Below are 70,661 nucleotides of genomic sequence, written 5' to 3'. Positions count from 1 at the left end.
CTCATACCCAAGAAACCTTAAAGGGATTCTTGAGACGGGCTCAAAATGAGTTCGACTTAAGGATCAAGAAAATTAGAAGCGACAACGGGACGGAGTTCAAGAACTCTCAAATTGAAGGCTTCCTTGAGGAGGAGGGCATCAAGCATGAGTTCTCTTCTCCCTACACCCCACAACAAAATGGTGTAGTGGAGAGGAAGAATAGAACTCTATTGGACATGGCAACAACCATGCTTGATAAGTACAAGACTTCGGATCGGTTTTGGGCCGAGGTGGTCAACACCGCCTGCTACGCCATCAACCGGTTGTATTTACACTGAATCCTCAAGAAGACATCATACGAACTCCTAACCGGTAAAAAGCCCAATATTTCATATTTTAGAGTCTTTGGTAGCAAATGCTTTATTCTTGTTAAAAGAGGTAGAAAATCTAAGTTTGCTCCTAAGACTGTAGAAGGCTTTTTACTAGGATATGATTCAAACACAAGGGCATATAGAGTCTTTAACAAGTCCTCTGGGCAAGTTGAAGTTTCTTGTGACGTTGTGTTTGATGAGACTAACGGCTCTCAAGTAGAGCAAGTTGATCTTGATGAGATAGGTGATGAAGAGGCTCTGTGCATCGCGCTAAGGAACATGTCCATTGGGGATGTGTGTCCTAAGGAATCCGAAGAGCCTCCAAATGCACAAGATCAACCATCCTCCTCCACGCAAGCATCTCCACCAACTCAAAATGAGGATGAGGCTCAAGTTGATGAAAGAGAAGATCAAGAAGATGAGCCACCTCAAGATGACGGCAATGATCAAGGGGGAGATGCAAATGATCAAGACAAGGAGGATGAAGAACCAAGACCACCACACCCAAGAGTCCACCAAGCAATCCAACGAGATCACCCCGTCGACACCATCCTTGGCGACATTCATAAGGGGGTAACCACTAGATCTCGTGTTGCACATTTTTGTGAGCATTACTCTTTTGTTTCCTCTATTGAGCCACACAGGGTAGAGGAAGCACTACAAGATTCGGATTGGGTGGTGGCGATGCAAGAGGAGCTCAACAACTTCACTAGGCATTAGGTATGGCATTTGGTTCCACGTCCTAACCAAAATGTTGTAGGAACCAAATGGGTCTTCCGCAACAAACAAGATGAGCATGGTGTGGTGACAAGGAATAAAGCCCGACTTGTGGCCAAGGGATATTCACAAGTCGAAGGTTTGGATTTCGGTGAAACCTATGCACCCGTAGCTAGGCTTGAGTCAATTCATATATTATTAGCCTATGCTACTTACCATGGCTTCAAGCTTTACCAAATGGACGTGGAGAGTGCCTTCCTCAATGGACCAATCAAGGAAGAGGTTTATGTTGAGCAACCTCCCGGCTTTGAAGATAGTGAGTACCCTAACCATGTTTATAAACTCTCTAAGGCGCTTTATGGGCTCAAGCAAGCCCCAAGAGCATGGTATGAATGCCTTAGAGATTTCCTTATCACTAATGGATTCAAAGTCGGAAAGGCCGATCCTACACTCTTTACCAAAACACTTGAAAATGATTTGTTTGTATGCCAAATTTATGTTGATGATATTATATTTGGGTCTAATAACGAATCTACATGTGAAGAGTTTAGTAGGATCATGACACAGAAATTCGAGATGTCAATGATGGGGGAGTTAAAATACTTCTTGGGATTTCAAGTAAAGCAACTCCAAGAGGGCACCTTCCTAAGCCAAACGAAGTATACTCAAGATATTCTAAACAAGTTTGGGATGAAGGATGCCAAACCCATCAAGACACCCATGGGAACCAATGGGCATCTCGACCTCGACACGGAAGGTAAATCCGTCGATCAAAAGGTATACCGGTCGATGATAGGCTCTTTACTCTATTTATGTGCATCTCGACCGGATATTATGCTTTCCGTATGCATGTGTGCAAGATTCCAAGCCGACCCTAAGGAAGCTCACCTTATGGCCGTAAAACGAATCTTGAGATATTTGGCTTATACTCCTAAGTTTGGGCTTTGGTATCCTCGGGGATCCACATTTGATTTAATTAGTTATTCGGATGCCAATTGGGCAGGGTGTAAGATTAATAGAAAGAGCACATCGCGGACTTGCCAGTTCTTGGGAAGATCCTTGGTGTCTTGGGCTTCAAAGAAGCAAAATTCCGTAGCTCTTTCTACTGCCGAAGCCGAGTATATTGCCGCAGGACATTGTTGCGCGCAATTGCTTTGGATGAGGCAAACCCTTAGGGACTATGGTTACAAATTAACCAAAGTTTCTCTTCTATGTGATAATGAGAGTGCAATCCACATGGCGAATAATCCCGTTGAACATAGCCGTACTAAACACATAGCCATTCGGTATCATTTCTTAAGGGATCACCAACAAAAGGGAGATATCGAGATTGCATATATTAACACTAAGGAACAATTAGCTGATATCTTTACCAAGCCACTTGATGAACAAACTTTTAACAAACTTAGGCATGAGCTAAATATTCTTGATTCTAGGAATTTCTTTTGATGTCTTGCATACATAGCTCATTAAAATACCTTTGATCATATCTCTTTTATATGATATGACTAATGTGTTTTCAAGTGAATTTTCAAACCAAGTCATAGGTGTATTGAAAGGGAATTGGAATCTTCGGCGAAGACAAAGGCTTCCACTCCACTCCATAACTCATCCTTCGCCGTCGCTCCGAGCATCTCTCCGGCTTTGGTATAATCTTCACTCGTATTTTATTTGCCAAAGGGGAGAAAGTAGTTATAAGGGCTTATATTTCACTCAAAGTATCCGTTTTTGGCGATTCATGCCAAAGGGGGAGAAAGTATTAGCCCAAAGCAAAAGGACCACACCACCAGCTAATTTTAAAATATGATTTTCAAATTGGTATCTCATTGTGTTCAAAAGGGGGAGAAAGCAGTATTTTCAAAATTGATGTCTTAAAACCCTCTTGAACACTAAGAGGAGAAATTTATTGAGGGGGAGTTTTGTTTAGTCAAAGGAAAAGCATTTGAAATAGGGGGAGAAAATTTCAAATCTTGAAAATGCTTCGCAAAATCTTATTCATTTATCTTTGACTATTTGCAAAAGGACCTTGAAAAGGATTTACAAAAGAATTTGCAAAAACAAAACAAGTGGTGCAAGCGTGGTCCAAAATGTTAAAAATAAAGAAACAATCCATGCATATCTTATAAGTATTTATATTGGCTCAATTCTAAGTAACCTTTGCACTTACATTATGCAAACTAGTTCAATTACGCACTTCTATATTTGCTTTGGTTCGTGTTGGCATCAATCACCAAAAAGGGGGAGATTGAAAGGGAATTAGGCTTACACCTATTTCCTAAATGATTTTGGTGGTTGAATTGCCCAACACAAATAATTGGACTAACTAGTTTGCTCTAGTCTATAAGTTCTACAGGTGCCAAAGGTTCACAATAAGTCAATAAAAAGACCAAGAAAAAGGGTTCAAACAAAGAGAGCAAGGGACAACCGAAGTGTGCCCTGGTCTGGCGCACCGGACTGTCCGGTGTGCCACCGGACAGTGTCCGGTGCACCAGGGGACTCCAAGCTGAACACTTCACCTTCGAGAATTTTCGGAGGCGCTTCGCTATAATTCACCGGACTGTCCGGTGCACCACCGGACAGTGTCCGGTGCCCCAGGGGAGAGCGACTCTGAACTCGCCAGCTTCGGGAATACGCTCCGCTAAAATTCACCGGACTGTCCGGTGAGCCAGCGTAGCAACGGCTACTTCGCGCGCAACGGTCGACTGTAACGAATTAAATGCGCGCCTGCGCGCGCAGAGGAGCAGTGCACGCGTGGGTGGCACACCGGACAGTCTACAGGACTTGTCCGGTGCGCCACCGGACAGCCAGGCGGGCCTACAAGACAGAGCTCCAACGGTCGGAACCCAACAGCCCGTCGACTGCAGCCTTCACCAAACGGCTAGTTTGGTGGTTGGGGTTATAAATACCCCCAACCACCCCACATTCAAGTCATCCAAGTTTTCCACCTTCCAACTACTTACAAGAGCTAGGCATTCAATACAAGACACACCAAAGTGATCAAATCCTCGCCCAATTCCACACAAGGCTTTAGTGATTAGTGAGAGAGATTTGTTGTGTTCTTTTGAGCTCTTGCGCTTGGATTGCTTCTTTCTTTCATTCTTTCTTGCGAACAACTCAATTGTAATCGAGGCAAGAGACACCAATTGTGTGGTGGTCCTTGCGGGGAAGTTTGTTCCCGTTTGATTGAGAAGAAGAAGTTCACTCGGTCTGAGGGACCGTTTGAGAGAGGGAAAGGGTTGAAAGAGACCCGGTCTTTGTGACCACCTCAACGGGGAGTAGGTTTGCGAGAACCGAACCTCGGTAAAACAAATCCGCGTGTCACACTCTTTATTCGCTTGCGATTTGTTTTGCACCCTCTCTCTTGGACTCATTATTATTTCTAACGCTAACCCGGCTTGTAGTTGTGATTAACTTTGTAAATTTCAGTTTCACCCTATTCACCCCCCCTCTAGGCGACTTTCAGGCTATAAATACCCCCCAACCACCACACTTCAAGGCATCCAAGTTTCCTGCCAACACATTCAATACAAGAGCTAGTGCATTCAATACAAGACACAAATAGAGTGAATCAAAATCTCTCCAAGTCCCAATTCCACTCAAAGCAATAGTGGCTAGAAGAGAGAGTGTTGCCGTGTTCTTTTGAGCTCTTGCGCTTGGATCACTTTTCTTCTTTCCGATTTCTTGTTCCCAAGTTCTTTGTAATCAAAGCAAGAGACACCAATTGTGTGGTGGTCCTTGTGGGGACTAAGTGTCCCAATTGATTGAGAAGAGAAGCTCACTCGGTCTAAGTGACCGTTTGAGAGAGGGAAAGGGTTGAAAGAGACCCGATCTTTGTGACCACCTCAACGGGGAGTAGGTTTGCAAGAACCAAACCTCGGTAAAACAAATCATCGTGTCACTCTCGCTATTTGCTTGTGATTTGTTTTTCGCCCTCTCTTTCGGACTCAATTATACTTCTAACGCTAACCCTGGCTTGTAGTTGTGCTTAAACTTTATAAATTTCTGATTTGCCTATTCACCCCCCTCTAGGCGACTTTCAGTTGTGGGATGCACTTACTACTAAGTATGGTGCATCAGATGCTGGCAGTGACCTGTATATCATGGAATACAGTGTATAGCCAAGGAGCTCTATTGTAGAGCAAGCTCATGAAATACAGTGTATAGCCAAGGAGCTCGACCACCTTAAGATAGTCCTTCCTGACCAATTTGTGGTTGTATGCATTATTGCAAAGTTGCCTTCTACATGGAGGAACTTCGCCACATCTCTGAAACATAAGAGACATGAGATATCAGTTGAAAATCTGATATCGTCTCTGGATGTTGAAGAGAAAGCTTGGGCTAAGGACACGGGATCTAAAGGAAGCGAGGGCCACTCCAGCGCCAACATGGTTCAAAAGAACCACAACAAGGGCAAAGGAAAGCCAAAATCTAACAAGCCCAACAAAACTACCAACTTCAAGAAGAAGAAGAAGAACAAGGCTGAACTGACATGTTTCGCATGTGGCGAGACGGGTCATTTTGCCAAGGATTGTCCTGATCGAGCGGATCGTCGTGGCAAAAAGGGCAATGTCAACACAGTGATTGCTAGCAATTAGGAAGACAAAGTGTATGGTAATTTACCTTTCATCTTCTCAGTATTTCAATCACCTAGTTGGTGGCTTGATACTGGTGCTAATGTTCATGTGTGTTCTGACATTAATTTGTTCTCTTCTTATCAGGGTGCCCGAGATTCTTCCGTCCTAATGGGGAATGGGTCACATGCTTCTGTTCATGCCACTGGCATGGTGGATCTGAAGTTTACTTTGGGAAAGATCATGCAGCTGAAGAACGTGCATCATGTCCCTTCTATACACAAGAATCTCGTTAGCGGAACCCTTCTATGTAGAGATGGGTTCAAGGTAGTTTTGGAGTCCAATAAATTAGTTGTGTATAAGTTTGGACAATTTATTGGTAAAGGCTATGATTGCGGAGGCTTGTTCCGCTTTTCTTTGTTAGATTTCAATAATAAGTCTGTGAACCATATTTGTGCTAATGTTGATGATCTTGTGAGTATTTGGCATTCTCGTTTGTGTCATATTAATTTTGGCTGTATGTCTCGGCTTTCAACCATGAGTTTAATTCCGAATATCACCATAGTCAAAGGTTCTAAGTGCCATAGTTGTGTGCAGTCGAAGCAACCTCGAAAGCCTCACAAGGCTGCTGAGGAGAGACACCTAGCACCTCTAGAACTCATACATTCTGATCTTTGTGAGATGAATGGTGTGTCGACAAAGGGTGGCAAGAGATACTTCATGACATTGATTGACGATGAGTCTAGATTTTGCTATGTATACTTGCTAAAAACTAAAGATGAGGCTTTAGACTACTTTAAAATCTATAAGGCTGAAGTTGAAAACCAACTAGAGAGAAAGATCAAACGTCTTAGATCATATCGTGGTGGCAAACCCTTTCCCAAAGTCTTTGATGATTTCTGTGCAGAACATGGCATTATTCATGAGAGGACGCCTCCCTATTCACCTGAATCAAACAGGATTGCTGAAAGGAAAAACCGTATGTTGACTGATCTGGTGAATGCCATGTTAGACACTTGTAGTTTATCTAAGGCATGGTGGGGGGAGGCAGTCCTGACTTCATGTCATGTTCTGAATAGAATTCCTATGGGCAAAGAAGAGAAAACCCCTTATGAGAAGTGGGTTGGGAGAAAACCATCACTTTCATACTTGCGCACTTGGGGGTGCATCGCGAAAGTCAATGTACCGATTAATAAAAAGCGCATGCTTGGTCCAAGGACAGTGGATTGTGTCTTTCTTGGATATGCTTCGTGTAGCATAGCATATAGATTTTTAGTAGTTAAATCTGAAGTTCCTGATGTGTATGTTGATACCATTATGGAATCACGTGATGCTACTTTCTTTGAACACATATTTCCAATGAAAGACATTCATAGCAATTCTAGATATTCTTCTGAGATAACTCCTGAACATAGTACACCTGTTGAGAGTTTTAAATAGCCACATGAAATTGTCCTAGAGGAGGATGACAATGATGCTCCTAAATGGAGCAAGAGACAAAGGGTTGAAAAATCCTTTGGTGATGATTTCATTGTGTACCTTGTGGATGGTACTCCTACTACCATTGTAGAAGCATTTGCATCTCCAGATGCAGATGATTGGAAAGAAGCAATTCATAATGAGATGGACTCCATTCTTTCAAATGGTAAGTGGGAAGTCACTGATTGACCCTATGAATGTAAACCTGTGGGTTGTAAGTGGGTGTTTAAAAAGAAGCTCAAGCCTGATGGTACAATTGAGAAGTACAAGGCTAGGCTTGTGGCTAAAGGCTATACTCAGAAAGAAGGAGAAGACTTCTTTGATACTTACTCACCTGTTGCTAGAATGACTACTATTCGAGTACTACTTTCCTTGGCTACCTCGTTGTCACACCCAGTTTTGGAAGGCAAAACGAATGCGAACCATGTACATGTCAGGATCAAAAACTCACGTACACAGCGATTACATAATTGGACATCATCACACAATGCTCGAAATAAATAGTGGAAGGTACTTTATTACATCAAGATGTTCAAGACATCCACAGAGTCTAATACATAACCATTGTTCAACATAATTATCAAAGTGCGGAAATACGAAACGTAGATGCTAAGCCTACACAGGCAGCTGACTGGGAGTTTGCCACTAAGAAAGAACTAGAACTCGTCGTATTCCTGGAACTCCTCGAAGTCATCCATGTTGTCAGCATCACCTCCTGAGCATTGAGTACAATGGGGACAACCTGGGGTGGGGGTGGTGTGTAAAGCAAGGGTGAGTACACATCAACGTACTCAGCAAATGTCCCGTTTGGCTAAAGTGGACTAGCTGTATATGGAATTGAGGTTAAGCAGTTGCTTTTAGTTGGTCAGGTATTTATTATTATTAGTAGAGCCAAGTTTTAGTAAATAACCCAGTTATTACCTGGAAGTACCTCCTCAAAAGAGGAAATACCAGAGATCAGATTTTATAACATCATTGTTAATCATCATCATAAAAGTATCCAAAGTTCTTCTAATCAAAGAGGATCCCAAGGCTGCTCTTAACCGTGAGCTCGGTTGATATACCAGTTTTTAACACTCTGCAGAGGTTGTACACTTTACCCACAAGTCATGATCCCTTTATGCCTCGGGTCGATCAAACCCTCAAACACTACCAAGGTGAGTCGACAAGGTTTCACTACGTAGCCTTTACAAAGACTCCCCTGGTGCATAGCTGCTCGTTAGGTTTCGCCAGTCGTACAAACGCAGTACACCTCCCCAAGGTGGGTGACTAACAAAAACCAAATCGAATGAACCTCTGCACCCCAACCTTGGAAGAGCGAGCACTACACCCCGGCCCCCATTGATGGCCCTCCGGCAAAGCCAACTACACCCCCAAGTTCTTCTAATTAATCAGCTAAGGGTGTCCCATTCCACCCTCATGGTTATATTGTTATCCCGGGTGGTCACTCCACGAACAGGTCCTTACGGAGAGGTACTCAGGAAAAAGGCCTGAGTCCCCTAAGGTAACACAAAATCATCCACAAATTCAGGATAACTGTATCGTATCATGAATGTTCACATCATGTTCATTGATTAAGTTAAGGCAATAGCAACATGCTAACCATGATAACCCAAAAGGTAAACAAGGATAAGGTAAATACAGACTAGTCAATCCTTAGGTTTCATAAAGTAATGCGGGACAGTGAATCATAAAGTATGTAGGACATAATAGGTCAGAGGACACTTGCCTTCACCAGGTTGTTGCTCAGGGAGGTCTCCAACAACACACTAAGGCGGACTGCTCGTTGTCTAAATAAAGCGAGCATGCATTCAATACATTTGAAAAGTACAAATGAACATCACACCAAACATGTACAAACATTGGAACACATCTTAAAAAGCACAATACTACATAAGGGATAATGAATTCAAAGTATAACATGAACTATAACATACCTTAATTTTATTTGAAAATAGATTACTATTTCCCTAAGTGATATTTACAAGTACATAATCATAGACCAATTTATTTTATTGTGACCTATAATTTAGAACAGAGATGAACTTCTGCAATATCTATCATTAATCTCACAAGTTTAAACATGATTAAATCTCTAAGGTTCTCCTTTTATTTATTTTATTAAATAAATAAAACTACATCTATATTAGTTCATATTCAATCATAAAAATTAGAATGTGTAGACAGTAAATGAAACCATTTTATTTTGAACAGAGAATAATTCTATGAATATTTTTGCAATTTGAATCACGAAATTTGGAGTTCATATGCAAAAGTTATGAAATCAACAAGTTTGGGAATTCAAAATATGAAATTAGGGCTAATTCTGTGAATACTTAAAAGTCTCGGGCTAAATCTGTAAGATTACAGGGCTTGCGCGTGAAAACCAGGGACGGCGGGTTGATTTCTAGTAAACCGAGGGTCTCTTTAATAAAACAGCAACACGAAGGGGTATCGAGTGAATCTAACCGTCAGATCTAAAACCAACGGCTGAGATAAGATCTGCGGCCGAGGGCGCGCGCACGCGGGCGGGCATGCGCTGACAGGCGGGCCAGGGAGTGTCAGCGACAGCGGGGAAACGCGCTGATCGAGCGGGCCCAGCGCAAGGGGGAAACAGACGACTATAGGGATCCGAGGGGGTCCGAGGAGGTCCGAGCCGTTCGATCAAGATCGAACTGAGGGGTCCGAGGAGGTCCAAGCCGTTCGATCAAGATCGGACGGGGAAAATCAGACCGGGAATGATGAGCGACTATGAATGGCACTGACAGGTGGGCCAGAGCATCAGGCGCGCGGGCGCGAAGCGGTATCCCACGGTCCGGGTCGTGCGATCAAGATCGGACGGAGGGAAATCAGAATGGGAAACAGACGGCTGTGGGTGGCGCCGCTCCTCTCCACAGCGGTGAGGTCGCCGAAGTTGAGGCAGGTACGAGCTAGGGTGGCTCCGGGGTCACCGGAGTTGGGCAGAGGGGAAGAGGGCGCCATGGCAAACTCAGTGGCGGGGAAGAGGCCAAGAATTCACGGGCAGAGAGGGTAGAATGGTTGTGAGAAGGTCTCGGGCGGACCGGAGAAACTCCGGTGAGCCATTTCGGCCATGGGGAGGGGACTTAAGGCGCGCTAAGGCCTTGGCTAACTTCAGCAGAGGCAGGGGTGACACGGGGACTTACTCCGATGAACTAGACCGAGCTAAATCGGCCGGTCACCGCGCGAGCACGGCGGACCGCCGCGGCCGAGCACCGGCGAAGGTGAAATTGACCAAACACAGGGCGCAATAAGGGAAATTGGGCACGGGAACGGGTGCCTCACCTCGGGGCGGAGCTTGGGGAGGCTTAGAGCGGTCTTCGGTGAGCTGGATGACCGGGAACGCAGGCGCGGGTCTCCGGCAGCGGTTGGCGGCGTGGGCAGAGCGCGAGAGAGGGTGAAGCTGTGCGAAATGAGGTGAGGGGTGTGCACGGGGCACTGGCAGGGCTCTATAAAGGGAGCTGGGCACGTGGGCGGGCGTCGTGGCCGAGAAACCCGGCGACGTGCGCAAGTGCGCACGCGCCGGTCCACGGCAAGCGCGGAGAAGGCAGAACTGACAGGGCTGGCCCACGGCGCAGGGAGAGAGGACAAGGGCATGCGGGCAACAGCTCGACGACTGGCAATCCGGGTTCGCGAGACAGAGAGAGAAGGAGAGCGCGCGGGCGAAGGAAAACTGGCGCCGACAGATCGGCCCTAGCGGGCAGAGAGAGAGAGAGAGAGAGAGAGCGGGCGCGCGGCCTGGCAGGGCTTAGTGGGCCGACTGAGCTGCTTTCTCTTTTTCTTTTCTCTAGATTTTCTAATTCCTTTTCTCTTTCTTTTTCCATAGGGTTTTCAAATCCAAAATCAAACTAGGTTTCAAATTCAAATAAATTCAAACATGTGCAACACTTCAAAGAGTATTTTAAGCTCAGCATGATGCAACATGTCATGACCCATAGGGGTTTGGCAAAAATAAATAATTAACCTCCACTAGTTTAAGCTATCCCTAATAAAAAGGAAAAATGGAGAATGAATCTAGAGGGAGAGAAAACCTAGAGTGAGAAAAAGAAGAGTAACACATGATTTTGGGTGATAATTAGAAAGAAATTTTATACCCCCAAAATCAGGGTGTTACAGACCTATCCCCCTTAAAAGAATCTTGCCCTCGAGATTCAGGGCTGGCTAGAAAAGAGCTCAAGGTACTTGTCTTTCAAATCATCTTCTCTTTCCCAGGTTGCTTCTTCTTCTGAGTGATGACCCCATTTGACTTTGAACATCCTGATGGTACTTCTCCGAGTGACCCAATCTGCTGTCTCCAGAATTTGAGTTGGCTTCTCAATATAAGTCAGATCTTCTTGAACTTCAAGATCCTCTGCTGGCAACTGCTCTTCTGGCACTCTTAAGCATTTCTTCAACTAAGACACATGGAACACATCGTGCACAGCAGACAGGTTCTCCGGTAAGCTGAGTTGATAAGTCACTTCTCCATGTCTTGCTTGAATCTGATACGTCCCAATATAACGAGGTGCTAGCTTGCCTTTGACTCCAAACCTTTTGGTTCCTCTGATGGGTGACACCTTTAGGTAGACATAGTCTCCCACTTCAAAATTGAGTTCCCTTCTTCTGGTGTCAGCATAGCTTCGCTGTCTGGACTGTGCTGCCCTCAAATTCTCCCAAACCATTCTGATGTTCTCTTCGGCTTCAAGCAAAATATCTGGACCGAACACCTGTCTTTCACCAGGTTGGTCCCAATGCGATGGAGTTCTGCAATTCCTCCCATAGAGCGCTTCAAACGGTGACATCTTCAGGCTGGCTTGGTAGTTATTGTTGTAAGAGAATTCTGCATATGGTAATCTCTTGTCCCAACCTATCTTGTCTTGCAAAGCACAAGCCCTCAACATATCCTCCAAAATCTGATTGGTTCTCTCTGTTTGACCATCTGTTTGTGGGTGATAAGCTGAGCTGAACTTCAAGTGCGTGCCCAAAGCTTCATGCAACTGCTGCCAAAAATGAGAGGTGAACTGGGTACCTCTATCTGATACTATCTTCTTCGGAACACCATGCAAGCACACAATACGAGCCATATATAGTTCGGCTAACAACGCACTATTGTAGGTGGTCTTGACTGGTATGAAATGGTCCACCTTTGTCAAACGGTCCACTACTACCCAGATAGAGTCATAACCAGTACAAGTGCAGGGCAAACCGACTATAAAGTCCATTCCGATCTCATCCCATTTCCACTGAGGAATCTGCAATGGTTGCAACAAACCTGCTGGTCTCAGATGCTCGGCCTTGATCCTCTGACAACTGTCGCATCTGGCCACATACTCTGCTATCTCCCTTTTCATATTGTACCACCAAAATCTTTTCTTTAGGTCTTGGTACATCTTCTCACTACCAGGGTGTATAGAGTATGCTGTCTCATGGGCTTCCTTGAGAATCAGTTCCCGGATTGATTTGATGTCGGGAACACACAATCTGTCCTTGAACCATACCACTCCTTCTGCATCTTCACGGAAATCATTTCCTTTTCCATTTATGATCAGCTGCCAGATCTCGCTGATCTTCTCATCATTCTTCCGACCTTTTCTGATATCTTGCTCTAGAGTGGGTTCCAACTCAATTGCCACTCCTTGGGTGTTGTTCAGAAATCCGAGACTCAACCTATCGAACTCCTTCGCTAGCTCATACGGCATCGGGTGGGCTGCCAACATATTGACTTGACTCTTTATACTCAGAGCATCTGCAACCACATTTGCTTTGCCTGGGTGGTAATGAATCTCCAGCTCATAATCTTTGATCAACTATAGCCATCTTTGTTGTCTCATGTTTAACTCTGACTGAGTGAATATGTATTTGAGACTCTTGTGATCCGTGTAGATATCACACTTCTGCCCATAAAGATAATGTCTCCAGGTCTTCAATGCATGAACCACGACTGCTAACTCCAGATCATGAGTAGGATAATTCTTCTCATGAATCTTCAAATGTCGGGATGAGTATGCCACTACTCTCCCTTCCTGCATCAACACACACCCCAGTCCGGTATACGAAGCATCGCAATACACTGAGAACGGCTTGTGAACATCTGGCAGAATCAGTATTGGTGCCGTTGTCAACTTCTCATTCAATGTCTCAAAGGACTTCTGGCATGCTGGGGTCCACTTGAACTCAACCTTCTTTGCCAACAATGCTATCATTGGTCTGGCAATCTTGGAGAAACCTTCAATGAAACGCCGATAATAACCGGCCATTCCGATGAAACTCTTGATTCCTCGGACATCTTTTGGTGCTTTCCAGTCCAAGATAGTTGTTACCTTCTTCGGATCAACAGCCAATCCCTCTCGGTTTATAATGTGACCCAAGAATAGGACTTCACTGATCCAGAACTCGCACTTGCTAAGCTTGGCATATAGCTGACAATCTCGTAGCCTCTGAAGTACTTTCCTCAAATGCTCCTCATGTTCTTGTTCATTCTGGGAATATATAAGAATATCATCAATGAATACAACTACGAACTTGTCGAGGTAGTCCATGAACACACTTTTCATCAGGTACATGAAGTAGGCTGGCGCATTTGTCAAACCGAATGACAAGATCGTGAACTCATATAGTCCATACTTGGTGATGAATGTTGTCTTCGGTATATCTGAGGGTCGGATTCTGAGCTGATGGTAGCCTGACCTCAGATCTATCTTTGAGAACACAATGGCTCCTCTCAACTGATCGAATAAATCTTCAATTCTGGGCAGGGGGTACTTGTTCTTGATAGTAACCTCATTCAAGGATCTGTAGTCAATGCACATCCTCTTTGTTCCATCCTTTTTCTCCACAAATAGCACTGGGGCTGCCCAAGGCGAGGTACTCGGTCTGATGTAACCTTTCTCTAACAACTCATCAATTTGCTTCTTGAGTTCTACCAACTCTGGTCCGGACACTCGATAGGCTCTCTTGGAAATAGGGGTGGTGCCTGTAATAAGCTCTATGGCAAATTCAACCTTCCTTTCAGGTGGCATACCTGGTAATTCCTCGGGAAACACATCTGGGAAATCTGACACTACATTGATAACCTCTGATGGTTTAATCTCTTCAATATGGGCGATGACTTGGTGACAACTCCCTTTCCTTAGTCCTGACAAGACCAATTCCACTAACACTTCTTCTCCTTATAGGGACACTAACTTCATTGTTTTCTTGTCACAACTAAGACTGGCTTGATACTTGGTTAGCCAATTCATCCCTAGGATGACGTCTATAGTTGTGTCCTCGTTACCCATAACTATCAAATCGGTGGGGAACTCTATCCCCCTTATTTGAACCTTTGCACTAGGGCAAAATCTATCAGTTTGGGTCCTTCCACCAACTGAACTAACTCTCATAGGTGGATACATGGGTGCTACTGGTATATTATGTGATTCTACCCATGATGCAGTCACAAAAGAATGCGTTGCTCCAGTATCAAATAAGACATTTGCGGAATGATACTCGACTGAAAACGTACCTAGTGCCACTCCTGGAGTCTCCTGGACTATGTCGACCTCCAAGTGGTTCACCTTTCCATACTGGTTACGAGGTTGCCCACGGTTGTTGCTTCCTTGCTGCATTGCATTCTGCCTGACTAGAGCATTGGGAGCTAGCTGTTGTTGAGCTGCTTTCTTTGGCAATGATTCGCCCAATGGCCTTGTTCACCATAGTGGAAACATGCATGACTTCCTCCTTGAGCTGGCGCTGCTTGATTGTTTTGGTTGGTTGCTAGGGCAAGAAGACGGGCTGTCTGGTTGCTCTAACGCTGGTATTGATTTACTCCTTACTGGTTGTTCTGACGGTACTGCTGCTGCTGAGGAAACTACCTCTGGTACTGTTACGGCTGGTTCTAACGCTGATGCTGGTGCTGGTGACCTTGCTTGATTTGCTGAGTTGGGTTGCCTGAGTAGCGAGGACAACTGCTACTCCCGGTCTGAGATCCACCAATCTTGTGTTTCCTGTCCTCCATCTCCTGACGCTTCATTTCTGTCATGATTGCTCTGTCTACCAGATGCTGGAAGGTAGGGAAGGTGTGGTTCATCAGCTGATAGTGGAGGGGGTCCACCAATCCTCTCAAGAAGCGGTACTGCCTCTTGGCATCCATGTTGACATCCTCTGGGGCATAACGCGATAGTTGCAGAAACTTATCCCTGTACTCACTGATGGACAGGGGACCTTGCTTCAGGGCGAGAAACTCCCCCTTCCTCACTATCATTAGTCCCTCGGGCACATGGTAGCGACGGAAATTGTCCCTGAACTCCTCCCAAGTGATGGCTTCAGGGTTGGCATGGGTGGCGAGGTAAGACTCCCACCAAGACTGTGCTGCTCCCCTCAGCTGTCGGGGACCATACAACACCTTCTCACGATCGTTGCACTGGGCAGTGTGCAACTCACGCTCCACGGTACGCAGCCAATCTTCCGCGTCAATGGGATCAGCAGAGTGGGCAAAGACTAGGGTATGGACCCTCATGAACTCTGCCCGCTTGTCTCTGGGCACTTATGGCATCTGGACTTGCACTGGAGGCTAGGGTGGTGGTGGCTGCTGCTGCGCTTGCTGCATAGCTGCTAAGGTTTGACCAATTGTCTGGACTGCTTGAGTCTGCATCAAGAACATCTGCTCGATAGTCATCGGTGGTGGCGGTGGCAACTGCTGCTGCTGGGCTGCTTCCTCTTGGGGTGCCTGCTGCTCTGGCTGAGCACGCCTCGCACCTCTGCGCCTGTTCTCAGACATCTGTAGAAATCACACACATATCAAATCTGACTCCGCAGTCTTTCAGCATAAGAAGAGATGTACAGAAAATCTTCGTAGAACTGAACAATTGACCATCTTCACTGACAGCTTCTCAGATAAAGAGGAAAGTGGAAATAAAGGGATTACCCAACTAAATAACTGACTTTATTAATAACTACACCAAGTTGCAGGGGATACCCACACCTTGGTGACAATCATTACAAAGATCCAACTGTAGTACATGTCCATCATAACAAGCATCCAACATAAAATAAGCAAACTAACTCTAACTAGACTGACTAGACTGAGACACTGAACTAAGAATTATTACAGACTCCGACTCTGTTGATCTAGGGATCCAAATCTATCCGGGTCCTGCAGTCTGGGGTACCATAGTTGAAGCGACCACGGGGCGGTGAACGGTAAGGGCGCTGAATCCAGACAGGGCGGGAGAACCACCATCAAGATAGTGGCGTGCCGCGCATTCAGCACGCAATTCCGCAACCTCCACCCGAACCTTGCCCAACTCGTCAAGGGCGTGGTCCAACTCTGTGTTGAGCACGGTGACCAAGTTGACCATGTTGTTTAGCCTAGGATTGCCCTCACCAACTGGCGAGACAATCACACCTCCAGCACTGTTGGTCGAACGTCGAGGATAGTACTTCAGGTCAAGGCCGTCAGCTACCCTGCTAAACAGTGAGCAATACTGGGAAAGTGCTCGTCGTGCTGCATCTTGCATGGCTGCCTCGACAGTGTCCCTCTCAGTAATAGAATAGTGCTCTGAGAAGGCCTCTGCACCCTAGAGATCATCGTCTGGACGGCGCACCAAGAAAGTAGCCTCCCACTGGTCCTGGTATAGCCAGCGATGATGCTGGTAGACTACACAACGGTACTCGATGGACCATGTGTGTTGGTCGAAGGCCCGACGCAACAGGGTATCGAGAGCGTCGTGGAAGTGACACCCGCGAGCAGTGTCACGAGTGATGGGTCTAGCGATCCATCCATCCGACTCTGGCTCCTCCGAAAGCTCCGTGTCGTGGCTCAAACTGCCACCGGTGTCATCGTCGTCGTCGTCCCCGTCTCCGCCGGGGTCTCCTCCAGCAGCCGGGATACCCTGAGGTGGTGCAGGGGGCATCTCTGGCTGAGGTGCGGGGGAAGGCGGCCTCTCAGACTCCACCTCCTGCTGAGGCGAGGGGGAGGAGTCCTGCTGCTCCTGCTCCTAGCGTCGGCGCTCCTGCTCCTCGTGCAGGCGATGATGCAGTCTCTCCAGCTGACTGGACTGACCTGGCACCATGCGACGCAGTGGACGCTCCGCCAGGCGAGAAGGCAAAAAGGGGATCACATACTTACGTGCAGTGCACCTAAGACAAGCCATCTACAAAAGACGTCGTAAGCACAAGAGTAAGAATAGAACTATGAGACCAAAAAATAAACAGAAAGGAAAGTGAGCTGAAACTTTTTGAGATAAGTAAATAACATAGAGTTGGTCAAGATAACTAACTTTTGAAAAGACACTGAGGTCAAGGTAAGAGTAGAGGTCTATAGTCCTTAGGTTGACCATTCTAGTCTAGGTTAGCGGTCCTACAGTCAGCAAGGCTTTGATACCACTTATGTCACACATGGTTTTGGAAGGCAAACCGAATGCAAACCATGTATGTGCCAGGATCAGAAACTCACGTACACAACAATTACATAATTGGACATCATCACACAATGCTCGAAATAATAGCGGAAATGTACTTTATTACATCAAGATGTCCAAGACATCCACAGAGTCTAATACATAACCATTGTTCAACATAATTATCAAAGTGCGGAAATACGAAACATAGATGCTAAGCCTACACAAGCATCTGACTGGGGGTTTGCCACTAAGAAAGAACTAGAACTCGTCGTATTCCTGGAACTCCTCGAAGTCATCCATGTTGTCAGCATCACCTCCTGAGCATTGAGTACAATGGGGACAACCTGGGTGGGGGTGGTGTGTAAAGCAAGGGTGAGTACACATCAACGTACTCAACAAATGTCCCGTTTGGCTAAAGTGGACTAGCTGTATATGGAGTTGAGGTTAAGCAGTTGCTTTTAGTTGGTCAGGTATTTATTATTAGTAGTAGAGCCAAGTTTTAGTAAATAACCTAGTTATTACCTAGAAGTACCTCCTCAAAAGAGGAAATACCAGAGATCAAATTTTATAACATCATTGTTAATCATCATCATAAAAGTATTCAAAGTTCTTCTAATCAAAGAGGATCCCAAGGCTGCTCTTAACCGTGAGCTCGGCAGATATACCAGTTTTTAACACTCTGCAGAGGTTGTACACTTTACCCACAAGTCGTGATCCCTTTATGCCTCGGGTCGATCAAACCCTCAAACACTACCAAGGTGAGTCGACAAGGTTTCACTACGTAGCCTTTACAAAGACTCCCCTGGTGCATAGTTGCTCGTTAGGTTTCGCCAGTCGTACAAACGCAGTACACCTCCCCAAGGTGGGTGACTAACAAAAACCAAATTGAATGAACATCTGCACCCCAACCTTGGTAGAGCGAGCACTACGCCCCGACCCCCATTGATTGCCCTCGAGCAAAGCCAACTATACCCCCAGGTTCATCTAATTAATCAGCTAAGGGCGTCCCATTCCACCCTCATGGTTGTACTGTTATCCCGGGTGGTCACTCCATGAACAAGTCCTTACGGAGAGGTACTCAGGAAAAAGGCCTGAGTCCTCTAAGGTAACACAAAATCATCCACAAATTCAGGATAACAGTATCGTATCATGAATGTTCACATCATGTTCATTGATTAAGTTAAGGCAATAGCAACATGCTAACCATGATAACCCAAAAGGTAAACAAGGATAAGGTAAATACAGACTAATTAATCCTTAGGTTTCATAAAGTAATGCGAGACAGTGAATCATAAAGTATGTAGGACATAATAGGTCAGAGGACACTTGCCTTCACCAGGTTGTTGCTCAGGGAGGTCTCCAACAACACACTCAGGAACCTCGGACTGCTCGTTGTCTAAATAAAGCGAGCATGCATTCAATACATTTGGAAAGTACAAATGAACATCACACCAAACATGTACAAACATTGGAACACATCTTAAAAAGCACAATACTACATAAGGGATAATGAATTCAAAGTATAACATGAACTATAACATACCTTAATTTTATTTGAAAATAGATTAATATTTCCCTAAGTGATATTTACAAGTACATAATCATAGACCAATTTATTTTATTGTGACCTATAATTTAGAACAGAGATGAACTCCAGCAATATCTATCATTAATCTCACAAGTTTAAACATGATTAAATCTCTAAGGTTCTCCTTTTATTTATTTTATTAAACAAATAAAACTACATCTATATTAGTTCATATTCAATCATAAAAATTAGAATGTGCAGACAGTAAATGAAACCATTTTATTTAAACAGAGAATAATTCTATGAATATTTTTGCAATTTGAATCACGAAATTTGGAGTTCATATGCAAAAGTTATGAAATCAACAAGTTTGGGAATTCAAAATATGAAATTAGGGCTAATTCTGTGAATACTTAAAAGACCCGGGCTAAATCTGTAAGATTACAGGGGCTTGCGCGCGAAAACCAGGGACATCGGGTTGATTTCTAGTAAACCGAGGGTCTCTTTAAAAAAACAGCCACACGAAGGGGTATCGGGTGAATCTTACCGTCAGATCTAAAACCAACGGCTGAGATTAGATCTGCGGCCGAGGGCACACGCACGCGGGCGAGCGAGCGCTGACAGGCGGGCCAGAGAGTGTCAGTGACAGGGGGGAAACACGCTGACCGAGCGGGCCTAGCGCCAGGGGAAACGAACGGCTACAGGGATCCGAGCGGGTCCGAGGGGGTCCGAGGAGGTCTGAGCCGTTCGATCAAGATCAGACTGAGGGGGTCCGAAGGGGTCCGAGCGGACGGGGAAAATCAGACCGGGAATGATGAGTGGCTGCGAATGGCACTGACAGGTGGGCCTGGGCATCAGGCGTGCGGGCACGAAGCGGTATCCCACGGTCTGGGTCGTGCGATCAAGATCGGACGGAGGGAAATCAGACCGGGAAACAGATGGCTGTGGGTGGCGCCGCTCCTCTTCGCGGCGGTGAGGTCACCGGAGTTGAGGCAGGCGCGAGCTAGGGTGGCTCTGGGGTCGCCGGAGTTGGGCAGAGGGGAAGAGGGCGCCACGGCGAACTCAGTGGCGGGGAAGAGGCCATGAATACACGGGCAGAGAGGGTAGAACGGCTGTGAGAAGGTCTCGGGCGGGTCGGAGAAACTCCGGTGAGCCATTTCGGCCACGGGGAGGGGACTTAATGCGCGCTAAGGCCTTGGCTAACTTCAGCAGAGGAAGGGGTGACACAGGGACCTACTCCGGTGAACTAGACCGGGCTAAATCGGTCGGTCACCGCGCGAGCACGGCGGACCGCCGCGGCCGAGCACCGGCGAAGGCGAAATTGACCGAACACAGGGCACAATAAGGGAAATTGGGCACGGGAACAGGTGTCTCACCTCGGGGCGGAGCTCGGGGAGGCTTGGAGCGGTCTCCGGTGAGCTGGATGGTCGGGAACGCAGGCGCGGGTCTCCGGCGGCGGCTGGCGGCGTGGGCAGAGCGCGTGAGAGGGTGAAGCTGCGCGAAATGAGGTGAGGGGTGTGCGCGGGGCACTGGCAGGGCTCTATAAAGGGAGCTGGGCGCGTGGGCGGGCGTCGTGGCCGAGAAACCCGGTGACGTGCGCAAGTGCACACGCGCCGGTCCACGGCGAGCGCAGAGAAGACGGAACTGATAGGGCTGGCCCACGGTGCAGGGAGAGAGGACAAGGGCGTGCGGGCAATGGCTCGACGACTGGCAATCCGGGTCCGCGAGACAGAGAGAGAAGGAGAGCACGCAGGCGAAGGAAAACTGGCGCCGACAGATCGGCCCCAGCGGGCAGAGAGCGAGAGAGAGAGAGCGCGCGGGAGAGGGGAACTGCCGCTGGCAGGCGGGGTCCGCCTGTCAAATGGCGCGGGCACGCTGGCGCGAGGCCTGGCTGGGCTTAGTGGGCCGAATGGGCTGCTTTCTCTTTTTCTTTTCTCTGGATTTTCTAATTCCTTTTCTATTTCTTTTTCCATAGGGTTTTCAAATCCAAAATCAAACTAGGTTTCAAATTCAAACATGTGCAACACTTCAAAGAGTATTTTAAGCTCAACATGATGCAACATGTAATGACCCATAGGGTTTTGGTAAAAATAAATAATTAACCTCCACTAGTTTAAGCTATCCCTAATAAAAAGAAAAAGGGAGAATCAATCTAGAGGGAGAGAAAACCTAGAGTGAGAAAAAGAAGAGTAACACATGATTTTGTGTGATAATTAGAAAGAAATTTTATACCTCCAAAATAAGGGTGTTACACTCGTATGGTCTCCTTGTTCATCAGATGGATGTAAAGACAACTTTTCTTAATGGAGAGTTGGACGAGGAAATCTATATGGAATAGCCTGATGGATTTGTGGTAAAGGGTCAAGAAAGCAAGGTATGCAAGTTATTGAAATCTTTGTATGGTCTGAAGCAAGCACCAAAGCAGTGGCATGAGAAGTTTGACACGACTCTAACGTCTGCAGGCTTTTCCATTAATAAGGCAGACAAGTGTGTATATTATCGCTGTCGTGGGGGCGAAGGAGTTATTTTGTGCTTATATGTTGATGATATATTGATATTTGGCACAAACATTGATGTGATCAATGAGGTCAAGTCTTTTCTATCAAAGAGTTTTGATATGAAAGATCTAGGGGAAGCTGATGTGATTCTAAACATCAAGCTGATTAAGGCAGATGGTGGGATTACTCTCTCGCAATCTCACTATGTTGAAAAGGTTTTGAAGCGATTTGGCTTCTCTGAGTGCAAACCTTCTCCAACACCTTATGATCCTAGTGTGACACTGCGAAAGAACAAGAGAATTGGTTTAGACCAATTGAGATACTCTCAGATCGTCGGTTCACTCATGTATCTTGCTGGTGCAACAAGGCCCGATATCTCGTTTGCTGTGAGCAAATTGAGTAGGTTCATGTCAAACCCCGGGACTGATCATTGGCATGCACTTGAGCGGGTTATACGCTACTTGCAAGGTACAATGAGTTATGGAATTCACTATTCTGGTCAGCATGCAGTACTTGAAGGATATAGTGATTCGAACTGGATATCTGATGCAGACGAGCTTTATGCCACCAGTGGTTATGTCTTTACTATTGGTGGAGGTGCGGTATCATGAAGGTCATGCAAGCAGACCATCTTGACGAGGTCAACCATGGAAGCCGAGCTAGCTGCACTTGCCACAGCAACCGTTGAGACAGAACGGTTGGGTGAACTCTTGATGGACTTGCCGGTGGTTGAGAAACCAATACCAGCTATCCTTATGAACTGTGACAATCAGACAGTGATTGCTAAAGTGACGAGTTCTAAGGATAATGGGAAGTCATCAAGACATGTCAAAAGACGATTGAAGTCTGTCAGAAAGTTGAGAAACTCCGGAGTTATAAGTGTGACTTATATTATAACAGATAAAAATTTGTCAGATCCTTTTACCAAGGGACACCACGTAATGTGATAGAAATCACATCGAGAGAGATGGGTATGAGACCCGTATAAGTTGCCATGGTGAAAACCCAGTCTATGTGATCGGAGATCCCGTGAATTAGGTCCTAGGAAGAACAAGCCATTGGTGAACTGAGGAGAGTAACCTTTGACCCTCTCTAAGTAAAGATGCAATACTCTCAAATGTTGTAAGGCAGGTTGGCTTTGTGCCTTAATGTGTTCTGTTGGCTTGTATTAGCGAAGATGTTGTCCTGCAGAACATTCTTGAAAGAACACACCTATATGAGTTAGACTGTCTAACGTCGCAGTCTATGAGATCTGGGTGATCTCTAGTAAACTCATGAAGAGACCTTGGAGTACGACGTATATGCTCCACCCGAGAAGGGGACTACTGATAGCCAAGTACTAGTCATGACTTCAAGTGAAATCCATTCACGCAAAACTTGCAATTCAAGGCATAGTCCATTGTCCAAGTTGTGGGTTGGTGTAGCTTGGAGTTATAGGCAGAAGTTCAACTTAATAGTCTCTGCTGAAACACTAGTATATAAAACAGTAGTGAACAATGGCGAAAACTGCAGATGGACATTTGAGATCTGGTGGGGGATTGTTAGGATTTATGGGCTAGGCCCAATTGAGAAATTCAAATAAATCCCAGGAAAATCTCAAAAGCCCATATAAGTGTATGGCTAGGGAATGGTGGAACCAATAGCACCATATTGCTAGTTCTAGTGGAGTAGAGCTAGTTTAAATATGGAAGCCACACTCACTCACCAAGTCATGGATGAGAGGAGAGAGTGTGGAGAGCCACACACGCGCGCGCTCGCTCGCCTCGCCTGGCCGGGCCGGGCCGGGGCGAAGGGCACGGGCGCACGACATGCGCGTGAATGGTTTGCCGAAATAAGGCCCCTCGCCTTGCGGGGGCACGGCTTCCTTTTGCCGTTTGAATTTTTTGGTTACTTGGGTGTTAAGTTTAGAATCATAATCGATCGCTATAAAATCTAAACTGAACGCGAGATTTTCAACACCATGCATCCAATGCATCCCGTTGCCAAGGTGCTGGGAACGAACAACCGCGTTGATGGGAATAGACGGACTGGCGCCTGCATCGGTCGTATATTGTTGACCGTATGGAAACAAAAAAGAGTGCCCTCCCCCCCCCCCCCCCCTCGCCCGTCCATCCTCATCGCAACATTTTTGTGGATATGTGGCGGCTGGGAATTGAACCCACAACTTCACCCTCGTGCAAAGCTTACTCTACCACTCCATAACATGTCTTATGCTTATATTACAGTTTTGTTACCCACGTATTATAACCAGTTGAGAATAAATTGACTATCTGAGGCCGTAAATAAATTCAAACAAAAAATTATTAACTACAAAGTTGAATAACTTTTGAAGTTCTACAACTTTTGTTTTGATATTTTGTCCATCTGAGGTCGTTTGTAAAATTTGCATTTTGAATTTGACAAATTCAAATGCAATTTTTGAGAGCTGAGGTGATTTCAAATTAAAAGTTGTCAACTATAAAGTTTCATAACTTTTTGAGAACCACAACTTTTATGTTGGTGGTTTTATCATCCGAGATTGTTTGAAAAACTCAAAAAAATAAGGATAAAATTGATTTCTAGTGGCACTTCCTTAAGAAAACCGTCACTAGAAATCATGGATTTCTACAGACGGTTTTCTTAATGAACCGTTACTAGAAATAGCACTGACAATTGATAACTGAATCCACTCGTAAAAATTAGGCGTCACCGCAGGATTAGAGTTTTTTTTCTACTAGTGAAAAAGGGAGCATTACACGTTGGTTTGTAGAGATTTGACTGGTCATCATCTAAAATTTGAGAGTTTGTTGGATACACGTATCCATAAGAACTTGTATATCTTTTTTACAGCTCTTGAGACTCTAAGTTTAGCTAGGATTTATATCTAGACCGTTGGAGTTGCTCTTAGCATGCCATTCCATTCTTGAGCATACATGCAATCATGTTACTAGTACTTGTTTCTTGTGTGTCATGCGGAGAAATACTCGATCATATTTTGAAAACAATGTTGCAGTTTGGATGGTAAGGCTCTAAATTATACTATAAAATTTAATAATCGGATCAGATTAAAATCATGCTCTATTTCTATTCATTTTAAACTAAAATTAATTAATAGTTCAAACAAATTGTGAAGAAACATTTATATGACATTTATCCATAATAAGGTGGTGCATTTCTCAAATTTAGTGGGATAACTTCATTACTCATGTTAGTAAGGTGGTGATGGATCAACTAATTCTATTCCACAAAACAAACAAAAAATAAGGAGTAACAAGATGATAGATTAGATAGGGTCTGTTTGGTTGGACTGTGGCTGTGAAAAAAGATGTTGTGGGCTGTGACCCGTGGAAAAGCTGTTGTGGTCTGTGAGCTGTTAAAATGATAAAAACCGTTTAGTCGAAACCACTAAAATCCTTAAAAGTTCTTCGATATATGTTTTCACAATTCCATCCGAAAGCCAATAAAAGCAGGTTCAAAAATGCTTTCATTTTATCACCGTAAAAAAATCGGCTTTTAGAAAAAGCTGATTCCTAGATCCAGTTCTTTGGTTTGGCTTCGGCTTTTAGAAAAAGCTGATTCCTAGATCCAGTCCTTTGGTTTGACTTTTAGAAGTCAAAGGCCAAACCTAAAAGCAAAACCAAACATACTCTAGTTTCTCAAATCAAATACCCTATTAGATCGTGATCCATTACCGTCCCGCCCCTAGCCGCTCCGAAGAGATCCTGCAGCGTCCATGCATGGTGAGCCACCGTTAAAAGTTAAAACTGGCTGCCCAACGCTGGGCTGCAGCTCCGGCTGCAGCTGCAGTTCGTTGACACAGGCAGCAAATGACTTGTATAACTGCTGTTCGGCTGCAGCACATGAAGATGCAGCCGTAGCGAGCAGAGCCAAACAACTTAGGGTCTGTGAGAGCTGATCGTCCTGTACCGCACGCTGGGCTCCTCCAACTGCCTGTTAGCTACAAATAGACAATGGCTGAAACGCTTGTCAGTGTCAGAGCAAGGGTGAGCAGGCCAGCGGTGAAGATCGGTAGCTGGGGCACGGTAAATCGCTTACAAGATCCAGGCAACAATGTCGGAGAGATAATAATAATAATAATAATAATAATAATAATAAAAGAAAACTTTTTTCACAGCCTCAATTCAACTTTGTTTTCTCGGTCTTCGCGTGCTTTGGATTTGCAACAGTTCAACAGGTCCACAACTTGTCGACAAAAGCACAGCACAAGAGGAACTGAGAATCTGATTTACTAGCTATGTTCCATGTCATTGTACATAAACTACCGACTTGTGAAACAGGAATCATTAACCAATGCAAAAGTCTGGTTAGCTTCTCTGCAGACTCCACTAGTGAATATGGTGTGCATTCACTATCAGTAGCTGGTACTCAAAATACCATGATGCCAGCAAAATGCCTCACAGATAACACAGGCATTTGCTCTTTGAGGTACAAGACCCTCCGGTCTTTACTCTTTTGATGCACTGGCTCCAGGGCGTTTCTTTCCGCCATACCTCTGCATTGGAATTGCGACCAGAGTTTAGTAATCTACATATGATGACCAAATTGCAGATGCAGGGCAAGACTTCCATATTCTCAGTCAATTCTAGGGAGCATGCATTGTCAATGGGCATGATGTAAAACAATTAGCCTCAGAATAGAAAAAAGACTTGCCATTACATGGTGGTGTTTAATGGACTGTATAGTACCAAGCAGATAATAAACGAATAAAATACAAACATTCCCAAGCTCCTATACAAGTTCCTATATTTTTCCCCGCTACGGACAAGCCAGAATTCATTACTTGAAAGCAACAAAATCACATAAGTTTGTAACAGCAAAATAAACCCGTGGCGAACCTAATTAATATCCAGCCACGCTGAATGGACACAAAGTTATCATTGACTAGACTTAGACACAATCGAAAGTAGAAACCACAGGAAATAAAACCATTTGGTATCAACTTTGAGAAACTCTGCTACAAAGCATGATTTGTGTAAATTTCAGGTCAGAAACAAAGAGGTCTCACCTGCTTTCCAAAGCTGAATGGGACATACTTGTACTTGACCATATGCATAATTTGTCGCTTCATTGTCAGGACAAAGAGCACAATCCAGTAACAGAGAAGTATTGGCCAGAAGACAGGAACATCGAATACAGAGAAGAAGGTCATGACGAAAGCAATGCAAAAGGCTTTTGTTATGGCATACCTGAAACAAGAAGCAGTTGGTTAACATACTTTCAGCTCTACAATTGCATTAGAAGAAAGGACAGAAAACTACAAGCCACTGAAACATGAAAGCTTGATTGAGACAGTGAGTAGGCTAGTAACATGATGCTTCCTATCTAGTAAAGATAACAAATTGTTCACATGAAACAGCAAATGTTGCCAGATCCCAGGGGAAAGCAATGCCACCAAGGCATTCATTGACTCAAACCCTTATATATTATCTGCAGACTGGGATCACTAGAAGCCACATGGTGATAGATTGTTCAATTCCACCATTCCATGTGAATCATACAGAAAGCAGATGACTGCTGGCAAAAAGAAAGAACATCATGATATATAACTCAAAAGGAGTGAAAATATATTGCACTATAAAATTGGAACATCAAAAGGTGAACTAATATTCAATAGGAAAGCAAAAAAATGCATAATGAAAATGGCACAAAAGCACATAGTTCCACAAGGAAATGCAGCCTATAATTCTCAGAAAACGCATTACATTGTACAGCAGTAGCTACTAAATTCTGATGGAGCAATAAAAAGCTTTGAACCTAGAACAATACCAAGTAATTAGTACCACTGAAGTGGTTGTTTTCCAGCAGCCAAATAATTACTGATAAATAATCGAATACATAAAAGGGGACAAATGATTTCAGACGCGAATACCATGAGACAAATTTAGCTGGTTGGTTAGTGAAGGGTGAGTCACCAATGGCCCAAGCCAAGTACAGTTGATGCAATGGAAAACTGACACAAACTCGGCATATCTTATTATCACTTCTACAGATTGAATCTAAATTGGATAGTATCTAACATCGCAATCATATCGGACAATTGATAATTTCACATGGACCTGTGAGAATCGTGGGTTATTTGGTTGGTTGGTGAATGCCTGGATGGCAAATATTAGCTAGCCAGCTATTCAATTGAAATCTAGCACAAAAGCAGCATATTGCTATGGTTGCCGTATAGAATTGGATCCCTAGTAATTAGGTAAAGTAGCTACTAGCAATCAGCTCAGCCAGACATCCAGTGCGGCGGCGCCTTTGGACTAATGAGGTCAGGACAGAAACCGCAGTTGGCATACCAGAACTTGAACTCGGGGAGGCGGCGGACGAAGGGCTTGAACTCTTCGGAGCCGCGGGTGGGGAGCCCGGGCCCGGCCTCGAGCGCCTCGAGCTCCGGGTCGACCATGGGGGAGAGGAAGCCGATGAGGAGGTTGAGCAGGTAGATGCCCAGCCCGTAGGTGACGACGTAGAAGCCGCGCACGTAGTAGACCCGAAGCGCGTACACCGCCGCGGCCACGAGCGTGCCCGCCCACCGCCCCGCCGTGTGCGGCGCCGCGCGGTCCAGGTAGTGCTGGAACGCCCGCGACGCCTCCGCGCGCCACCGCTCCGCCGAGCCACCGTCGCCGACGGGGGAGGGCTCCATGGCCGCCGCCGCCGCCGCTTGGGATCCCCGGGCGGGTGGGTTAGGTTTCGAGCCTGGAGGGCTGAGTGGGAATCGCAATCGCGAGCGAGCAGACTGCAGACGAAGAGGATTTTCACATGCCGACTGTTCCGGACTTCACGTGCTATAAATAAATATACCGAAACTTAAATCCCATCCGAGATTCTTGAGCATTGATTTCATCTCAATCTTCATGAATCCGGTTTAAGCTTCCAAACTAATCCTAAAGTTTTTTTAAAAGAAAAATGTCAAATACTGCAGTCTACAACATTTTTGTTGCCTATTTCTCAACAGCAAACATTTTTTTAGGAGTATGTATAAAGTGTTACAGATTTATATTTCACCCTATTTCACGAAAACCACACTTTTGCTTTTCACAAACAAATACAAAAGAACGAAAAGAGCACCAGTCTGGTGGGTGGGAAATGGATTTGTGAAATGTTATTACTACAAGATAAACAGATAATATGGTTCTTCAAAACACAAAGAAGAAGCTTACTCTAAACAGCGAAGCGTGATCTCTAAATGACAGGGAAACTACGGAGCAGCTTACTGCAATTTTACTAGGCCGTGGTCTCCACTTTGCCTAAAAAGTTGCCCCAAGACTAGTTTTGATTAAACTGTAGAAGTTTTGGAAAGGCTGCAGGCTGCAGCTATATTCCGTTTAATTATTTAATTTCTGCAATTACGTTTTCTAAACATTGACGTAGCAACTGCTACTTAAACCGCCTCGAGTTCAGCGAGCGGGTTTAGTGGAGTCTGGGCTACAACAATTAGAGATTAGAGATGGCAACAGGTATATATTTATTATCGGATTATCTATATACGCTCTTAGTACTAAATCTACTCATACTTATACCCCATGCTCCATGGGTAACCCATACTCGCTAAGAAGATCTTAAATTATAATATTCCGAACACTCAAATGTCAAATAAATACATAAAAATAAGTTTAACCTGAAATATAACAAACCAAATGATTACATAACTTGAAAGTTAAATAAACGATAGTCGAAAAAGGGTTTTATTTTAATTTTATTAGATAATAATAGTTGTATGGTACAGATATATTTTACTCACGGATATACGGTGCGTGTATCGTACCGTTTATCCAACGGGCAGGGATTGTTGTTCATTAACATATCCACCAATATAAAAATCATCTCATATCCACCTACATAAGTATTCGGGTTTTCGACACCCATTGCCATCTCTAACTACACTACAACTCTACGAGACGGTAGACGGGTGAAAACAACGCTAGAAATCGGAAGCCATGTCTTCATCTCCACCTCCTTCGTCCAGCTCGCTATCTTCATCCAGCTTCTCGCATTCGAACAGATAAGGCACGTTGTCCTCTGAATTATCCTTGGTGTCATTTATCTCTATGATGCGGATCATCTTCTCGCAGATCGACGACTGAACAGCTCCTCCAGAGACGTCTTGTTCGGAGCCTAGCCCAAGAAGCGCAAAGCATTCGCCTTGGAACTCTTCATCGGTGGATGACAAGATCAGCCCAGCGATTGATTCCGCAAGGTCAGGAACGTATTCACGAACCTGAAATGACATAATGAACCGAATGATTTAGAGTGCTTATTATGATACAACCTGAAATGATATAACTAACATATGGTATTCTTTTCATGATAGAATTTTATGGTGCTTATTATGATGTCACGCTTAGCTTATCTTTCTCTATACTAACTCTAATAAATAGGTGACCATTTGCAGCGTAGTTGCGTAGTTGATAGAATAAGACAAATTGTCCTAAGTGTATGATGGCACTTTAGCCTTAGCTTCTACCCAAATAGCAACATAATTTCTTCAGTCCAAAAAACATACTGAATAAGTTAATCAATAGTAGTAAAAAACTAAGAAATATGTACAAAGTGCATACCCTCTGGCCATGGCAACTAAGAAAATCTCCTGCATGATCTGCTTTCAAGTGAGTTAGAGCAGATTTGAGTGCCTTCCTCAAAAGGTATCTATCCTGTGGAGATCCCTGCCGTTCTTGCATAGCAGTGGCTGGAGAAAGTCAAGGATAGACAGAAAATCCACCCTCTACATATAGATTGAGCTTTCACTGAAAAAAATAACTTGTGGATGAAAACAAAAAGAGGATGAAGTGTGCAAACTGGATATCATTCGTGGTAAGTATGAATGGAAATATCAATACGAGCAAATGCCATGTTATCCCACTCGAGAACAGCGTTTCCGTCATCACCCATCAAACCTCCTTTTAACTTGAAACCATAGCTTTGCCAGTCTGTGCTCATCAACACATCAAAAGAGGACTGCAATATCTGACAAGGTACAAAATCTTCAAAGTACAAAACCTGCAATTGTTGCAGCCAACAATGGCATAAACTATAAGCTCAGTTGAATCATGCTTAACTCTAATATACTTTACGAGAGTTATTGTACTGTTAGTAAGTAAGTTATAAGTCAAACGAACAAGTCATTTCCATTGTCAAATTAAAATAAGATTGTCTTGGCATGGGGAATGTACCGCACTAGGGCCTAGGAGAAAAAACTATTTAGGAAATGAAAATGTATAACTAAAACCTTCGTGGTTCAAACCTGCGTGGACGAGCAATTTGCCATACAACAATCTGAATCAGATGCAATATGTGCAATCACTATGACTACTTCAACATGTAGTCGGTTAGCTTTTCTTCTTTCTACATGGTTTGCTGCTCCAGTTCCAATCTTTAGAAGATCTCTGAAGTAAGAAGGAAGAAAAACTAAAACTTACTAATCATGTTATGGAAGCACACCAATCTGTCCTGACCCGTGAGGATGCATAACACCACACTCAGATGATATGCAAGTGTTCATTAGCATGCCAATGAGTGAATAGACAACAGACCAGACTACATAAAGGTTTGGACATAGGAGCTTAGCACATGCATGCCAGAAAGGCCGAGAGAATGGGCTTGGGCTTGGGCTTGGGCTTGGGCGATTAAGAAATGGGCAAATACACAGTGAAGCATGGGATGCTGTTGCATGTGGGCTGCCATCAACAATTTTCTCATGGTTAAATATAGGAAAGAAGATACAAAAGATCTAATGCTAACAAGTGTGAAAATATATCTTAAACACAAATCATGCTAACAAGTGTGAAAATATGTCTTAAACACAAATGAATGCAAATTTCTTAAAAAAATCAACGAATGCAAACATAGCACATAGCAGTGATTCTTGGTTAGCTTTCTCACATAGGGCTATACCTAAAACAAAAAACATGATGTCAATGGACCTGAAAAAAGGAAAAAAATATACAATTGAATTCAAAGAATAATGGAAAAAGCGATCTGCTTAACAAGATTTATCAACAGCAAACTCCAAAGAACACGGAAAAGAGATTCCAGAAATATCATTTAGCTTTCTAAATTGTGAGTTCAGGAAAAAAGCTAGAAATGAATACAGATGATAAACTACTGATGAAAGATTCAAATAAAGACAGATAGCAGAAAAATATGATTTGGTTTTTAAAACATCTCATTTTGAGTAAAGACTAGAAGTAATTATAAACAGAATATTGGTAAGCTCAGAAAAGGGACACAAGCAAATCAAAAAGCACAACCCCTACCTAGATGCCCCCAGGTAAGAATAAGGGTGACTTCAGCATGAAAATTTTGGAGCATATATTAGCAAATTCAGTAAAATTATCTTAGCAGCATAGTAGTATGAGAAAAATATGTAAGACAGTCATGATGGAAAGGTTTTTTTACCTATCAAATAAGCACATGCCACACTTGTCGCAAGAATTTACATGGGAGAGTGAGTAGTCTTTAAGACCAGAAACTAGCTGGTCAATACTTGATGCCGTAACAGAATGATGCACATCATCAGAATCTTGTGGTAGACAGACATTTCTGGAACCAGTGTTGCCTGTTTGCTCAACAAAGAGCTCACATGCTAAATTCTAAGTACAAAATAAACAGCCAAACAGGAACTTAAGTTGTCAGCTTAAGGAAAAAGAGGCAAAACAGAGATTCTCAAGGTACATGCGTCCTTGATACTCAACAATCGAAACTGAAAATATTCCACAACCAATTCAAGTTAAATGTCACACTCGGACGGTCACACCACAAGTGACCGACAGCTGAAAAATGGTAATCACTTTTAGACCTGTTATGTTTTTTTGTTTCAGTTAATCAGCTCAAGGACATATATACACCTATTTAGTTTATTGATAACCTTTTTTCCAAGATACTTGTTACCAATATATCCGTAGCCAATGCACTTCTAATCAACTATCTCCAGCCATTGACAATATCAAATATATGTTGCATTCTAAATGTATTCATGTTCTTATCTAGGAGGTTTCAACTTCTAGAATCATGTTGTTGTTTTTTTCCAATCCATCATAATAAACATTGACGCGAAAGGGCCTCTAGCTGAATTGGTTAGGTGGTATGAGTAGCACTCTTCAGGTCATGAGTTCGACTAAGCGAATTTCAAGCTAGGATTAAAAAATCCTCTCGTCTGTCCCACGCCAACGCACAAGTCTAAGGTCTAGCCCTGGCCGCGACCGTTCTCACATGGGCTACGGTACCGTTGTATATGGTGGGACGGAGGTTTGGGGTTTTCTCGATCTGCATGAAGTCTTCTTAATTGTAATGCCGTGGGGCAGTCTTACCCTCCGCAGGTCGAGTTTTTATAATAAACATTGACATAAGCAAATTTGGACATCAGTTTGTTTCAGTCAAACAAAGCCATACCCACACAAATATATTAAAACGTATGCTTCATATCCTACTTATTACCAAAAAAGAATGAATCATACCTAAAAGTACAAACATGTAAAGAACTACAATAAAACTAAGCCTCATGAAGTGAATAGGTATAATGCAACCGGTGTGTTTGAAATTTTTAAGATCTGGATGGCATTAAATTTACTATTGTTTGATTAAACAATACAAAGGCAAATTAAGATGAATATGCTAAAAGGCAACTAAACTAACTTAACCCTTTGAATTAGAAAGAAAAACATAAGATAATACACATCAAACAGCTTTGTTAATCAAACTGAAGAAATTAAGGATAAGTAAATCTGAGATTGCATAAGAGTAGAAATAAGCCATTTAAGCTGCAAAGGAGCATTGAAAATGAAAGTGTGAAATACTACACTTCCAACTTGAGGAAAGATAACAGTTCAGATATACTTACTGCTGCTCTTAGCACTTGTATCTGCACAGGTTAAGAAAAAAATATCAGCTCAGACATAATGGAGCCAACAACACAAAAGTGACATACTTAGCTGCGCAAAATTGACACTTAATTCTACCGTCTTTGCCAATATATTCTACAAATACCCTACCATAAGATCATTATTAGGATTCTAATAATTATATGTTGAGAAATCACCTTTTTGAAGAAACAAACCAACCATAATACAAAATCATCAACATCAGCATCATTTGAGAGACAAAGGCAGACTTCAGTTCCACTGTGTTGAGAAACATATCCACAATTTAATCAATCAAGGTATTCATTAGTCACATCAAACTAAAAACAGACAGCGTACCTGAATCGTGCATGATTTTTGTATGCGGTAGCCAACTTGCTAAATCTTGCACTTGATGTCTCTTCTTGAAGATTAATTTGATAACGATAAATGGCTTCATCATTGATTCCTGAATAATGGGCAAGAAATCATCAATGACTGCACTCACAATATCACAAATGAAACAAAAACAGCCTTCTCAGATATTTTTTGCCTTTTGGTACTGATTTGTACACCCAAGAAGTGTGCTAATAATTCCGTCATCTAAATAGATATACGTAGGTAGAAGAAAACTTTGATGTACTCTTCTACTATATAATCATGTGTGTTTTTAGGTTTAGAACTTGCATATTATGACAAACTGTAACGAAAACTACATCACAAAAGAAGAAAACATATAAGGAGAAGAAAAAAGCATGAATAACAAATGAAAGTAGTGAGGAAATCAAGATATGAGAAAATTTCAGTGAATCGCGGTGAGAGTCTGACCACCGAATGCTCCCATCTTTATTAGGATTCCATTTATCTGTTTCTTACCATTGCTACCAAGTTTATCATTTTTTTTGTCAGGTGAATTCTCAAGATACCAACCTGCTCTGTTGGACCAGCACAACCAACCAACCAATTTAGAATATGTAGAATTAATGAACTCCTAGTACAGTACTTCGCATCAACCGATATTCATAACACAAACAGAACACTGAACTACATCGTGCAGTGAAACAGAAAACATACCAGTAGTTGTGACTAAGAGTGTGCCATCTGCAAAGCAGATAGAAACCACATAAGACAAAGGAAGATGAACGAAAAACAAGAATTACTCCATTTCTGTTGTCCAAGTCATTGTCAGTTGTCACTCAAAAGTTGGTACTCCATCTGAAGATTCATTTAAAACTATGGCCGTTAAGGACAGTGTAAGTAAAGAACATTTGACCACCTTACCATCGAACAATCTTTAATTCTGGATGTATTAACATTATTATAAACGAATGTCAAGTCGTAATCACTAATCGCATTGATCTGGACGAGCAGGTGAGCATCACAGTGATCACATACCCCATCTCTCTACGGGAATCTCACGCGCCAGGGCGTCGAGCTCCAGGAACTCCTCCAGTTTGCTCCCCACCCCCGTGTCCGAAACTGCGATAGTCCACCAAATGTTTGCGTTAAACTAATGTTACACGGCAACGTAATAATCGGAATTAAGGATGGAACGCCGCCGCAGACTTTGTTACCGGAGACGCGCAGCGGCGGGGAGCTGGCGGGTTCGGCGGGGCGCTTGAGGGAGACCGTGAGCCGGCACGGCAACTCCGACATCCGGCAGCGCTGCACCGCCCAGTACACCAGCTGAAACAGAGGCGCGGAAAATTCTGTTAGGAGGTGTAGTTTGGAATTGAGATCGGAAATGGGAGGGGTTTATCGGGTGCGGGGCAGAGAGAGGTTTACGGAGTGGAGCAACTTCCGGTGGGGAGAGGAGGTTGACGCCATGGTTAGGTTGAGCGACAACGCCCGGTGCTTCGGCTGGCGGAGCAGATTACAAAAAGAAAGCTATGGATCGTTGAGCCGGTCGCCGGAATTCCGCCGCCGTATCGGCGCGCGCCAACCTCGCCGCTCCCGTCTCCCCGGAATTTCTCCCCCTGGAAGAGGACGGACACCAGGATGGGCCGTGAACGTCTGAACGAATTGCGGTAGATGGGCTGACAGAAAAGCCCAATGCATGGAAGGTCGGCCCAGTATAATTGGCGAGCTCGGCAGGTGGACCGTGGATCTTGTGCTCCAATCCAACTGAGAGGTATGTGTAGCCCAAGAGTCGTTTAGGACCGCTAGAGAACACAGTAATTTTGTATGGATATCAGAATTTCTGGAATTTCACAAAAACATAAGGTAAAAAAATTCTCGCGTTTCAAACCGGATATGGGCCGGATAGACGTGATCGGACGTCACATGGGCCGGCCGCGAATAAAAAAAAGAACGGGACAAGTCGACGTTATAATAAAAAAAATACTAATAAGAGGTTGACATGTGGGCTCGGGACATGCGGGGTCTACGTGTCAGCGTCCCGGTCACAGAATCACATCTTCCTGGCCGCCATCCGCCGGACGGAGCACCGGACCCGCCGTACGCCTCCGTGCTCTCGCTCGCCGAGGCCTCTCCGCGGGCCGCAGCGCGGTTCCGCCTCGGTGGCCGCCGGAGCTGCTGCCTGGCCACAAGAAGCCGTCGCTCTCCCAGCTTTGAACCGGTTCCGATCCGCACCACGGAGAAGCCCCCGCCTCGGGAGTCTCGCGTCGCCCCGATGAAGGTGGAGCTCGCCGCGCAGACCTCCCAGACGAGCACGCCCCTGCCGCCGTCCCCTGAAGCCGCTTCTGCGTCGCCCCCGGCGGAGGATGCGCCGCTCCTCCCCGACGCGGGCGTGCGGCGCCGGGCGGCGTGCGGGCGGTTCGCGCAGCGCAGCGGCTCCTTCCGCCGCGAAGTCGGCCGGGCCGCCGCCGAGACCTTCCTCCTCACGAGGCTCACCCTGATCCTCCTCCGCTACCTCGGGTACGCATCAACTCCGCTGCTCTGAAACTAGTGTACTGCAACCTCTACTTGGACTTGGACAGTTTCGCCTGTGCATTGCTTGCTCTCCTGGTACACCTACGTGCTCAATGTCATTTGCAAATTTGTATGCGCAGAAAGAATGTATGTGTTGAAAAAAAAACGGGACAATTTGTGTGACCTTCCATATTTATCATCAATCTAAGTGATATATTCTAGATATAAGTTGATTGGAAGCGTGTTCAGACGGCCTTGTACGAGACTACATGCTTTTGGTCAGTTTATTGTAATAACTTGTTAAATTTATGCAGGATAGGCTACAGATGGATTCGGCAGTTCCTAGCCCTCTGCTGTTATACCCTCTTGCTGATGCCAGGTTTTATTCAAGGTTGGCGTTGCTCCAGATTTGCCATTGTTTTCTTATCTGCTTAGAATTGTACTCATACACTGCACCTGACTGTGCTACTACCTTAATGGATTTTGCTCTACTCCAGTTGTATATTATTATTTCTTCTCTAGCCAAGTTCATAGAAGTGTTGTATATGGAGATCAGCCAAGAAACAGGTACTTTATTTGATTCTACTACCATTAACTAATATTTCTGCTTGATAAACCATGCAATTAAGTTTTATTGCAGATTGGACCTGTATATGCCCACTAGTACAACAGGGTTAAAGCCGGTCGTTGCGTTTGTGACTGGTGGAGCGTGGATCATAGGGTGAGTGGAAGTATGTACTATCTTGAACCCCTAACCATTTTTTGATATTCTTGCTATTGCAAAGTCTGATTCTGCCTTGACTCAATGACTCTGCATATCAAATTGTATATTTCTCAGTTACAAAGGGTGGGGAGCCCTTTTAGGCAGACGCTTAGCAGAAAGGGGCATCATAGTTGCATGCATTGATTACAGGTACTCTGAATGTATTTCCAATTATGCAAAGCAGCATAATCATTCAGGCCATTGTCACTGAGGATGTAAATGCTTTGTTTTCAGAAACTTTCCTCAAGGGACTATTGGTGACATGGTAGAAGATGCTTCTCAAGGAATAGCTTTTGTCTGCAAGAATATAACAAGTTATGGAGGTGATCCTAGCAGGTTTATAGCCTATCCTTGTGTGCATATTTGCTTACAATAAAAAACTGAAATAGTTCTTGGCTCTTGCTTTTTTTCCAAAATATTTATGTTCCTAAAAGAAACATGCAGTGTATAAAAAAAACTGAATGCAAAATACCTCTGTTCTGAGATGATATATTTAAAGTACTTGTTCTTACATATGCAGGATATATCTTGTTGGACAATCAGCTGGTGCACATATTGCTGCTTGTGCTCTCTTAAATCAGGCCATTAGAGAATCCGGTGAAGGAGATACTTCCTCTTGGAGTGTATCACAGCTAAAAGCTTACTTTGGTATTTCTGGCGGGTAAAACATTCATGTCTCTTAATATTATATAGCTTACAGAACAAAAAAAATGCTATTTCTATTTGAATTTGTGCATAGTGTCAGTTGTCACGGGTCTAAATAGCATTGGTGGGTCACTGAGGTGTTGGGCCCAAAACGGACCAGGCCTAATGTGAACCCTGAACCATACCCATGGCTCATGGGTACAATAGATCAGCATAAAACCCATCTAGGTCTAGGATTAGGGAAAGTCCAGGAGATAGGATTGCTTGTAAGTCAAGTCGAGTCAGGTTGGATCCTCCCTATAAGTATAACGGAAGATGTATGTGTGTTGAGATTAAGCAAGAATAATCTAGAGGAAACCTTCAACCTCTCTCCCCTCTTCTCTCTCAAGCCCCGACGGCCACACCACCCACCATGACAGCCTCCCCCTGCTGCTGCCCCCTCCCTTTAATCTCCCTAATTCCCCTAATTGTACCTCCAATCCTTCTCCCAAGTGCCTCAATAGTAGATCTGTTACATCAGTAGATTTTTCTAATATTTGCAGCCCTGCCAATTAGAGTAGGTTTCTAGCTGTAATCTATATGTCATTGTGAAGTGGAGAGACTATATGACTACTCTACATTCAGTTGATGAATTTAGCCTTTTCAGTAGTGAGTGGGATGACAACTTATAAGATCCTTTTATACAATGCTATAAATTATGGACCTTTAAGCACTGTACTTTAGCATTTATTCATGTGCCGCTCATTAGATTGAATAGAAGACAGTGTTCTGTACAGACAAAAAATGAATCAGTTGGTGAAACGGGCTTCAACTTTTTGTGTATGATCTTTACAGGTACAACCTCCTTAACTTGGTTGATCATTTTCATAGACGTGGCCTTTACCGGTCTATCTTTCTCAGGTTCACTGTTAGTATTTGTTCATGTCTTGTAATAAAATCGTGATCCTGTGAGTGTATTATGACTTCATTTTGATCATATCCTTGCAGTATCATGGAAGGTGAAGTATCACTCCAGAAATTCTCTCCACAAATGATGATTATGGAGTCATCTGCTAGGTCTGCAGTTTCTTTATTGCCTCGCATCATCCTTTTCCACGGAACAAGTGATTATTCAATACCTCCAGCTGAAAGGTGTGTCACAAAGTTTACATTTATTTAACATTGTGTATTGTAGATCCATTTTGTTTCTGTTTTACACGGTTAAGGTACTGTTAGGATATTAAATAAAATAAAATAAAAGGGGACATTTGTGTGTGCAAGCAGTAGAGGTAGAGGACAGTTAACTAGTTAACTCTTGCTTCTTATGTTTATCCCACTTTTAAAGCTGTCCTTTTCAAATCCATTGTTTGGAATCACTTCAATATGTAAACCTTTTGTCATAAGGTACGCTGTATTAATTTGATTTTTAATTCAAAAATGCAGCCAAGCATTTGCTGATGCTTTACAACAGCAAGGCGCAAGGGCAGATCTATTTCTGTACGAAGGGAAGACGCATACTGATTTGTTCCTTCAGGTAGCCATCGTGCAGAAGTGCTATTCGGGTTTTCTTTATTTTCAAAATCGATAGTAATGGTAATTTTGAACTCAGCACAGTCTTGCTTTGTGGAGGACCCTTCCTTTTTCTTGGCCCCAAGTGATTGTAAGTTGCTTTCGTCACTGTTTTTGCAGCAACTAATTAATGTTGTGCGCAGGATCCTCTTCGGGGCGGCAGAGATAAAATGCTGGAAGAGATCGCCCGTGTGATACACAGTGAGGATCCAGACGCTGCTGCCCAGCACCTCGTCGTTGTGCCTGTTGCAAGGCGCCTTGTACCCGAGTTCATGCTGAAGCTTGCTGGGAGAGTAAGCCCTTTCTGAAGGTGCTTCTAAGTTTGATTGCGACCACGACTGACTAGTATTTGTGAATTTTCTTTTTTTATCTTAAGACAAACATGGATGTACATGTACTTGTGATCGGAGAAAGTACTCATAATTTTCTAGACAGGCAAAATGTGTACTGACAACGATATCCTCCTCCTCGTACACTGCTGACACTTCGTACGGCACAAGCCGTTGTAGAACTCAAACATACCCTAGACTCCATTGGAAGAAAACACCTCATGGTCGACAGGCTGACCACACTTCATCGTCCATTCTGCTTCCTCCATGGACGAACTAGTGCTACATCTTAGTTGAACTAGCTGTGGGTGTACACAAGATCCAAACAGTGTGTCGTCGGCATTACAGTGCACCAGACAGAAATCTTGTGTCGAGATTGCTGTCGCCATGGACAGTCCTGCCTTAGGAGTGCATCCTGGAGACCTTTTCAGACAATCCATCGACGGTGCCTTCCATCTCCTCAGGTATTCCATCATCCTAGCAGAGAAACCAAACATGAGTGACAGATGCACTACCTAATCTCTAAATAAGGTGAACAAAGGAAAAGGTACAACTTGCATGCAACAGATCAATCTTAGATGTCCTTTGGCACATCCTTTTTCTTGATGTTGACAGTGTGCATGCCATCAAAAAAAAACAAGAAGACAACGACGACGACATTGGTAGTGCACAAGTTGTGCCACCCTGCCTACTTGCCACGAGTTGAATTCAGGCAGTTCAGCATTACCTCTGGCTCTGGGTGTTTATTTCTGACAACGACGCACTTGGAAGCGCTTATGCTTGCACTCTTCAGGTAGCTCCGAGAGCTTAAGCTTGTGGGTTTCACATCATCCATGTCAGCATCCTCTGACCTTGGAGGGCTCACGGTAGTGCGGGCAACAGAATCTGCGCTTCTCTCCTGGTCATTAATTTGTTGTTCAGTATTGCCATCCTTGGATACAACCACTCTTTCCCTGCCATACACAGAGACACGCAGGATTTAGCACGACCGAGAGAGAGATCAAGGCAACGGGTTCTGCGCTCCTGAATCATGTACCTTGGTAAGGAAGCATGCTTTCTTTGCAGTGGGGAACCTCTTTCTCCTTTGCTGTAATGCTCCTCAAGATGAGCGAACTGCAGTTTGAAGCGGTCGACTCCGCTGCAGCAAAGGTAGTAGTGTTAGCAACCATACCAATCCTAGTAGACAAAAGAAGAATACTAGATACATGCTTCATCAAATCCATCCTAGTAGACAAAAGAAGAACACTAGATACATGCTTCATCAAATCCAGCAACTCCTTGCAACAGGAATAAAAACAGCATTTCACCCTTGTTTTTTTTTAAATGGGTGATTATTGTTTCCTATGTGCTTTTTTTTGGTGTGTGGGAAACTATGTTCCTGGCAAAAAAAAAAGTGAGGAAATGTACAGTAGGTAGGAAGATTTGATCTATTCGGTCATACTGAATGACAAGCGACTCGACAAAGAATGAGTAGGATGCAAGTAAAACACAAAGTGTGTAGTGAACCTTGTTTGATGTTGAAGCTAACTATTCCCATTGTATGGCAGTAAAACCGTAGGAGGAAAAAAAAATAATGTAACACTGCACCTTGGATAGAGGAAGCTAATCTGTTCTCCGCCTTTCATGTACTCCTCCAGCATCTGTGGATGATACTCCAAAATCTGCTCGCGTATTATAGACAAATAATAATAATTCTCAAGCACGGTGACTACACTTGTTTACACAAACAGGAAAATAGATTAGAAGCTATTGCTCATTACCTCTCGATAGATCAGTTCTCTAACATCATCTTTGGCCAGCTTCTTTCTTTCAAATTCAAACTCAAGTTTAGAAATCGGGTGTCTTGATGGCTCACGTTCCACATTAGCAAGGGATGCAAAGTATGGATCAGCTAGAGCCTGAAGTACGATAAGATAATAATATAATGTCAAAAATGCATATATATATACGTGTGACATCTTTTTATGGAAAGCAGATCTAATGAAAGAAAAAGAAAACATATTTTAATTGAGTTCACCTCTTCTGCACTAGGCCGGTCTTTAGGATCAAATGCAAGCAAACGCTCTAGAAGACGAAGAGCCAAAGGATCAGCATGTCGAAATTTATGAGTAAAGGGCACGGGATATTTTTTCCGCATGCAGCTCAAATATCTCCTGGCCTTCTCATTTCGAATCTGCAAAGACCGTAGACAACATTATGGATGTTTTCTCCGCATGTGGAATCTCTAGAAGGAGCAGACATCACAAAATAAACAAATAAATGGGGCCTGAAGGAAATATTTCAGTGGCTTGCAATGGACTTTGTTGATAAAATGGTGCATTAATATTATATTCGCATAGATCCTTTGCTTAGGGACTGTTTGGATACACGCACTAATTGGGGCTGAAAAATAAAAATAGCTCAAATTACCTATGGTTGGATAGCTAGTTGGCTAACAACTAGTTCAAGATTTGGCTAAAAAAATAGTCCATCTATTAGCTCTTTTGTTGGGATGCACTAGAGCTATTTTTAGCTACCTAGTGATTAGCTCTTGTATCCAAACAGGCCCAGAGTCTTGTTAGAAAACATTAGCTACTTTAATGATATATTACGAGGTTTGGGCAACAGTGACACAGAAAAAATTGAGATGTAGTACCCGGGATAAGGTCTCAGATGATGGAGTCCCAAGAAGATCTGTTATAATATCTAATTGGTGTACAACATTCTTCCCAGGAAATAGTGGCCTTCCAGTGAGAAGTTCAGCAAATATGCACCCAATGCTCCAAATATCAATTGCAGGAGTGTACTGCATGTGAATAAAAACGTGTCAGAATTCGGATAGCTGTAACATAAGGCTTTTGGAACATAATCTTGTCTATACACCTCAGTTTTCAGCACAGATTACTACAAGAAAATAAAGAATACATAATTGCAGGAGTATACTACAAGAATATTCACTACAAGGGAAATATGATGCACTACACAATTGACCACTTCATGCATTAGGAACTTCAATATGCACGTGCATACATAGTGCTCTAACAATATTAACTTTGATGTCATTCAAGAGAAGGAGACATTACTTTGGAGAAAAAGGAACCACATAGTTCAGGTGCCCGGTACCACCTTGTTGCCACATAGTCCTTCAAACAGAAAAGCAGAAGCACATTAAAAACGGGAAAGTGGAACATGAATGCTTCCATAAAATGGCAAGCGTCTTACTGTCCAAAATATAGCTGAAGGGGCATCATTGAATGATGCACGGGCAAGTCCAAAGTCACATATTTTCAGTTTGCAGTCCGAGTTAGCCAGTATATTCTTGGGCTTTAGATCACGATGGAATACATTAGCTGCACCAATATAGACCGCAAGGAGCACATTATCATAATATATCATAACAACAAACTAGATAACCATGAGCAGATGAACCACAACAGTCTGACAAATATATAAACTGCCTTGGTACATGGGATAGGTACCATGTGGTTGGTACTAGCTAATATACTTACCGGCATGTATGTACTTGAGAGCTCGAAGAAGTTGGTACAGGAAAAACTGGTGATGTTCAGGGGTGAGGTCATCATTCGCCCTGATCACTTGATGGAGATCCGACTCCATGAGCTCAAAAACAACATAGATGTCTTGGAACTCCCTCCGAGAAGGAGGGAGCATGATGTGCTTAATCTCGACTATGTCTGGGTGACGAAGCAACCGGAGGAGCTTGATCTCCCGCAGTATGCGTGTGGCATCCGAGACGTGCTCAAACACATCATTGATCTTCTTGATAGCAACCCGCTCACCGGTGCGGGTGTCCACAGCTGCAGCAACTACTCCGTAGCTCCCTTTACCAATGACTTCTTGGATCTGGTACTGGCTTGCCTCTCCGTACTCTGTGAAGAACTCCATTTCTACTGAGTTCTGTAAGACCGCAATTTCAAGTACATATTGAAGTTAACCAGAGATATACAGAATGATGAGTATCCAAGGAATGACTTGTTACAAAATACCTGTAGTGAAACAACCTATGGCTAACTGAACAGTAGTGTATCCTATCGCTGAGAGATGTTCGTCAGCAAATCAAATGGAATGGCCGCATGACATGCATCTACAAGTTTATAAAGCTAGGATCTTTCCCCTGGGCCATGACCGACCAACTAAAAATTGACTTTTCACTAAAGACGCGGTCAGCTAATTCAGTAGGAACACACGCGAGGACAAGACTTTTTCTCATTGAGCTAGTCGAATCCCTAACAGCAACAGGCAAAGGAAAACTGGAGGTACAGGTGCAGATCAAGTCTACCTCATTGAAGCCGAGCCGGTGCCCTGGTCAGCTGATCAGATTATCAAAAACACAAGTGGGCAACTTAGAGAAGATTTCCCCACAGGATCAGTATAACGCGGACGATGCCAGCAATTGCCGAGATATAGAGCTAATAACTGAAGTTTGACGGCGCAAGACGAGAGCACCATACTACTATTACAGTAAGTAGGAGCATATATATACGATTATTTCATAAGCTGGGAAATCGGAGTAAAGGCAGCACCGATCAGATCGAAAATAGAAAAGCATCACCCGCACAGCTCCCCAATGCATACGCGGAAGGAAACGAGGCAGTCACTCTCCTGCCCTCCTACAGCTACAGTCCTACTACATGGCAAGAAATTGCACGGCACGCGAGCAGCCAGATCCCAAGAAAATCCGACCTTGGCAAGAGATTTCCCGTGACCCGCGGGTCAAGGAGCAGCAGGAGGAAGGCAGAGTCGTCCGCCCGCCCCCACCCAGTCCACAGTCCACAGAAGCGAGCGAGCGAGCAAGGCAAGGCAACGGAGGCGGGTCCAGTCGGTCGCTCACCTTCCTGTGGCTCTCGACGGGCAGCGGCATCTTGCGCTTGGGCACGCGGATGGCGCGGAGGCCGAGGAGATCCGGGTCCTCGATGACCTCGAGATCGGATGAGCCGTCGTCCGCTTCCCCCTCGCCGGCGAGGGACGACTGGTTGGAGTTGGAGGTGGAGCCTTCGCTCCGGCGGTGGAACCAGCGGCGGAAGCCGTGCACGATCGCGCCCCCTCCGCCCATGCTCCTAGCCCTGCGCGCCCGACGGCATTGGCTGCCCGCCCGCCCGCCCGCTTAACTATATACACACCACACGTCCACCCGCTCCAAGCAAGCTCCTCCTCTCCACTCCTCCCTTCGGTTTTCTGTCCTTACTCGCGGACGCTTGCTTCCCTTCCCCGACGTGCTACTCCCACCCGGGCCAAGTCCAAGGGGGGAAGCCCCCGAGTCGTCGGCGCCGTGGGGATGGGGACTGGATTGACGGATTGAAGAACGGAAAATGATGGGCGTGATGGGAATGAGCGGGATCTTGTTATACCAGTTGGGATTGGATGGACGGCTTTCTTCTAATTTGTAGAGAAAAGAAAAATCTAGATAAAACAGTGACGTCATCGTGAGTGGCTCCCCTGCTTGATAATATATAAAAACAGTTATTTTAGCACCTTATATAAGCTAATAATAAGCTTTGCCAAATCAGTCATATAAGCTAATGGGCTGCTGGCCACGCGTTGCTTGTTGCAGGAGGCGAGAGCATCGCCTACTCCACCAGGCCATGGCCAGCTGTGGCTGCAACCGCGTCGTCGTGGATGAATGGATCGCTCAACTTGCACCGTTGCCCGGATGAATGGATGTCTCAGACATCCCACAGGCCACAGCATGTGCAGAAAGAGAGACCGAATGTGCCGCGTCACAGGCTTTGGTTGGGAGCGTGCGTGACAGCGAGAACCGAACCTGCTGGCTGTAAAAGGACCTGGTCAGCGAGATTCTCTACTCTATTCTACAATCTTCCGCAATCATATTTACTCTAAATCTCTACCCTATACCAACTACCATATATTCTATTTTTTCATCTCTCCTGTCCCCACTCAACCCACACTCAACTGTCAGCCAACCAATGGAAATAGGAGAGAGATTATGCAGTTGGGGGGAAACGTGCGCTGACTGTGGGGTTCGGAAAACTTACAGTGCTCTTTTCAGTCACCCGTTGTAGCAACTCTGAGCGCTATATGATACTGTAAATATTTGAGGTTGAGTTTTACCGTCACCACTGCGGATAGCCTAATCACCGGGCTCGGTCAGCAGTCGCCCGGATCGGATGAGCGGCGAGTTATTATTAGGGCATATATGTTGGTGATTTATTTTCGATTGCTTCATGGCATAAAAAAAGTAACACAAGTTCGATGGATATACTCTTCAGGATAATCATATGGGAGAAGAAACGAAGGTGACGGAATTGTTACAATATATTGTGTACTCGTGATAAATCCTTTCTCCCTAACGGTTATTTCCAAGGGACACACCCCTTAGGAGATACTGTTTAGACTTGTATAAGAGAATCCTCTCTGCAATAAAGGAAGATAACTGTCATTTGTACTATCTCTCAGTCTCGTTACCACTGCGCTCTAACACATTATCAGCATTGTGCTCGCGAGATCACAGAAGAATGAGAGATCGGTTTCAGGCAATTTTGATCTGTTCAGACAGGACGACATGGCGATGATGTCCGTGAACGCTTTATCTGTTGCTACTCTAGGCATCATTTCTTGCTTTGATTGATGGTGTGTCTTGTCTAGCACTATGGATCTACAACAATTCTGTAAGCATTAAAACATAGCACATTTTTAAGTCGAAACTTAACGGTCGTCATGCAAAATAAGGTTGCATTTTTTGAAAAGGCATAGGGTGATGGAGTCCTAAGCACTGGCTGCGCTAAATTCTTTATAAAGTTTAGTAGCCCAGAGACCGTGTTTTAGGCCGCATTTGAAATGCCTATCACTATGAGATCTACATCTTTCGAGATGATTACCTATATGTGCTACCCAAAAAGATCACGGACCACGCAGGCGTCGCGGGCTATGGAGCCAGGCTAGACGCTGCAGTCATAATGACAACTAAAAGAATTCTTTTAATTAAGTACTACTTAATTAAATGATGAATTCTTGCAAAATATGATACATATATATTTAACTTGGGATTATTCAACACATGATGGAGATCTAGGCTTTGGCCGCAATAAGTTCTTGGAATTTATTTGCCCTGAGACAAGCTTTTAGACAGCAAAAGGTTATTTGCCCATCAATAAGAGGTCTACATCATAAAGATGGTGATGATTACCTATATGTGTTTTCCCAAGTAGATATGTTGGAGATGTGATGTTGGTTATTCACCTTTATGGTGATTACCATTTTATTTTTGAAATTTTGGTCAAGCACAGGGTAGTGGAGTCCTAAGCATTGGTTGCGGTATGTTCTTTGAATATATCAGCCCTGAGACCATACTTTCAGGCAACAAAAGTTTTGCCCACTACTGGGAGATCTACTCCATTATTTCATGACATGGAGATTATCTACGTTGTGTCCACCAATTTTTCAAAAATCTGTTGGTACACTTTAAGTGATACCAGAATTTCTCCAACATATGAATATATGATATATTTTGCGACAAGATAAAATGGTTAAGCCATTTGAAGGATAATAATTTAATAGAGTTTGATGAACTCGCCTGATGGGCTTAATTATCCTTAATGTTCATTGGATATGTTCATTTCATTTTTGCATGATATGGGAATTCACCTCTTCAATTTGGAGGAAATGAGATGCTCTCTTTCTCTTACTGTTCTTATGAAAAGAACTTATGAAATCCCAATAGATGCATATTACTCATGAAAGCTAAGATATGAAGTGTACTTCAATCTTCCATCTGACATGATAACAGTGGTTAGTTGTGTAAATCGTGATTTGGACTAATCATGTAACAACACTTCATTTTCTAAGAGAAGACCACTTTGTTAGATGATTTGCTTTTGATGGATATTTAAATGATGCATGAGATTTGGTATAATCTCATAATGATGTTGTGATAGGTTCAACTCATGCGATGTGAGTTGAACACACTCATGTGATTTGAGTGTAAAAACTCATATGAATTTGAGTTAAACAAACTCATCGATTGGAGTTGATCACTCGTGTGATTTGAGTTGAACAAGCTCATCGATTCGAGTTGAACCAACTCATCAAGGGAGTTGAAGACTCATTGATTTGAGTTGTGCAAACTTGTATAGGGATTCTTCTAATTAAGGAAGAAACATGCAATGTGGAGAATTGAACCACAAACTCTATATATGGGGAAACAAAATATTCTCATATTCCTTTGGATAAAGGAAAGAATATTTTGACAATCGCTTCATGTGATATCATGATATGTTAATATCAAGTCCCTTTTGGTAATGGAAGTATCAAGGATGTGTTGATCTATCCTAATTTTATCTTACCAAATTATAGAGATATCCATATAATTTCTATCATGGGCAAACAAAGTTATAGTGATGGATATTGCATGTGTTTTTCGGAAACATTTTTTATGGATTGTATTCTACATACATCCTCCCGTACAATGTGTTGCATTTGTTATAACTTTTCAGGTGATGATACTGAAAGGGAAATGTGCCCTTGGGCCATTTCTATATTGTTTTGGTGATTAAGTGCCCAACACATATTCTCTAAGTGTTAAATTGTGCCAAAGATTGAAGAAGTGCAAATCATGTAACAAGGTACGTTTCTAGACTTAGTACGTTGATTTGGGTATTAATGTATTGTGTCTAAGTGCTAGAAACAGGAGAAAATAGATTGGGAAAGAGTTGGCTGTGTACAGCCAACTGCTGCTCGGTCTGGGTGCACCGGACTGTCCGGTGGTGCACCGGACAGTGTCCGGTGCGCCAGACGAGTCCAAGATGAACCGGCCGCTCTCGGGACTCGACGGCGGCGTACGGCTAAAATTCACCGGACAGTCCGGTGGTGCACCAGACTGTCCGGTGAGCCAACGGCCGCTAGCGCAACGGTCGGTCGCGCAATCCGCGGCGACGCGTGGCCCGCGCCAACGGTCGGCTGGGGGCACCGGACTGTCCGGTGTGCACCGGACAGTGTCCAGTGCGCCAACCAGCCCGGAGTTGCAACGGTTGGCTGTGCCAAATTAGGAAGGAGATCCGCACCGGACATGCTACAGTGACTGTTCGGTGGTGCACCGGACTATCCGGTGCGCCACCCGACAGAAGGCAAGAATTACCTTCCTTGTTGGTCTCCAACGGCTCCTAGCTGCCTTGGGGCTATAAAAGGGACCCCTAGGCGCATGGAGGAGTCACCCAAGCATACTTCAAGCGTTCTAAGTCTTCCACACTCCGTCTCCGCGCACTTGATCGACTGTGTTAGTGATTTGAGCTCTGTTTTAGCTGTGAACTCGTTGTGCTTCATTTTGAGCTCAAGTATTGGCTTGTGTGCGTGTGTATTGCTGCGGATTTGTGTGTGTTGCTTCCCATCCTTACTCTAGTGCTTTCACTGTGATCTTTGTTGTAAGGGCGAGAGACTCCAACTTGTGGAGATTCCTCGCAAACAGGAAAAAGAGATAAGCAAAGAAAAGTCGTGGTATTCAAGTTGATCATTGGATCACTTGAAAGGGGTTGAGTGCAACCCTCGTCCATTGGGACGCCACAACTTGGAGGTAGGCGAGTGTTATACTTGGCCGAACCACGGGATAAACACTGTGTCTCTTGTGATTGCTTTTCTATGATTACTTGTGTGTTCGCAAGAGCTCGCTACTTAGTCGTACTAACACTTAACCAAGTTTTGTGGCTATTTAGTGTTGATTTTTACAGGATCACCTATTCACCCCCCCCCCCCTCTAGGTGCTCTCAATTGGTATCAGAGCCGTTCTCTTCACGAAAGGGACTAATCGCCCGAAGAGATGGATCCTAAGGGAAAGGGGATGGTGGTCAATGATAAGGAGAAGGAGTCCATCTTCAACGAACCAAGGGACGATAAGCCCACTGACTCTGGCTCGAGTCATAAGAAGAAGGACGGGAAGAAGAAGAGGCGCATCAAGAAGATCGTCTACTACGACAGCGATGAGTCTTCTTCTTCCCTAAGAGACGACGACGACGATGAGAAAAAGAAATTGGTTCATTCAAATTTTTCATTTGATTATTCTCGTATTCCTTATAATTCCAATGCTCATTTGCTTTCTATTCCTCTTGGTAAACCTCCACACTTTGATGGAGAGGACTACGCTTTTTGGAGTCACAAAATGCGTAGTCACCTTTTCTCTCTCCACCCTAGTATTTGGGAGATAGTTGAGAATGAAATGCAATTTGATAGTATGGATAACCCTGTACTCATTAACGAACAAATTCATAAGAATGCACAAGCTACCACTGTTTTGTTAGCATCATTGTGCAGGGATGAATACAACAAGGTGAGCGGCTTGGACAACGCCAAGCAAATATGGGACACCCTCAAGATATCGCATAAGGGGAACGACGCCACCATGATCACCAAAATGGAGTTGGTGGAAGGCGAGCTGGGAAGGTTCGCGATGATCAGGGGGGAGGAGCCAACGCAAACTTATAACAGGCTCAAGACCCTGGTCAACAAGATCAGGAGCTATGGAAGCACGAGATGGATGAACCATGACGTCGTCCGACTTATGCTTAGGTCTTTCACTGTTATTGACCCTCATCTTGTGAACCTCATACGTGAAAATCCCAGGTACATAAAGATGACGCCCGAGGAGATACTCAGAAAGTTTGTTAGCAGGCGTATGATGGTCAAGGAAGCAAGATATGTGGATGATGCATTGAACGGCCCAATGCCCATCTATGAGTCCCAGCCCGTTGCACTCAAGGCAACATGCAGCAACAGGGAGGCGCTACCTAGCAAGGTGGTGCAAGTTGAAGCTGCCGAGCTAAACGAAGATGAGATGGCCCTCATCATCAAGCGATTCAAGACCGCGCTAAAAGGACGCAAGGAGCATCCCAACAATAGAAAAGCAAAGGGAAAGCGCTCCTGTTTTAAATGTGGTAAGACTGGTCATTTTATAGCAAATTGTCCTGATAATGCTAATGACCAGGAACAAGAAAAGAGCGGGAAGAGGGAGAAGAAGAAGGGCTACAAGAAGGCGAAGGGCGAGGCGCACCTTGGCAAAGAATGGGATTCGGATTGCTCTTCGTCCGACTCCGACGACGAAGGACTCACCGCCTCGGCCTTCAACAAGTCGTCTCTCTTTCCCAACGAACGCAATACTTGCCTCATGGCAAAGGAGAAAAAGGTAAGCGTTCGAGAAACCCCTAAGTATACTACTTCAAGTGATGATGACTCTAGTGATGATGAAGTAGATTATACTGATTTAATTAAGGGTTTAGATAGAGCAAAAGTAGATAAAATCAATGAGTTAATTGATGCTTTAAATGAAAAGGATAGACTTTTAGAAAAACAAGAAGATATATTGTATGAAGAGCATGATAAGTTTATAAGTGTGCAAAAGTCCCTTGCTTTAGAGGTTAAAAGGAATGAAATGCTATCCTCTGAATTATCTTCTTGTCATGAAACTGTGTCTAGCTTAAAGAGTGTTAATGATGATTTAAATGCTAAGCTAGATGTAGCTAATAAAACTAGATCTTGTGTAGAACATGTTGTCATTTGTAATAGGTGTAAGGATTTTGATGTTGATGCATGTGTTGAGCACCTTACTTCTATTACAAAATTAAATGGTGAAGTGGCAAGTCTTAATGCTGAGAGCACCTAGAGGGGGGATGAATAGGTGATCCTGTGAAACTTGAAACTTAAACCACAAAAACTTGATTAGGCGTTAGCACAATAATGCCAAGTGGCTAGAGAGGAGTCTCAACAAAACACAATAACCACAAGAGTTCAATCACAGAGATGGCACAGTGGTTTATCCCGTGGTTCGGCCAAGACCAACGCTTGCCTACTCCACGTTGTGGCGTCCCAACGGACGAGGGTTGCAATCAACCCCTCTCAAGCGGTCCAAAGACCCACTTGAATACCACGGTGTTTTGCTTGCTTTACTATATCCCGTTTGCGAGGAATCTCCACAACTTGGAGCCTCTCGCCCTTACACTTGAAATTCACAAAGAAACACGGAGTAAGGGAGGGATGAGCAACTCACACAAGACACAAAGATCACAGCAAATACGCACACACAAGACTCAGACTTGAGCTCAAGAGACTATCACAAGTTCCTCACTAGAACAGAGCTCAAATCACTAAGAATGTTGAACAAGTGCGCAAGAACGAAGTGTGAGTGATCAACTATGCTCAAAGAATGCTTGGTATTATCCTCCATGCGCCTAGGGGTCCCTTTTATAGCCCCAAGGCAGCTAGGAGCCGTTGAGTGCATTCCAGGAAGGCATTTCTTGCCTTCTGTCGCTTGGCGCACCGGACAGTCCAGTGCGGATGTCTTTCCTTCTTTGGCGAAGCCGACCGTTGGCGCTTTGGAGCCGTTGGCGCACCGGACACTGTCCGGTGCACACCTGAAAGGGAAATGTGCCCTTGGGCCATTTCTAAGTATTTTGGTGATTTAGTGTCCAACACAAGTGCTTAAGTGTAAAATGGTGGACAAAGTACAAATCAAGGATAAAGGTATGTTTCTCAGACTTAGTATATTGTTTATGGACTAATATATTGTGTCTAAGTGCTGGAAACAGGAAAAATTGAATTGGAATTGTCTTGGCTCGAGCAGCCAAGACTCTGCTGAGTCTGGGAGCACCAGACTGTCCGGTGGTGCACCGGACAGTGTCCGGTGCGCCAGGCTGGCTCGAGCGAAGTGGCCGCTCTCGGGAATTCACCGGCGACGTACGACTATAATTCACCGGACTGTCTGGTGTGCACCGGACTGTCCGGTGAGCCAACGGTCGGCCGAGCCAACGGTCGGCCGCGGAATCCGCGCGCGACACGTGGCCGAGCCAACGGTCGGAAGGGGGCACCGGACTGTCCGGTGTGCACCGGACATGTCCGGTGCGCCAACGGCTCCAAGGCCGTCAACGGTCGGCTTCGCCATTTAAGGAAGGAAATCGGGCACCGGACACTGTCCGGTGTGCACCGGACTGTCCGGTGCGCCAGACGACAGAAGGCAAGAATGGCCTTCCAGATTTGCTCTCAACGGCTCCTAGCTGCCTTAGGGCTATAAAAGGGACCCCTAGGCGCATGGAGGAGAACACCAAGCATTCCTTGAGCAATCTTGATCACTCACACATCATTCTTGCGCACTTGTTCGACATTCTAGTGATTTGAGCTCCGTTCTAGTGTGCTAGTCTCTTGAGCTCAAGTCTGGGTTTTGTGTGTGCGTATTTGTTGTGATCTTTGTGTCTTGTGTGAGTTGCTAATCCCTCCCTTGCTCTGTGATTCTTTGTGAACATCTTTTGTAAGGGCGAGAGGCTCCAAGTTGTGGAGATTCCTCGCAAACGGGATTAAGAAAAGCAAAGCAACACTGTGGTATTCAAGTTGGTCTTTGGACCGCTTGAGAGGGGTTGATTGCAACCCTCGTCCGTTGGGATGCCACAACGTGGAGTAGGCAAGCGTTGGTCTTGGCCGAACCACGGGATAACCACCGTGCCATCTCTGTGATTGATATCTTTGTGGTTATTGTGTTGAGTGAGACTCTTCTCTAGCCACTTGGCAATTACTGTGCTAACACTTAAACAAGTTTTTGTGGCTATAAGTTTAAGTTTCGCAGGATCACCTATTCACCCCCCCTCTAGGTGCTCTCAATTGGTATCAGAGCCGTTCTCTTCAAGAAAAGGACTAACCGCCCGAAGAGATGGATCCTAAGGGCAAGGGGATGGTGATCAACGACAAGGAAAAGGAGTCCTTCATCAACGAGCCCAATGATGACAAGCCCACCGACTCAGGCTCGGGCCACAAAAGAAAAGACGGGAGGAGGAAGAAGACAAGGCGCATCAAGGAAATTGTCTACTACGACAGCGACGAATCTTCCTCCTCCCAAAAGGACGACAACGACCACGAGAAAAAGAAAACGGTCAATTCGAACTTTTCTTTTGATTACTCTCGTATTCCTCAAAGTACTAATGCTCATTTATTACCTATTCCACTTGGTAAACCTCCTCATTTTGATGGAGAGGACTACGGATTTTGGAGTCACAAAATGCGTAGTCACTTGTTCTCTCTCCATCCTAGCATATGGGAGATTGTAGAGAGTGGAATGCACTTTGATAGTACGGATAGTCCCATGGTTATTAATGAACAGATTCATAAAAATGCACAAGCTACTACTGTGTTGCTAGCCTCTTTGTGCAGGGACGAGTACCATAAGGTGAGCGGCTTGGACAATGCCAAGAAGATCTGGGACACCCTCAAGATCTCTCATGAGGGGAATGATGTCACCTTGCTCACCAAGATGGAGTTGGTGGAGGGCGAGCTTGGACGATTCGCGATGATAAGGGGCGAGGAGCCAACCCAAACATACAACCGGCTCAAGACCCTTATCAACAAAATAAGGAGCTACGGGAGCACGCGATGGACGGACCACGACGTCGTCCGCCTAATTCTAAGGTCCTTTACCGTTCTTGATCCTCATTTGGTGAACAATATTCGTGAAAATCCTAGGTACACCAAGATGTCGCCCGAAGAAGTTCTTGGGAAGTTTGTAAGCGGGCGAATGATGATCAAGGAGGCGAGATACGTGGACGACGCGTTGAACGGTCCTATTCATGAGCCTCAACCCATCGCTCTCAAGGCAACGAGGAGCAAGGAGGTGCTACCGAGCAAGGTGGCGCAAGTTGAGGCGGCCGGGCTAAATGATGAGGAGATGGCCCTCATCATTAAGCGCTTCAAGACGGCGCTTAAAGGTCGCAAGGGACAATCAAGCAAGACCAAGACAAAGGAGAAGCGCTCGTGCTTCAAATGTGGTAAGATTGGTCATTTCATTGCTAACTGTCCCGATAATGAAAGTGACTAGGAAAAAGGGAACAAAAGGGAGAAGAAGAAGCATTACAAGAAGGCCAAGGGCGAGGCACATATCGGAAAGGAGTGGGATTCGGATTGCTCCTCCTCCGACTCCGACAATGAAGGACTCGCCGCCACCGCCTTCAACAAGTCATCCCTCTTCCCCAACGAGCGTCACACTTGCCTCATGGCAAGGGAGAAGAAAGTAAGCACTCATGATACTAGTACTTATGCTTCTTCAAGTGAGGATGAGTCTAGTGATGATGATGAGATAGATTACTCATGCTTATTCAAGGGATTAGATAGATCTAAAATCAATAAGATTAATGAGTTGATTGATGCTTTGAATGACAAGAATAGATTACTAGAAAAACAAGAGGATCTTTTATATGAGGAGCATGATAAATTTGTTAGTGCACAAAATTCTCTTGCTCTAGAAATTAAAAGGAATGAAATGCTTTCTTGTGAATTATCTACTTGTCATGAATCCATCTCTAAATTAAAAAGTGTTAATGATGATTTGAATGCTAAGTTAGAAATAGCTAGCAAATCAACATCTTGTGTAGAAATTGTTGAAACTTGTAATAGGTGTAAAGATATTGACATTGATGCTTGTAGTGAACACCTAGTTTCAATTTCCAAACTTAATGATGAATTGGCTAGTCTTAATGCTCAACTTAAGACTAGCAAGAGTAATTTTGATAAGCTAAAATTTGCAAGGGATGCCTACACAATTGGTAGACACCCCTCAATTAAGGATGGACTTGGCTACAAGAGGGAAGCCAAGGACTTGACAAGCCATAAGGCTCCTATATCCGCCAAGAAGAAAGGGAAGGCTCCTATGGCCAGTATTGCTAAAAAGAACCATGCTTTTATGTACCATAATAGGAGACAAACTAGAAATGCTTATAGGAGTTATAATACTTATGATGATTTTGATTCTCATGCCATGTTTGCTTCTAGTTCTTCAAATATGCATGGTAGAAATATGTCCAGGAGAAATGCTATTCATCATGTGCCTAGAAAGAATATTATTCATGCTCCTAGGAAAGTAATGAATGAACCTTCTACAATTTATCGTGCTTTAAATGCTTTCTTTGCTATTTGTAGAAAGGATAGAAAAATAGTTGCTAGAAAGTTAGGGGCAAAATGTAAGGGAGACAAAACTTGCATTTGGGTCCCTAAGACAATTGTGACTAACCTTGTAGGACCCAACAAGAGTTGGGTACCTAAGTCCCAAGCCTAAATTTGCCTTGCAGGTTTATGCATCCGGGGGTTCAAGCTGGATTATCGACAGCGGATGCACAAACCATATGACGGGGGAGAAGAAGATGTTCACTTCCTACGTCAAAAACAAGGATTCCCAAGATTCAATAATATTCGGTGATGGGAATCAAGGCAAGGTAAAAGGGTTAGGTAAAATTGCAATTTCTAATGAGCACTCTATCTCTAATGTGTTTTTAGTTGAGTCTCTTGGTTACAATTTGCTATCTGTTAGTCAACTATGCAATATGGGATATAATTGTCTTTTTACAAATGTAGATGTGTCTGTCTTTAGAAGAAGTGATGGTTCACTAGCTTTTAAGGGTGTATTAGACGGCAAACTTTATCTAGTTGATTTTGCAAAAGAGGAGGCCGGTCTAGATGCATGCTTAATAGCTAAGACTAGCATGGGTTGGCTGTGGCATCGCCGCTTAGCACATGTAGGGATGAAGAACCTTCACAAGCTTCTAAAGGGAGAACACGTGATAGGTTTGTCTAACGTGCAATTCGAAAAAGATAGACCTTGTGCAGCTTGTCAAGCAGGTAAACAGGTGGGAGGATCGCATCACAGCAAGAATGTGATGACCACATCAAGACCTCTGGAGCTGCTACATATGGACCTCTTCGGACCCGTCGCCTATCTAAGCATAGGAGGAAGTAAGTATGGTTTAGTTATTGTTGATGACTTTTCCCGCTTTACTTGGGTGTTCTTTTTGCAGGACAAGTCTGAAACCCAAGGGACCCTCAAGTGCTTCCTAAGAAGAGTTCAAAATGAGTTTGAGCTCAAAGTAAAGAAAATAAGAAGCGACAACGGGTCCGAATTCAAGAACCTTCAAGTGGGGGAGTTCCTTGAGGAGGAGGGGATCAAGCACGAGTTCTCCGCTCCCTACACACCACAACAAAATGGTGTGGTAGAGAGGAAGAACAGGACGCTCATCGATATGGCGAGGACGATGCTTGGAGAGTTCAAGACCCCCGAGTGCTTTTGGTCGGAAGCCGTGAACACGGCTTGCCACGCCATCAACAGGGTCTACCTTCATCGCCTCCTCAAGAAGACGTCATATGAGCTGCTAACCGGTAACAAACCTAATGTATCGTATTTTCGTGTATTTGGGAGTAAATGCTACATTCTAGTGAAGAAGGGTAGAAATTCTAAGTTTGCTCCCAAAGCCGTAGAAGGGTTTTTGCTAGGTTATGACTCAAATACAAAGGCGTATAGAGTCTTCAACAAATCATCAGGTTTGGTTGAAGTCTCTAGCGATGTTGTATTTGATGAGACTAATGGCTCTCCAAGAGAGCAAGTTGTTGATCTTGATGATGTAGATGAAGAAGAAGTTCCAACTGCCGCAATACGCACCATGGCGATTGGAGAAGTGCGGCCACAGGAACAAGATGAACAAGATCAACCTTCTTCCTCAACAACGGTGCATCCCCCAACTCAAGACGATGAACAGGTTCATCAAAAGGAGGCGTGTGATCAAGGGGGAGCACAAGATGATCACGTGATGGAGGAAGAAGCGCAACCGACACCTCCAACCCAAGTTCGAGCGGTGATTCAAAGAGATCATCCCGTCGACCAAATTTTGGGTGACATTAGCAAGGGAGTAACTACTCGATCTCGATTAGTTAATTTTTGTGAGCATTACTCCTTTGTCTCTTCTATTGAGCCTTTCAGGGTAGAGGAGGCCTTGCTAGATCCGGACTGGGTGTTGGCCATGCAGGAGGAGCTCAACAACTTCAAGAGGAATGAAGTTTGGACGCTAGTGCCTCGTCCTAAGCAAAATGTTGTGGGAACCAAGTGGGTGTTCCGCAACAAACAAGACGAACACGGGGTGGTGACAAGGAACAAGGCTCGACTTGTGGCAAAAGGTTATGCCCAAGTCGCAGGTTTGGACTTTGAGGAGACTTTTGCTCCTGTGGCTAGGCTAGAGTCTATTCGTATCTTGCTAGCATATGCTGCTCACCATTCTTTCAGGTTGTTCCAAATGGATGTGAAGAGCGCTTTCCTCAACGGGCCAATCAAGGAGGAAGTATACGTAGAGCAACCTCCTGGCTTCGAGGATGAACGGTACCCCGACCATGTGTGTAAGCTCTCTAAGGCGCTCTATGGACATAAGCAAGCCCCAAGAGCATGGTATGAATGCCTTAGAGATTTCTTAATTGCTAATGCTTTCAAGGTTGGGAAAGCCGATCCAACTCTTTTTACTAAGACTTGTGATGGTGACTTGTTTGTGTGCCAAATCTATGTCGATGACATAATATTTGGTTCTACTAACCAAAAGTCTTGTGAAGAGTTTAGCAGGGTGATGACGCAGAAATTCGAGATGTCAATGATGGGCGAGTTGAAATACTTCCTCGGGTTCCAAGTGAGGCAACTCAAGGACGGCACCTTCATCTCCCAAACGAAGTACACGGAAGACTTGCTAAAGCGGTTTGGGATGAAGGACGCCAAGCCCGCAAAGACTCCGATGGGAACCGACGGACACACCGACCTCAACAAAGGAGGTAAGTCTGTTGATCAAAAAGCATACCGGTCAATGATAGGGTCTTTACTTTATCTTTGTGCTAGTAGACCAGATATTATGCTTAGCGTATGCATGTGTGCTCGATTTCAATCCGATCCTAAGGAGTGTCACTTAGTGGCGGTAAAGCGAATACTGAGATATTTAGTCACTACGCCCTGCTTCGGGATCTGGTATCCTAAGGGGTCTAACTTTGACTTAATTGGATACTCAGATTCCGACTATGCTGGATGTAAGGTCGATAGGAAGAGTACATCAGGGACGTGCCAATTCTTAGGAAGATCCCTGGTGTCATGGAATTCTAAGAAACAAACTTCTGTTGCCCTATCCACCGCTGAGGCCGAGTATGTTGCCGTAGGACAGTGTTGCGCGCAACTACTTTGGATGAGGCAAACCCTCAGGGACTTTGGCTACAATCTGAGCAAAGTCCCACTCCTATGTGATAATGAGAGTGCTATTCGCATGACGGAAAATCCTGTTGAACACAGCCGCACAAAGCACATTGACATCCGGCATCACTTTCTGAGAGACCACCAGCAAAAGGGAGATATCGAAGTGTTTCATGTTAGCACTGAGAACCAGCTAGCCGATATCTTTACCAAGCCTCTAGATGAGAAGACCTTTTGCAGGCTGCGTAGTGAGCTAAATGTCTTAGATTCGCGGAACTTGGATTGAATTGTAGCATACATGTGTTTATGCCTTTGATCATGTTCCCTATGCATTTTGTTGTTTAGTTATGGTGCTCAAGTTGTACAAACACTCCCTGGACCTCACAAGTCCGTTGCAAAGTGATGCACATATTTAGGGGGAGATGTGTTACAACTTGCTCTTTGAGACTAACCATGTGCTTGAGTTTGCTTGTTTTAGTCTCAAAGGAAGTTTGAAAGGGAAAAGATGGACTTGGACCATGAAAGACTTCCACTGCACTCCGATGAGTGGGTAACTTATTCCAAGTTCATCTCATGTACTCTTATTGCCTTTGTATTCTTATTGAAGATTTTGGTGAGGCAATGGGGTTCTTGGGCCAAGATTGATCCCGTTTTGGTGTTTGATGCCAAAGGGGGAGAAAATAAAGGCCAAAGCGATAAATGGATCAGCTACCACTTGAGATATTTTGAAAATAGTAGAATAGAGCTTTTTTGTTTGTCAAAACTCTTTTATTGTCTATCCTGTCAAAAGTTGGCTTCTTGTGGGGAGAAATGCTGATTATGGGAAAAAGGGGGAGTTTTTGGAACCTTGAATCAAATACTCTTGAAATGACTCTCTTTATGCCTTAACATGTGTGTTTGACTTAGAGATAGAAATTTGAGTTTTGATTTGCAAAAACAAACCAAGTGGTGGCAAAGGATGATCCATATATGCCAAAATGAACCAAAACAATTTTGAGTTCTTGTTTGAAATGATTTTGTATTTGTTCTACTTGCTTTATGTTGTGTTGGCATAAATCACCAAAAAGGGGGAGATTGAAAGGGAAATGTGCCCTTGGGCCATTTCTAAGTATTTTGGTGATTTAGTGTCCAACACAAGTGCTTAAGTGTAAAATGGTGGACAAAGTACAAATCAAGGATAAAGGTATGTTTCTCAGACTTAGTATATTGTTTATGGACTAATATATTGTGTCTAAGTGCTGCAAACAGGAAAAATCGAATTGGAATTGTCTTGGCTCGAGCAGCCAAGACTCTGCTGAGTCTGGGAGCACCGGACTGTCCGGTGGTGCACCGGACAGTGTCCGGTGGTGCACCGGACAGTGTCCGGTGCGCCAGGCTGGCTCGAGCGAAGTGGCCGCTCTCGGGAATTCACCAGCGACGTACGGCTATAATTCACCGGACTGTCCGGTGTGCACCGGACTGTCCGGTGAGCCAACGGTCGGCCGAGCCAACGGTTGGCCGCGGAATCCGCGCGCAACACGTGGCCGAGCCAACGGTCGGAAGGGGGCACCAGACTGTCCGGTGTGCACCGGACATGTCCGGTGCGCCAACGGCTCCAAGGCCGCCAACGGTCGGCTTCGCCATTTAAGGAAGGAAATCGGGCACCGGACACTGTCCGGTGTGCACCGGACTGTCCGGTGCGCCAGACGACAGAAGGCAAGAATGGCCTTCCAGATTTGCTCTCAACGGCTCCTAGCTGCCTTGGGGCTATAAAAGGGACCCCTAGGCGCATGGAGGAGAACACCAAGCATTCCTTGAGCAATCTTGATCACTCACACATCATTCTTGCGCACTTGTTCGACATTCTAGTGATTTGAGCTCCGTTCTAGTGTGCTAGTCTCTTGAGCTCAAGTCTGGGTTTTATGTGTGCGTATTCGCTGTGATCTTTGTGTCTTGTGTGAGTTGCTAATCCCTCCCTTGCTCCGTGATTCTTTGTGAACATCTTTTGTAAGGGCGAGAGGCTCCAAGTTGTGGAGATTCCTCGCAAACGGGATTAAGAAAAGCAAAGCAACACTGTGGTATTCAAGTTGGTCTTTGGACCGCTTGAGAGGGGTTGATTGCAACCCTCGTCCGTTGGGACGCCACAACATGGAGTAGGCAAGTGTTGGTCTTGGCCGAACCACGGGATAACCACCGTGCCATCTCTGTGATTGATATCTTTGTGGTTATTGTGTTGAGTGAGACTCTTCTCTAGCCACTTGGCAATTATTGTGCTAACACTTAAATAAGTTTTTGTGGCTATAAGTTTAAGTTTCGCAGGATCACCTATTCACCCCCCCTCTAGGTGCTCTCAACACCGGACAGTCCGGTGCCCCCTTCTAGCCGTTGGCTCGGCCACGCGTCGCGCCCGGATTAAGCGGTCGACCGTTGGTCCGGCGACCGTTGGCTCACCGGACACTGTCCGGTGCACACCGGACAGTCCGGTGAATTATAGCCGTACGCCGTTAATTTATTCCCGAGAGCAGCAAGTTCACCTGAGCCAGCTTGGCGCACCGGACACTGTCCGGTGCCCCACCGGACAGTCCGGTGCACCCAGAGCTTGCTTTGGGTGAACAAGGCCATCTCTCCTCCAATTCGATCTCTCCTGTTTCCAGCACTTAGACACAATACATTAGTTTCTAAAACAATGTACTAAGTCTGAGAAACATACCTTTATACTTGATTTGTACTTTGTCCACCATTTGATACTTGGGCACTTGTATTGGACACTAAATCACCAAACACTTAGAAATGGCCCAAGGGCACATTTCCCTTTCAATCTCCCCCTTTTTGGTGATTTATGCCAACACAACATAAAGCAAGTAGAACAAGTGCAAAATCACTTCAAATAAGAACTCAAAATTGTTTTGATTCAAATTTGACATATATGGATCATTCTTTGCCACCACTTGGTTTATTTTTGCAAATCAAACTCAATTTCCTATCTCTAAGTCACACACACGTGTTGAAACATAAAGAGAGATATTTCACGAGAAATTGATCAAGAATTCAAAAACTCCCCCTTTTTCCCATAATTAAGCCTTCTCCCCACAAGAGACCAACTTTTGACAATAATAGGCAAACAAGAGTATTTTGACAAACAAAAACTCGAACTCTACTATTTTCAAAATTCACAAGTGGTAGCTGATCCATTTATTGCTTTGGCCTTATTTTCTCCCCCTTTGGCATCAAGCACCAAAACAGGATCAATTTTGGCCCTTTAACCCCATTGCCTTACCAAAATCTTCAACTAAGAGTAAAAAGGCAATAAGAGTACAAAGATGAACTTGGTAAAAAGTTACTCTTTCATCGGAGTGCAGTGGAAGTCTTGCATGGTCCAAGTCCACCTTTTCCCTTTCAAACCTCCTTTGAGACTAAATTAAGCAAACTCAAGCACACATTTAGTCTCAAAGGGTCAAGTTGTAGCACATCTCCCCCTAAATTTGTGCATCACATGCAAAGGACTTGTGAGGTCCGGGGAGTGCTTGTACAACTTGAGCACCATAAATAAACAACAATACGAATTAAGGAACATGATCAAGGCATAAACACATGTATGCTATAAATCAATCCAAGTTCCGCGAATCCAAGACATTTAGCTCACTACGCAACTTGCAAAAGGTCTGCTCATCTAAAGGCTTGGTAAAGATATCTGCTAGCTGGTTCTCGGAGCTAACATGAAACACTTCGATATCTCCCTTTTGCTGGTGGTCTCTCAAAAAGTGATGCCGGATGTCTATGTGCTTTGTGCGGCTGTGTTCAATAGGATTATCTGTCATGCGGATAGCACTCTCATTATCACATAGGAGTGGGACATTGCTCAAATTGTAGCCAAAGTCCGTGAGGGTTTGCCTCATCCAAAGTAGTTGCACGCAACACTGTCCTGCGGCAACGTACTCGGCCTCAGCAGTGGATAGGGCAACGAAAGTTTGTTTCTTAGAACTCCATGACACCAGGGACCTTCTTAAGAATTGGCACATCCCCGATGTACTCTTCCTATCGACCTTACATCCAGCATAGTCGGAGTCTGAATATCCAATCAAGTCAAAGGTAGACCCCTTTGGATACCAGATCCTGAAACAAGGCGTAGCGACTAAATATCTAAGAATTTGCTTCACAGCCACTAAGTGACACTCCTTAGGATCGGATTGAAATCTAGCACACATGCATATGCTAAGCATAATATCCGGTCTACTAGCACATAAATAAAGTAAAGACCCTATCATAGACCGGTATGCTTTTTGATCAACGGACTTACCTCCTTTGTTGAGGTCGGTGTGTCCGTCGGTTCCCATTGGAGTCTTTGCGGGCTTGGCGTCCTTCATCCCAAACCGCTTGACCAAGTCTTCCGTGTACTTGGTTTGAGAGATGAAGGTCCCATCCTTGAGTTGCTTCACTTGGAACCTGTTGGGGGCCTTCGGCTTCCGAAGGTCCTCAAAAACGTGATTTGACAATGTTTTCTAAGTATGCGAGTAGGTATCTTCGGAATCAGGTTGCGGGTATACAGAAGCACAGTCAAGACGAAGTTTGACTGAAATGGAAGATGATCATGACGAAGGATGAAACGATCACGAAGCTATGTGCAGAGGAGCTTCGGCATGACAGCAGAAAGGGGAAACTGACTTAAAGATGAAAAGCCAAATCAACCCTCGAAGAATTACTATAGAGTTATTGATAAAAATAAAGGGCATTAATGTAATTTTATACGGGCTGCGTCCCGTGCCTATAAATACTGTTCACGCTGACTTGGCATTGGCATCACGCTTGTACCCTTACTTTCCTTCAAAATCGAAGGTACATTTGTAATTTATCATCATTTATATAAGAAAAACGAATAGGAATAAATTAATAATAATGTTTAAAGTAGTTATGTTATTTTCCGTATTTTATACATAAATCTTTTCTTATCTTTTATTATGATTATGAAGGTATGACCTTCATAACCTTCGTCCGAAATTCATTATACCCAAGGGGAAATAATGTTTCGAAGGATGAAGGGCCTTAATATTTAACATCGTGTGTTGCCTTGTTCTTGATTCATAGCATTTGAGAACAAGTCCCCAACATTGGCGCCCACCTCCGGTGAACTCACTTCCATTTCTTGAGCTCTGAACACCTTCGGCAAGCATCACCTTCGTCATGCCGCCGAAAAAAGCTTCAGCGACAGGGGCTGCTACTCTGCAGCCGTTGGACCCCAATCAGGACGTCCTTTCTCTTAGGGAGGCCCGAAGCCAGAAGAGGAAGGCTGCTAGTCCAACGCCTCCGGAAGATGACTTGGATCAGGAGATCCAAAACCTGGAGATCCTTCAGCAACAGGTGCAACGAAAGAAGGAGAAGATGGCTCGTTTAGCTGACCTTCAGAGATAGATAGATGAAGCTTTCGAAGAAGTTCGTCATCTTGTTCAAGATGACCAGAACCGAAGGCCTCCGCGCAGAGAGCTTCATCAGGAAGGCGTCCACAATGAGGATGACTGGTATGAAGATTTCCATCATGGAAATTTTGCTTTCGATGATGCCTCTCCTCTATCAACAGAATTGCAGGCTACACCATGGCCCCAGTCTTACAAGCCACCCCAGCTCCCCATGTATGATGGTCATACAGACCCGAAGCAATTTTTGATGAGCTATGAAGCAACCATATCTTCGTATGGTGGAAATACTGCAGTCATGGCAAAGTCTTTTGTCATGGCCGTCAAGAGTGTCGCTCAGACCTGGTACTCCTCTCTCCAGCCAGGGACAATCACCTCTTAGCAGAAGCTGAAGGATATGCTGATAACCAGCTTCCAAGGGTTTCAGACGAAGCCAGTTACTGCTCAAGCTTTATTCCAGTGTACCCAGGACCACGAAGAATACCTCCAGGCGTATGTCCGAAGGTTTCTGCGTCTGAGGGCACAAGCGCCAACAGTGCCCAATGAAATTGTCATTGAGGCCATGATTAAGGGGCTTCGGCCGGGACCTTCAGCGCAATACTTTGCCAGGAAGCCGCCACAAGCTTTGGAGAAGCTGCTCCAGAAGATGGACGAGTACATCCGGGCCGACAATGACTTCCGCCAAAGAAGAGAGGAGGCATTTAGGTTCTCTGAAATGACCAGGGGCTTCGAAGGAAGATTTCATACGAGGCATGTCATGTCAATTCATAACTCCACTCAAAGTGATGATAGAGGGAGCCAACAGCAAAGGCCTCAATACTCTTCGCAAGCTTCGGGACAACAGCAAAGCTCTGTTCGGCCGCTAGCGCCAAGGGGCAGAGGCGCCAGGGGCTTCGGGGGAAGATTTGGGGATCAGCCAAGAAGAATTTACTGTCTATTCTGTGGTGAAGACAAGGGCCATACCACCAGGATGTGCCACGTCACCATCCAGAAGCAAAAGGAGATAGCAGAAGCTGCTGCACAACAGAGTCAGCCGAAGCAGGTCATGCACACTGCTTCGTACCATTCGCCTTACATCCTAGAATATGTTGGCAATCACTCTGCAGCTTCTGTTGCTTCGGCAAGTCAACCCCAAGCATCTTGGCAACAGCCTCCACCGCCACCACCAACGCAGCGAGGACAGCAGCCAGAAGGGAGTCAGCACACTCACCTTCAGAGGGACTTCAGAGAGGAGTCCGAAGCTCGTACAGTCAATAGCACTGTGCCAGAGTCGAAGCACATTTACTGACAAATATCCTACCTCGACAGCAGTTTTTTCGCATTTTTACATTCAATATTACTTTTTTGTTAACAAGGAACAATTATGGGAAGTCTAAGTGTCTTTTACCGTTCTTCAATTTCTTGTAACAGTTTCGTCTTTTACCATAATAAAAATATGTCTTCTCCATAGGCTTGAGTTGCCGAAGCATACGAATTTATGGTGGCATGAAGGACCTTTGTATTATCAAAAATTTGTTCTAAGGGACACAGTGCAATATATTCGAAGCAGTAAAAAGTCGTTCCTAAGGGAGCGCAGTGTAAGTTTTCTGAGCTTACAGCGAAAAGTCAGCGCTGATTCCGCCGAAAGTAAAAGGCGAAGAAGCTCCTAAGGGAGGCTTACAGCGAAAAATAAACGCTGATTCCGCCAAAAGTAAAAGGCAAAGAAGCTCCTAAGGGAGGCTTACAGCGAAAAATAAACGCTGATTCCGCTGAAAGTAAAAGGCGAAGAAGCTCCTAAGGGAGGCTTACAGCGAAAAATAAACGCTGATTCCGCTGAAAGTAAAAGGCGAAGAAGCTCCTAAGGGAGGCTTACAACGAAAAGTCAGCGCTGATATAAAAAGATTGTGTGCTTTATTGCAGGGATGTGTGTATTTTCGGCACAAATATCATTTTGCATAACATAACATCATCACATCATTTTGCATAACATAAGCATCATACAACATATTGCATGTGGAACAAGAAGGGGATACAGTATTGATCTTCGGAGAATGTTTTGAAAAAGAGAAAATCGTGCTAAGGCACAAGATAAATTGAAAAGAAGTGTAGCTTCATTAGAGAGGCAACATAAAACTTTTTTATAGCTTCGGAGAATACTTTACGAAGCTTGGATATTCTTCATCAGAGAAGTATGGAAATTCTTGTGATATATAAAAGATTTTCTTCACGAAGCATGAAAAGAAGGGAAGGTGTTTTTTCGCCGAAGGCTCAAAAAATGGTATGTATGCAAAATTTCATGCATCGTAAAGAATTGAACTACAAATAGATTATATATTACATTCAAAGTTACAATGTATTACACATGTTACATTCCAAATATTTTTACAATAGCATCTAATCCTCCTTAAGAACTATTTCTGCAGCTTCGTTCAGTAGCTGATCGACAACCTTGTCCATGATGGCTTCGGCCATTTTTCTAATTTCATCGTCCCCCTTCGGATGGGGGCCTAGAGATGCCTCAACAGGTTCTGAGGGAGGAGAAGATATGGCTATATTACTATTACAAACTGCGAACAAAGTCTGGAATAAAAAATTACAACAAAATAAAAACCACTAGTTAATACCTATTTGCCCTTCGGGCTCTGTGCCTTTCTCAGCAGCCTCTGCTATCTTCCTAGCATCATGGATGCCTTTTTCGCTTCTTTGAATGATCTCTTGAGCCATTTCTCGGTCGCCATTGTCCCAAATGTCGGTGAAAAATTTTCCACCAACCAGGCTTGATTCGGCCGAGGGGTCCTTTATGTCTTCGGAGGACAGGGCGGTTTCGGTTTGTGCTAAAGATTTCACATGATTGCAGCCTTTTCTTTCCAACACAGTAGCAATCCCCCTGGCGCCTGAAAGGCACATATGTCTCCGCGGCTATTCAAGATTTCTTCGAAGGCCTCAGCTTCGTGACTGATCCATTCAATCGAGCCTTCTGGATTCCCCCTTGTGAAATTCTCTTCGCTAGAGAATGCGCCAACGCTGGCGAAGCTAGATTTTATCTTCTTAACACACTCTATGGATTTATCATAGTATCTTTTCTTGGAAGCACGAAGCTCTTCAACATTTATTTCCAAATGATTTGCCCATTGATCACTTAGTTCTCATTTTGTTTCTTCTAGTATGCGTTCTTCTTTAGCCCTGGCCAGTTGTTTCTGAAGATCCTGAATTTCGCGTTTTTGGGCTTCAGCTTGAGCCTTGGAGGTAGCTTCGTCTTCCTTTATTTTATCTACTAATGTAAGCAGAATTTTATATTTTTCCAAAGCTTCGTTCCTCAGCTTGATAACCTCTGCTCGTAGGTTGTTGAAAGCAATATTATAACTTTCGTCTTCAGCATTCTTTTGCGCTCTCAAAGCGTTGCTTAGTATTAAACCCTATATGAAAAAGAATTACTATAAGAATAAAAGAATGATTCAAAAATTGTAAATTTCTAAATATACAATTCTCACACCTTCAGACTATTATATGCAAGGCTATCCGCAAGATCGTCCTTCGTCATAGCGCAGAGTCCAGCTTCAAGCTTCGGAAACCCCATGCTTCTAGCCATCTCCCGGCAAACGGATAATTCTTTATTGTCTGGGAGGTAGTATAGGAAGTCATCTTCGTCTGTCCCATTGAACACTAGTGCCCCCTTCGGATATTTCAATTCTCTGGCATAGTGAGTAGCTTCAAAAATCTCTTCTTCGGATAATTTCTTCCCCGAAGCGTGTCGCACAATATAATCGTATATTTTGGAAGGTGCTTCGGGGGCAGCAGTGTCAATTTCTTCAACCAAAATTGGCTCTGACATTTTTATTTTTTCGGCTGCCTTTGCAATTTGTGTTTCTTCGGTTTCCAAAGGTTTTACCTTGGTGGGCTCTGAAGGCCCGGATTCAGTTTCAAATTGTTGCTTCGAAGCTTCAGCAACAAAGGCTTCAGAAGACACTTCAGAAGTTTCAACAGTTTTCTTTGGAGTTATGCTTGAAGATTTAATTGTCTCCAAAACATCTAACACATTAACCATTCTTCTTCTTTTCGGGGTCACTGTTGGACCCTTCTGGCTTTTTCCTGCCTCAATCTTTGCTGAAGGACTTAAAACTTCTGATGTTTTTGCTTCTTCAGTCCTCGGTTCTTTCATCTTTTCTGTTGCTGGCACTTCGGCCAACTCTTCGATTTCTGGCAGCAGAGTTGATTCTTTAGCTTCGGTGGCCGAAGAGGTCTCACCGGCGAACTCAGGCACTGTGGCCAGTTCAATATAACGTGGCCGGTGTGTGAGAACCTTTACCCTTTTCCTCTTCGGCGCCGGCTCACTAGGAGCGGCTGAAGTAGTCTCCTTCGCAGAGGAAGTATTTTTTATTTTTTGACCCCGCACTGGGTAATGGTAGTCGGGGTAGACGAACCCAATCGCGTCAAATACTCGGTTCAGCCTCTTCTTCTTTCGGCCTCCGAAGGCTGCTGACAATGCAGTATCTTCGGCCTTTGAATATACCCCAAGCAGTTCATCACTTACAGTTTCAATGCTTTTTAGCCAGTCATCATCTGGCTCAACGAATTTATCTCCGTACTTGAATGTGTATTTCAGCCTGACTAGTCCACTTTCGTCAGTCTCTTTAATGGTCTCCTGCGGCATTTCCCATTTTTCCACAAGTGGCCATACTCTGAAGGCAATGTGTTCTTGGACCAAATCCCTCGTCCCAATAAAAGAGCAAACAACACCGAAGGCTCTCTGGCATTCTTCGGCTGCTTCATTCATTTCCACCTTCGGCCTCCGCAGGCCGAAGCGTTGCCAGAGGGGACACATAATGATCCTTTTTATATCTTCTCGTGATTTCAAGTCATTCTTCACGTAAAACCATTCCGTCATCCAGTCGCCAGGCCACCTCTTTCGAAAGGTCGGCACAGGACAGCTTGACCCAGACCGGGAGCCGAAGCTGTAGCAGCCAAAATTGTTGTGATACTGTTCCTTACCCCAGGGTTTTGTCTCGTACAACAATTCATGTATGTTGCAGAAACTTTTCGCATTAGGTTCCAAGCCTTGGCTTCTCACGGCCCACACGAAGATATTCATCCTTATGATTGCTTCAGGGGTAAGTTGGTGAAGGTAGATTTCAAATATCTTTAGCACCTCTACAACAAAGCTGCTTAAGGGAAATCGTAGTCCAGCTTTCAAGAAGCTTCGGAATACCACGACTTCATTTTCTTCAGGAGTCGGACAAGTCTTCTCTCCTTCATCAGCCCTCACAACGGACAAGTCCCGGAAATATCTGCCCCTCATGTTGACAAGATGATTTTCTTTAATACTTGATTTACCAAAAACCGCATGGCTTGGTCGCCAAGGTCGATCTTCGGAGTCTTCACCACCACTATCTACATCATAGCTGTCACTGTCACCAGGATCTTCAGATAAACCCTCCAAAATTTCTTTAGTAATCTTCTCTGTATTAGTCTTCGACATTGATTGAAGAAAACCCAGATGCATCTCCTCAGAAAGACTTAGCTTCGAATCACCAACAACTTTTTTATCTTCAGACATCCTTGCAAACGCTGAGAAAGTGCTCTCAAAACTGAAGCTTTAAAATCTAAAAGGCCAAGCAAGTGTTGTTGCGCGCAGGCTAAAAGTTGGGTGACTAAAAGCAGTTGGCAAGAGAGCGTGCCAAATAAACTCGGGATGAGCTCTTATTTATACGCCCAGAGCGTTGAAAACTGGAGGGTCCCGCTTGTCAAAGACTGTTGCTATTCTAGCAAAGAGAAGGTGTTTTTTCGGACCTTCGGCTTAAGGCCTTCGTCCATATCGCAATATGAATTTGTCATTACAGCAAATTAATATCGTGAGGGGCTACTGTTGGGGGCCTTCGGCTTCCGAAGGTCCTCAAAAACGTGATTTGACAATGTTTTCTAAGTATGCGAGCAGGTATCTTCGGAATCAGGTTGCGGGTATACAGAAGCACGGTCAAGACGAAGTTTGACTGAAATGGAAGACGATCATGACGAAGGATGAAACGATCACGAAGCTATGTGCAGAGGAGCTTCGGTATGACAGCAGAAAGGGGAAACCAACTTAAAGATGAAAAGCCAAATCAACCCTCGAAGAATTACTATAGAGTTATTGATAAAAATAAAGGGCATTAATGTAATTTTATACGGGTTGCGTCCCGTGCCTATAAATAGATGAACAGTACTCCTGTACTGTTCACGCTGACTTGGCATTGGCATCACGCTTGTACCCTTACTTTCCTTCAAAATCGAAGGTACATTTGTAATTTATCATCATTTATATAAGAAAAACGAATAGGAATAAATTAATAATAATGTTTAAAGTAGTTATGTTATTTTCCGTATTTTATACATAAATCTTTTCTTATCTTTTATTATGAGTATGAAGGTATGACCTTCATAACCTTCGTCCGAAATTCATTATACCTAAGGGGAAATAATGTTTCAAAGGACGAAGGGCCTTAATATTTAACATCGTGTGTTGCCTTGTTCTTGATTCATAGCATTTGAGAACAAGTCCCCAACAGAACCCAAGGAAGTAGCTTAACTCGCCCATCATCGACATCTCGAATTTCTGAGTCATCACCCTGCTAAACTCCTCACAAGACTTTTGGTTAGTAGAACCAAATATTATGTCATTGACATAAATTTGGCACACAAAAAGATCACCATCACAAGTCTTAGTAAAAAGAGTTGGATCGGCTTTCCCAACCTTGAAAGCATTAGCAATTAAAAAGTCTCTAAGGCATTCATACCATGCTCTTGGGGCTTGCTTAAGTCCATAGAGCGCCTTAGAGAGCTTACACACGTGGTCGGGGTACC

At 44.2% G+C, this 70,661-nt stretch overlaps 4 protein-coding genes across 6 annotated transcripts; 1 reads left to right on the top strand and 3 right to left on the bottom strand.

Annotated features, from left to right (window-relative positions):
• Nucleotides 1-25,651: 25,651 nt before the first annotated feature.
• Nucleotides 25,652-28,238, bottom strand: LOC100285132 (RER1A protein). The gene is made up of 3 exons (NM_001158026.2): nucleotides 27,813-28,238; nucleotides 26,528-26,708; nucleotides 25,652-26,014 (listed from the first exon to the last, which is right to left on the bottom strand). The coding sequence occupies exons 1-3, from the start codon at nucleotides 28,154-28,156 to the stop codon at nucleotides 25,967-25,969; spliced, it is 573 nt and encodes a 190-aa protein (NP_001151498.2). The 5' UTR covers nucleotides 28,157-28,238; the 3' UTR covers nucleotides 25,652-25,966.
• A 944-nt stretch (nucleotides 28,239-29,182) lies between these two features.
• LOC103626426 (Type 2 DNA topoisomerase 6 subunit B-like) lies at nucleotides 29,183-35,357 on the bottom strand. The gene is made up of 12 exons (XM_008646836.4): nucleotides 35,133-35,357; nucleotides 34,922-35,033; nucleotides 34,743-34,826; nucleotides 34,422-34,448; nucleotides 33,708-33,816; nucleotides 33,548-33,629; nucleotides 33,350-33,370; nucleotides 31,909-32,102; nucleotides 30,755-30,896; nucleotides 30,317-30,510; nucleotides 30,072-30,195; nucleotides 29,183-29,731 (listed from the first exon to the last, which is right to left on the bottom strand). The coding sequence occupies exons 1-12, from the start codon at nucleotides 35,172-35,174 to the stop codon at nucleotides 29,435-29,437; spliced, it is 1,428 nt and encodes a 475-aa protein (XP_008645058.1). The 5' UTR covers nucleotides 35,175-35,357; the 3' UTR covers nucleotides 29,183-29,434.
• A 190-nt stretch (nucleotides 35,358-35,547) lies between these two features.
• LOC100280207 (uncharacterized) lies at nucleotides 35,548-39,629 on the top strand. 2 transcript variants are annotated; one of them, XM_035967956.1, is made up of 11 exons: nucleotides 35,548-36,224; nucleotides 36,533-36,609; nucleotides 36,716-36,785; nucleotides 36,859-36,939; nucleotides 37,057-37,131; nucleotides 37,216-37,317; nucleotides 37,502-37,642; nucleotides 38,461-38,526; nucleotides 38,614-38,757; nucleotides 39,049-39,139; nucleotides 39,220-39,629. In XM_035967956.1, the coding sequence occupies exons 1-11, from the start codon at nucleotides 35,707-35,709 to the stop codon at nucleotides 39,367-39,369; spliced, it is 1,515 nt and encodes a 504-aa protein (XP_035823849.1). In that variant the 5' UTR covers nucleotides 35,548-35,706; the 3' UTR covers nucleotides 39,370-39,629. The 2 variants fall into 2 exon arrangements, with proteins under 2 accessions (XP_035823849.1, NP_001347959.1); NM_001361030.1 differs by having other exon boundaries at nucleotides 35,791-36,224; nucleotides 39,318-39,625.
• On the bottom strand, nucleotides 39,523-45,851 carry LOC100285952 (uncharacterized). Of its 2 annotated transcripts, none has more exons than XM_020553421.2 (11): nucleotides 44,976-45,851; nucleotides 42,992-43,400; nucleotides 42,705-42,832; nucleotides 42,566-42,625; nucleotides 42,139-42,288; nucleotides 41,521-41,676; nucleotides 41,264-41,401; nucleotides 41,091-41,164; nucleotides 40,540-40,641; nucleotides 40,231-40,456; nucleotides 39,523-39,980 (listed from the first exon to the last, which is right to left on the bottom strand). In XM_020553421.2, exons 1-11 carry the CDS (start codon nucleotides 45,189-45,191, stop codon nucleotides 39,906-39,908), a joined length of 1,734 nt encoding a protein of 577 aa, XP_020409010.2. In that variant the 5' UTR covers nucleotides 45,192-45,851; the 3' UTR covers nucleotides 39,523-39,905. The 2 variants fall into 2 exon arrangements, with proteins under 2 accessions (XP_020409010.2, NP_001152313.2); NM_001158841.2 differs by lacking the exon at nucleotides 44,976-45,851 and adding an exon at nucleotides 44,335-44,824 and having other exon boundaries at nucleotides 39,576-39,980.
• Between the last annotated feature and the right edge of the window lie 24,810 nt (nucleotides 45,852-70,661).

The sequence above is a fragment of the Zea mays genome, chromosome 5 (genome assembly GCF_902167145.1).
Source record: "Zea mays cultivar B73 chromosome 5, Zm-B73-REFERENCE-NAM-5.0, whole genome shotgun sequence".
NCBI lineage: Eukaryota > Viridiplantae > Streptophyta > Magnoliopsida > Poales > Poaceae > Zea > Zea mays.
The sequence above is the reverse complement of the archived record's forward strand: the minus strand, read 5'-3'. Positions and strand labels throughout refer to the sequence as shown.

Bases quoted from the DNA above. Each gene is read 5' to 3' on its own strand.
- LOC100285132 (NM_001158026.2), bottom strand. From the start codon at position 28,156: ATGGAGCCCTCCCCCGTCGGCGACGGTGGCTCGGCGGAGCGGTGGCGC. The intron at 26,709-27,812 runs GTATGCCAACTG...TTCTTGTTTCAG, and splicing joins CTCCCCGAGTTCAAGTTCTG to GTATGCCATAACAAAAGCCT. The intron at 26,015-26,527 runs GTGAGACCTCTT...ATTCCAATGCAG, and splicing joins CATTCAGCTTTGGAAAGCAG to AGGTATGGCGGAAAGAAACG.
- LOC103626426 (XM_008646836.4), bottom strand. From the start codon at position 35,174: ATGGCGTCAACCTCCTCTCCCCACCGGAAGTTGCTCCACTCC. The intron at 33,630-33,707 runs GTACGCTGTCTG...TTCTCAACACAG, and splicing joins AAAAATCATGCACGATTCAG to TGGAACTGAAGTCTGCCTTT. The intron at 30,511-30,754 runs GTTTGAACCACG...CAACAATTGCAG, and splicing joins CAAATTGCTCGTCCACGCAG to GTTTTGTACTTTGAAGATTT.
- LOC100280207 (XM_035967956.1), top strand. From the start codon at position 35,707: ATGTGGGCTCGGGACATGCGGGGTCTACGTGTCAGCGTCCCGGTCACA. The intron at 37,643-38,460 runs GTAAAACATTCA...TGATCTTTACAG, and splicing joins TACTTTGGTATTTCTGGCGG to GTACAACCTCCTTAACTTGG. The intron at 39,140-39,219 runs GTAGCCATCGTG...AACTCAGCACAG, and splicing joins ATACTGATTTGTTCCTTCAG to TCTTGCTTTGTGGAGGACCC.
- LOC100285952 (NM_001158841.2), bottom strand. From the start codon at position 44,556: ATGGGCGGAGGGGGCGCGATCGTGCACGGCTTCCGCCGCTGGTTCCAC. The intron at 41,165-41,263 runs GTAATGAGCAAT...ATACGCGAGCAG, and splicing joins GAGAACTGATCTATCGAGAG to ATTTTGGAGTATCATCCACA. The intron at 40,642-41,090 runs GTGCAGTGTTAC...CCTTTGCTGCAG, and splicing joins ATTAGCTTCCTCTATCCAAG to CGGAGTCGACCGCTTCAAAC.